At 38.5% G+C, this 72,089-nt stretch overlaps 2 protein-coding genes across 2 annotated transcripts; both read right to left on the bottom strand.

The window, feature by feature from the left end:
* Positions 1-13,930: 13,930 nt before the first annotated feature.
* On the bottom strand, positions 13,931-54,390 carry GTF3C3 (general transcription factor IIIC subunit 3). The gene is made up of 18 exons (XM_007953144.2): positions 54,289-54,390; positions 53,181-53,292; positions 47,511-47,698; positions 46,017-46,140; positions 40,108-40,299; positions 39,452-39,617; positions 37,618-37,765; positions 37,095-37,167; positions 34,488-34,591; positions 33,365-33,536; positions 30,487-30,689; positions 30,058-30,159; positions 28,115-28,250; positions 25,515-25,752; positions 24,849-25,039; positions 22,821-22,945; positions 18,276-18,428; positions 13,931-14,053 (listed from the first exon to the last, which is right to left on the bottom strand). The coding sequence occupies exons 1-18, from the start codon at positions 54,388-54,390 to the stop codon at positions 13,931-13,933; spliced, it is 2,652 nt and encodes an 883-aa protein (XP_007951335.1).
* Positions 54,391-61,610: 7,220 nt separating this feature from the next.
* Positions 61,611-63,200, bottom strand: CUNH2orf66 (chromosome unknown C2orf66 homolog). The gene is made up of 2 exons (XM_007953153.2): positions 63,078-63,200; positions 61,611-61,790 (listed from the first exon to the last, which is right to left on the bottom strand). Exons 1-2 carry the CDS (start codon positions 63,198-63,200, stop codon positions 61,611-61,613), a joined length of 303 nt encoding a protein of 100 aa, XP_007951344.2.
* Positions 63,201-72,089: the final 8,889 nt, after the last annotated feature.

The raw sequence follows: 72,089 nt of genomic DNA, 5'->3' as shown, positions 1-72,089 counted from the left end.
AGGGCACTGCTCTTTCTTGACAGCCCCCAGCACTCCTGCACCTTTTCTAGTATCAAGAGAGAGTGCCCTTGGGCAGAAAGAGTCTGCCAGCACTAAGGTTCTTGCTAAAGGATACCCATGATTTCCAACAGGCGTTCTCTCCTGGCCACCGTGAAACTTGTGTGCTTCTTATCTCTACTGCCTTTAATGTAGGTGCCAGTATACCTCCCACACCTTCAAGGCCACTTCTGCCTCAAGTGCTCCAAAGTGTTATACTAGCTGAAAAGAGCTACCATATTACAATGGATTGAGTTAGTGTCCCTCCAAAATTCACGGCCACCCAGAACCTCAGAATATGATCTTATTTGGAAATAGGACCTTTTTAGATGTAATTATGGTAAGGATCAAGATGATATCATACTGGGTTAGGGTGGGCCCTAAATCCAATGAGAGTGCCCGTAGAAGAGACAGGAAAGGACACACAGAAAGGAAGGTAATGTGAAGATGGTTGCAGAGGTTGGAGTGATGTGTCTCAAAATCAAGAAAGGCCAAGGATTGTCACATTCACCAGAAGGTAGAGAGAGGGATAGAACTATTTATCAGAGCCTCCAGAACCAACCAAACCAATACCTTGCCTTTTGATTTCTGCCTCCAGAACCCTGGGAGAATAAATAAAGCCACCCAGTTTGTAGTGATCTGTTATGGCAACCCTAGGAAAGTAATGCCCATGTATTGTTTCCCATGGTTTTCTGCAGTATAAAAACCTACTGCCATCGAGTAGTTTCTGACTCATAGAGACCCTATAAGACAGATGGAACTGCCCCTATAGTGTCTCTAAGGCTGTAAATCTTTACAGGAGCAGACTGTCTCATCTTTCTCCCTTGAAGCAGCTGGTAGGTTTGAACTGCTGAGTTGATTTACAGCTGAACGGGTTCACCACCACACCACAGAGCTCCTTCCCTTCTGTGGTTCAGCCTTCTCTTTTTCCATCAGAATTAAAGATAGGAATCTCAGGAGTTTCTCTAGCTTTTTAAGCTGCCTGAAGTTGTCCAAAAAGTCAAAAACCTGGCTCCTGCCAGCCCTATTCAAGACTCTTCCCCGATCTCCACTGCCTTTATAAACATATGGCAAGTTCTTGACTCTTTCTCCTAGCAGAGAGAAAATGAGAAGACTCTGGCTTTGTGATTAGAATCATTTGTGTGTAAGGTAAAGGCACAGTTTGCTATAAAACCATCAGTTAAGTCAAGCCAAGGGGCCCACATACAACCCTGTATTTTTAACACTCATAACATCTCAAGGGAAGGCCTTGTAACTCCTCCAAAACCCACCTCTGCCTCTGAGTCTCTTGAGAAGTCTAGTACACTGGTCTAATCTCATTCCCCCCGCAGCACTCACTTTCTACTTTCAGAACCTGTTAGATTTCCATACAGGCTGTTTCAGTGGTTCTACTGTTGGTTCCCGACTTTTTGTTAGTCGATAGATGGGGCTGGTGTGCTTTCTAGGGGGTTCCCCTACAAACTCCACCATATTGTGTAGTATCTCCTTTCCAAATACTATCTAACTTTCTTTTCAAATTCCATGTTGGCCTTAAAGGGAGGGGAAAAAAAAAAAAAGATTGCAAGATTTGATTATGCCAAAATATTAAACTTGAGTTTTCCAAAAAGACATCATAAACAGAATGAAAAGATAAGTTACAGGGTAGAAAATAGAGTGGCAGAAAATACAGTATTCATAACATCTATACCAGGCAAAGGCTTACTACTATTAAGTAAATAATACCTACAATTCAATAATAAAAATATGACCCAATTTAAAAAAAAAAAAAAGACAAAAGAATATGACAAAAGCAATTCATAGAAGAAAAAAAAATTGGAAACATTTCTAAACGTATGTGAAAGAGCCTCAAAATCTAGGCGCTTGACATAGAAGTGTCTGCCCATGTGCAAGGTGAATTTCATTTCGTTCAGCAAAAAAATAAATAAATAAAATAAGGAAGCCAAGCTGAGCCACAGAAATGGGTTAATCCTCCGTGAGTCCACGAAGGTGAGGAGAGACGGAACAGCAACTGTTCTCAGGAGAGTGTGTTTGCACGAGCTGCCCCTGCCCTGGAGGATAAGGAAAACCATAGTCACAAAACGCTCTAGGACAGGAAGCCTACAGAGTAACTGCTGTATGACATAGTTACTACTGTATGACTAATGGTTACTGTTTCCTAAACTACTTCTATAGAAAAGCCCTTCTCATTTTTTGTACGTTAGAGCAATTTGTAATTTTACAAATTGTTGCCCAACTACAGTTGCAATATTCTTTCAATAAATCTCTTTGCTTAAAATTTTTCAGAGATTTGGCCTTGTTCTTTGATATATATGAAAAAAAGGTTTCAGCCTTATCTGAATCAGGGAAAAAAATACCAAGTTTGAAATGGGCTTGGGCAAACAAATATCCTCACACAATTGGTACAGCCATTAGGAAGTGTAGCTTTGCAATACGTATTAAAATTTAAAATGCATGTATCCTACAAGCCAGTAATTCTACTGTATACCTAGGAGGCGTGGACAGTTTTTTCTGTTTCCCCCTGGAAGGGCTAAGTCAGTTCCTGCAAGTCCTATGCATCCTCGGAGGAAACCTTTAGGCCCTTCTGCAGGAACCGTCTGCTTGACAAACAGACCTCTTTTATTAATGTTGATGACAGAGCAGAACTTCAGTGAGTTAACATGTTAACAAAAGGCTGACGCTTTTCTTGGGTTTACCAAAGAGACCCTCTACAGAAAGAGAGAGGATGGGAAGAGAAGGGAATGAGAAGAGAGAAAAAAAAAAACACAACCTATCATTTAACCCTGCTAAAATCACCAGGATATTTTTAGATTTTGATAATCACCCAGAAATACAGAGAATCAGTATGAATTTCTCTTCACTCATCCTAAAGGAAGGTTGGGCGATCTACTTCCCTACTGATACCGCCTCGGAAACCCAAGGAGGGGTCACTATGAGTCGGGGCCGACTCAATGGCACATAACAACAACAACAACATCCTAAAGCTGGCTTTAAACTGCATCTCAAGAATGACTTGATCAAGAAATCAAACAACATATTGCACTGGGCAAATCTGCTGCAGAGGACTTCTGTAAAGTGTTAAAAAGCAAAGATGTCACTTTGAGGACTAAGGTGCACATAACGCAAGCCATGCTATTTATAATTGCCTCCTATGCCTGGGAAAGCTGGACAATGAATAAGGAAGACTGAAGAAGAATTGATGCCTTTGGATTATGATGTTGGCAAAGAATTTTAAATACTCCATAGGCTGCCGGAAGAACAAACAAAGTACTTTGGAAAAAGTACAACCAGCATACTCCTTAGAAGCAGGATAGTGAGACCTTCTCAGGAGAGAGCAGTCCCTGGAGAAGGACATCTTGGCTGGTGAGTAGAGGGTGAGGTGAGAAGAGGAAGCTCCTCAGTGAGGTGCACTGACGCGGGCGCGACAACGGAGGGCTGAATAGGGCCAGGCAGCTTTGCGTCCTGTGCAAGGTCACCAGTCAGAACCGACTCGATGGCACCTGACAACCACCAAACAAAGCCTCGATGGCTTTATGTGCCACATTCCTTCGGGGACCAAAGATAAACCTTAACTTTTCTTCTTGGATGTCACTATTATGAATGTTGGACGTGGTAACGGGGAGAATACAATTAGTTAGCATAGTATCTTGATGACATCTGCCTGAAACATTTTCTCATGTCAGAAAAATGTAATAAAAATGTTGTATGTTGTGAAATTAAAAAAAAAAAAAAAACACCTTTATGAAAAAGAATGACTCGAAGGTAATGCTTTCTAATCTTCATGTTGCCGTGCACAGAAGAAGAAACAGTATTTATCAGGGAAACTAGGATAAACAGCCAAGGTGACTCCGGGATATGCTGGCCTCCCCAAACCTGGGCAAGGAGCTCACTTGTGGGCCCAGCTAAACACTCCCAGCAGTTGTGAAGATCTGAATAGGTGCTCCGTCTGGTCAAATTCTCTACCTTTCTGTTTCTTTGGCTTGGCTGAAATGGAAAAAAAATGTAGTATCATGCATACCTCACCCACAAGGCAAACTTACCGAGCATCTCTGTGCAAACAGGAATTCTGTAAAACATGTTCCTAGGAAAACACTCCCTTCACGTCCCCGAAACATCTGTAGCTATCCTTCAGTAATAAACCCTCATTTTACTGCACTCAAAACCCCTGAAACCGGAAGAGTCTGTAGCAGTAACTAGCTGTAGAGAGAGGAAGCAGACTGGCTTCCTCAGAAGACTTATTGTGGTTTGGGCTTATCCTCTTGTGTCAGTTGCAGCCACTGCGTCAGAGATACCTGTTGATCGGCTCTCCTCTCTACGAGCGCTTGCCGGGACGCCATTGTCTAAATAGAAGCACCTGACGAAAATGACAGGTAGTCAGTCAGTCCTACTAATTCGTACTCTAACCTTGCCGACCCTGAAGCTAGAAACGGGGAAAATTTAGGGTTCAGTCTTCAGGGTTGTGATTAGACTTTTCACACATGATACAGTTACTTGATGAAATTACACATGAAACCCACTGCCACTGAGTCGATTCTGACTCACAGTGACCCTCTAGGGCAGAGTACGGGAGCTCTGGTAGTGTAGTGCCTAAGGCACTTGACTGCCAACCAGAAGGCTGGTGGTTCAGACCCACCAGCTACTCCTGGGAAGGAGGGTTGGGCAATCTACTTCCGTAGTGATACTGCCTCGGAAACCCAAGGAGGGGTCGCTAGGAGTCACAATCGACTGGATGGCAGTGAGTTTGGTTTTGGTTAGGGCAGAGCAGAATTTCCCTATAGGGTATCCAAGGCTGTAAATCTTTAAGGAACCAGACTGCCCCATCTTTTTTCCTTGGAGAGGCTGGTAGGTTTGAACCACTGACATTTTGGTTAGCAGCCAAATGCCTTAACCACTGTGCCACCAGAGCCCCTTGATGAACCACAGGATGTTGTTATTATTTTGATCAGCTGAAAAATAGCAGCCAGAACCCCAGTCCTCCAGCTGTCTTGGCCTCCATGCTGAAGGGGTGCAGTACACAGGAGCAGAGCTTTGGGGATGTAACTGCTCCAACGGGGGGGGGGGGGTGGAGGCACTGAATTTTTTTCTATCCAAATTTTTAAAAATAATAAGAAGTATACTTTTAAAAAAAGTTACAGAGCTGCCATAACGTATCAGTACAATAAAATTATGAAGTTCAATTCTAAATTTATAGGCATCTACTCCATCTAATGCATGTAAACAACAACAAAAAATCACTGCAGATGCATGTTAATCCCACTGGAATTACTTAAAATCAAGCAAACACCTTGGAACATAAATGAATTTATAAGATATGGTAACTACCAAAGAACTTACAATTTAAACTATGTTTTGTAAACCTTAATTTTTTTCATCTGAAATTTTCCCATCACTTCAGATTTCCATTTCGTCTTTTTAAAATTGTTTTCCCCACCCTTTTCATTGAATTAATGGTGGCAGTTACATTTTTTAACTCCACAAAGCTCCCTTATTCTTTGAATATTCCTTTTTATAGCATCTTTCTCTTACTTCAAGGCTATACAGTCTTATTTGAGGACAATAATTATTTCCCTATTGCCTGCATTATTTCTGGGAGCTCTGGTGACAAAAAGTGCCTAAGGCATGATTTCTGCTTGAGTCCCTCCTCTCCTCTTCCCTCCCCTCCCTGACTTGCATATCCAGACCTCTCTCATTTCAGAGGCTTGCCTCCAATGTCTGATCGTGAGCTGTCCATTCGTACTAAAAACACCCAAAAAGCTGATGAGGCTCGGTGTGGAGTGGGGTTTGTTCACTGGCAGGTTTCCTGGGCCAGCACTAGGCCATTTCACAGAGCATCTCCCAACTATACTAACTACAGGTCTTTTTTCTTGAGCAAAGTTTTCCTCCGAGAAGAATCCTCTGATCCCCTGCTTGGAGAATATTAAGTTGGGTGCCAGTTTTCTGGGAGTTAAATCAGGAAAGGAATCTGGGCAGCTCCCTATTTAGTATGTAGTCTGTCACTAACCCACTGCAGCTATTCCTGACTCCAGAGCGCCTCTGAGCCGTGGCTCGGGAAAGGAAACCACCAGTGTGTTCTCCTGGGAGGGGTGGGGTGGAGCAGTAGCCTGCTCTAGGGGAGTAGGTCAACTGGAACGGTCTCTGCTTCTTAACAGATTTTCCACCTACTTTTAGCCCCACCACACCCTGCCTTGGAGGTACCTAGTGCCTCTATGTCTGAGCCTGTAAGGGCTTAAATCAGCTTGTTTCTTGTTTCTCCTCATCACCACCTGTGAGCGCTATCATTTTTCTCTGATTTACTAAATCATTACCAGCTGCCCACTTGCTTTCTACTTTCTAAAACTGTCTCATCATCTCCTCTCCTTTTCTAAGTTTATATAAACTACAAATACTATTTTATATATAAAAACAACACAACCACTGCCATGGAGTCGGATCCAACTCATAGCGACCCCTCCTTGGGTTTCCAAGGCAGTATCACTACGGAAATAGATTGCCCAACCTTCCTTCTGAGGAGTGGCTGGTGGGTTTGAACCGCCAGCCTTCTGGTTAGCAGTCAAATGCCTTAGGCACTATGCCACCAGAGCACGTTCTCTCTCTCTCCCTCCCTCCTTCCCTCTGTCTCTCTCTCTCTCTATAAAATCTTGAAATCTCTGTAGTGGCTCTGAAATCTCTGTAGTGGCTCTGTAGGGTTGGTTAACAGTCTTCAGCTGTTATCAACTTCTAGGTATGCTGCAGCTTTTAAGCCAAGGTTATACTCTTCTCAGGGAGTCCTCGAGGCAAAGACTGAGAAAGGCGATGATAGCCAAGGTAATGCTCTTCTCTGGTGACCTTCAGCCACTGACAAAGCAAGGCTGAGATACATGGCAATGTTTGTTCCAGGGCTCCCCCCTTGGGTTGGGCTTAACTGTCAGGTCTGCGTCATACATAGACTGATGGCTTCTCTTTCCTATCTTGCTTCTTCTCTTTTCCTGTCATAAGTGTTACCAGTAAACATTTTGTTCTCAGCACTCGCTTCCTGGAAAATCCAACTGGCATCTTACTGGAAAGTTCTTAGAGAATCAAATGAAACATTCACTTGTGAAGAAAGGATACCAATAGGGACCTCAGCAGCAGGACCTTGCAAACCTTTTCCTTAAAGCATTAACATTAGTGTAATTTAGTTCCAAAGGCATCAAATTTCATCACCTCTCCAGTGTAGGCACTCTCCTGCCTGCCTAGGTAAGCCTAGGTAGGCGGGCAGGCGGGCAGGTGATCAGGAGGCTTGGGTCTTTCTGGGGGTGGCTTTGTCCATGGCTGGCCCCTCGAGCAGGTAAGCAGGCAGGCAGGCAAGTGGGGAAGTGAGTAGAGTGGTTAAAAACAACTAAGGGAGAGAAACTTGTCTGTCATTTTGTCTTCCTGTGGTGGCTTGCATGTTGCTGTGAGGCTGGAGGCTATGACACTGGTGTTGCAAAATGCAGCAGGGTTACCCATGGTGGACAGGTTTCAGCAGAGCTTCAGATTAAGACAGACTTGGAAGTAGGAAGAGGCCATCCACTTCTCAAAGAATTGACCAGTGTAAACCTTATGAATAGTAGTGAAACACGATCTATTACTTTATGAATAGGCCTGAAACATTGTCCAATATAGTGGAGATGATGACCCCATCAAGTCAGAAGGCACTCAGAATATGATGGGGAAAAGATGACTCCTCAGTGTAGAGATGACCTTAATGATACAGATGAAGTAAAGCTTTCAGGACCTGCAATAATCAGAACGTGGAATGTATGAAGCATGAATGCAGGAAAACTGGACGTTGTCAAAAATGAAATGGAATGCTCAAAGATCGATATCCTAGGCATTAGTGAGCTGAAATGGACTGGTTCTGGCCACTTTGAATCAAACAACCGTATGACCTGCTGTGCTGGGAGTGACATATTGAAGAAGAATGGTGTGGCATTCATCATCACAAAGACTGTTTCAAGATCTGTCTTGAAGTACAGTGATGTTGGTGACAGGATAGCCTTCAAGGAAGACCAGTTACTACTACTATTATTCAAATCTATGCACCAACCACCAAAGCCAAAGATGAGGAAATTGAAGATTTCTACCAACTTCTGCAGTCTGAAATTGACCAAACATGCAATCAAGTTGTGTTGATTATCACCGGTGACTGGAATACAAAAGTTGGAAACAAAGAAGAGTTACTGGTAGTTGGAAAATACGGCCTTGGTGATAGAAATAACACTGGAGGTTGCATGATAGAATTTTGCAAGACCAATGACTTATTCATTGCAAATACCTTTTTTCAACAACACAAACAATGGCTATATACATGGACTTCACCTGATGGAATACACAGGAATCATCAGATTGACTACATCTGTGGCAAGAGGCAAGGGAGAATCTCAATATCTTCAGCCAAAACAAGGCCAGGAGCTGATTGTGGAACAGACCATCAACTGCTCATATACAAGTTCAAGTTGAAGTTGAAGACGATTAAAACAAGTCCACAAGAGCCAAAATATGACCTTGATGATATCCCTCCTGAATTTAGAGACCATCTAAAGAATACATATGATGAAATGAAACCAATGACTGAAAACCAGAGGAATTGTGGGATGGCATCAAGAAAGACAAAACATAGTAGACATGATCTGCTATGCTGGGAATGACAATTTGAAGAGGAATGGTGTTGCATTCATCATCACAAAGACTGTTTCAAGATCTGTCTTGAAATACAATGATGTCGGTGACAGGACAGTATCCATATGCCTGCAAGGAAGAGCAGTTAATACTACTATTATTCAAATCTATGAACCAACCACCAACGCCAAAGATGAGGAAATTGAAGATTTCTATCAACTTCTGCAGTCTGAAATTGACCAAAATTGTGGGATGACATCAAGAAAGATATTAAAAAGGCAGAAAAGGAAGAAAAGACCAAAATGGGTATCTGAAGAGACTCTGAAACTTGCCCTTGAGTAGCTAAAGCAAATGGAAGGAATGACAAGATCAAAGAGCTGAATGCTAACAGTACCGTGGACTGCTAAAAGGACTAACAGATCTGGCCAGGGAGAAGTGCAGCCAGAATACTCCTTGGAAGCAAGAATGGCCAGACCTCGTCTCACCTACTTTGGTCATGTTGTCAGGAGGAACCATTCCCTAGAGAAGGATATCATGCTTGGTAAAGTGGAGAGTCAACGAAGAAGGCAAAGGCCCTCTACAGGACGGACTGACACAGTGGCTGCAACAATGGGCTCAGGTACAGCAAGGATCATGAGGCTGGCACAGGACCAGGTAACGTTTCGTTCTGCTGTGCATGGGTTCGCTATGAGTCAGAGATGACTTGATGGCACCTCATAAGGACATTGTGATAATTGGAGCTGTGTGTCAACTTGGTTGGACCACAATCCTGTGTGGTTTAAGTAGTCGTGATGTGGTTATTCCCATGATGGGATCAGATGTTTATGTTTTGAGCAGCCAATCCGTTGAAAGGGAGTTTCCCTTGGGCTGTGGCCTGCTTCCAGTATATTTATGGACATCCTGGGAAGAGACACTCTTCTGTGGATCAGGATTCTGTTGTGCTGCCTACCACTGTCCGTGAGCGAACAATCCACCATTCGGCCTGGAGATCCTGGATTCATCATTCATTGGCGTCAACAGCCAGTGTACTGCCTGCCAACTTTGAGCTCCTCAGCCCCTGCAGCCGCATGAGTCGGGAAAAGCCTCCAGCTTGGTGTTTGATTCAAGAACTTTGGACTTGCCATCTTCTCTAAGTGTGTGAGCCCTTTTCCTAAGATAAATTTCTCTTTCTCTGTATATATAAGCTTTACTGGTTTTCTTTCTGTAGAGAACCCAGTCTAACACAGACATCAACTCCAGTGTAAGCTTCAAAATACCAGGAAGAGAGTATTATTGGCCAGCTGGGGTCAGATTCAATTTGCAATAGCCAGGACTTGATCTTTATTGGGAATCATATCCAGAAAAGAAGGTACTGAGATCTAGTTGTCAACCAAGTAAGATGTTGATGTTTGGCAGATTAACAAGGATGGTACTGATGATAAATGAAGGCTAAGATGAGCAAAGTTATTTTCTGGGCTAAATTAGAGATGTTGCTCATTCTCGTTATCCACACTGCTCTCCCACATGAGTTCTCTCAACTATTTAAAAGAATTACCATATCCCCCTTCAAGTTTTCTGTTTTCTAGGCTAAACATTTTCATTCCCTTCAGAAGTCCTCTCCACATTATTTAGAGAACCCTCACTTTCCTATTTGCTGTTTTCTGAAGAGACTTCCTATCAGTTGGAATCTGATCAGTGAACAGAACTGCTACCTTTCTTTCATTAAATGTGCCCTATATTGCATTTGATAGAAATACCGTTCTGTCAATTCATTTTGAGCTAGCTGTGAGCTAAAACCCCCCACGAATTTTCATTGAGCTACTGATAAGCTAGTAGAACCTGTATTTTTTACAATTTATTTTTTCACTCGCACAATTTTTCTCCAAAACTTTTGACAGTCATACTGTGCTTTACTGTGCTTTGCAGATACTGTGTTTTTACCACTTGGAGGTTTGTGGCAACTTTGCATCGAGCAAGCCTATTGGCGCCTTTTTTCCAACAGCAGGTGCTCACTTCGTGTCTGTGTTATGTTTCGGTAATTCTCACAAATTTCCAACTTTTTGTAATGCTACTGCACACATAAGAAACTACAGTCTAGGGTAAACACAGCTTTTATCTGCACTGGGAAACCAGAAAGTGTGTGTGATTCGCTTGACTGATACTCGATTGTGAGCTCGCACTATCTGAGATGCCTGTATTTTTCAGTCTCTTTTTAAACCTGTTAAGGTTTTTCATTCTTGCCTTATTAATAAAACAAACAAAAAACAAAAGCCATTGCCACTGAATTGATTCCAATTCATAAAAATGCTATAGGACCAAGTACAAGTGCCCTATATAGGTTTCCAAGGCTGTAATCTTTACTAAAGCAGACTGCTGTCTCTTTACTCAATGGAACAGCTGGTGAGTTTGAACTGCTGACCTTCCGGTTTAACAGCTCAGTGCTTAACCGCTTAACCACTGTGCCATCAGGTTTCCTGACTCTAATTTTAATTAGTACTGGCACTTATTATATTAAGTTGTTGTTTTCTGACATGCAAATCTGACCACCTCTTTTATCTAAATTGTTGCTTGAGAGGATGAAAGAACCTGGTGGAATATCATGTCATTTCTCTCCAGTTGGCACCAATCCATCAACACCCATTTTCTAGGTTTGGTCTTTCCACCAGTCAAAGATCAAACAGCCACATTTCTCCATAAGCGTATCACAACAGATTTCCTCCAGTAACTCTCCTTAAATCCAGGTGCATGGAAACCGTGGTAACCCCTGAGTCTAGTAGCCATTCCAAAGAAAAGGAGCCAATCTCCTAAGGAACATCCTATCCTTTTAAATGCCCACAGATCAGCTAGATTCATGCCAGAATCCGCATCAAGCTCATTCCAGAATCCACCTTTGCCCACTTTTAAAAAATTCACTTCACTTGATCATCTTCTTCTGTAGAAAACCTTACAAATGACAACTTGCAGTTTTGTAAACACGACACCCTTGGTCTGGGGACCACGGGCCTGGAGAGTAAACTCCCTTAGAGTACCCTCGCAGAGCTTAGACATTAGCTCCCTCTTTTCCAGGCTTTTTTTCCTACCTTGTTCAGTTTCATTATGCTTCTTATAGTATTAAGTGTGTGATACTATGGCATTAATGACTGTAAAAGATGTTGTATCTCAATTCTAAAATGCTGAAGGAGAGAGAGAGGACACTCTTAACTGGCCCACTACATTAATTCAGGAACAACTCCCTGCTTGAAAGATGGTGGCCCGTAGAAACAAATCTCACTGAAAAGTGGCTCAGGATCCCACTGCTGGGGTGAGGGCAGTAGGTAAAGGAGTCAGTGTGGACTTCTACAAAGACTTCCCAGACCACGTTTTCCACAGAGGCGTTAAGAAGCTGAAGGTCTGGAACACAGTGAAGAGAAAGATAAAATTATTTTAAAACAAAAACCCTACCAGTCCTTTTTTTCTTCTAAAATAAAACTATGTTCTATTTTTATGTTGTTACTTGGAAATACGAAGGAACATGTACAAGCAAGGAGTCATCTGCTAGCGATTTTAAACATGCTATTCGACTCGATGGCCCATAGCAACATTTAATCATCGTATGTAGGATAGAGACGGTAATAACACCTACCTTGCAGGATGGCTGAGAGAACCTGAGCTAATGTATCTGAGGTACACAGCCCTGGGCTTTAGACAGCAGAATACTGTAGTCAGAACTCAACAAATGGTAGCTATGATTTTAAATGCTAAACAACCTCATAGCAATATCAGCTTCCCCCTCCCTCTAGAATGAAGATGCTAGATTTACTCTTTCTTCCAAGGCTGTTCAGCAGATAGTGAAATCACAGCTCAGTGAGCCTAATTCAAGAGAGAAACTCTCTACACAGCCTTCTCAAGTCCATAGAGTTCCAAGCAGTAAGTCTAACTTATTATTCTATCACAATTAGCTTTTCCATTACCTGTGAATAGCATGAAATAATAATAATAAAAAAAAATCTCAAACCATTAATTATAAAAATAAAATTTATTAAAATTACACACACACATACACAGAGGGCACGAAGTATCTACTTACTACATATAAATCCTGCTTCTCAAGTACAGAGTTATGTTTATAAACAGTGAAAAGAATTCCAAAAAGCCCCTACTGTACTTCTTTAATGCTAAATCCCATTATTTGTTTCCCTCCCCCATGGATTGTTCTTACAATCCATATGCACATTTATCATAGCATGTATTTTCCCCCAAAAGCAGTCTTTAAAGCAATCATATATCTAACAAGCATTACCATCTTAGATTCAAGAACATACAGTATTTGAGATGAGTAAATGGTGTTTATGTAATTTTTTACACGTTACCAGCAATACTTTATTCATCTTCCCTCATCTCTCCTATAAACCTAGTGACACTGAAATGAAGAAACACGCCATGTTACTGAACGTGATCGACTCTTCTATTACTTTCGCAGGGAGTCACACATACAGCACAGTTTTTGTTTGCCTTGGAGCAAACAAAAAGGATGTTCTGCCTAGCCTCTCCCAGGTCTCACAATCCAAGTACTAAGATACATGCAGGTGAAAAATAAAAGATTAAGCCCATTATTTGCTTTCCTACTACATAACCATTTAAAAGTTGTTAGAAGCTGACAGTTACATAATCTTCTCGACATCATAATGCATCTCAATTTATCTTGCCTTTAACAAGTAATCTCTTTTTCTATGGTAGTTGAAAAACTGCTCCATGCAAAACCACCAGGGCACTAAGAAATGGATGACTGACAACAATGATGATGTATGTGGAAATGTGACAAAAATTTCTTTCAAATACTTTATTTAAGAGCTATGTTGAGCAGTATGACCTCAGGCGTCAATAATGTATTGTAAGCACTATGAAAGATGAGATCATGGACTGTCTTGTTTACGACTATATTCCCAGCATCTAACACAGCACCTAGTACACAGCAAAAGCTTAATATATGATATTAAATGTATAGATAAGTAAGTGGTATGAACAACAAAAAAAAGTATATTCATTTGGCTGTGAGCCAGCTCAAAGACTATTACTGCCCAGCTCATCTTTGAAGAATATTTTACCATAGAAAGCAAAAGGAAAATAAGAGACCAATATACAAATTCCTGCAGGAACAACAGCCTTAAACCAAAATACTGTTATCAGATATTAAAAAAATCTAATACACTTTTAGATAATTCTGAAACTGTCATTCCCATCTTGGAGGTTAAGAATAACAGACTAAGACAGAAGGTTCTGGTCCACACACAGCACCTGCCCATTCCTCAGAGGAGGTGCTTTACACAGAGACATAGGTGTACAACAGCTTCTGGGCCATTCCAATGTTCCCGCTGCTCTGATAAATGAGAGACAAGTTGTAGGCAATATCTCTTCTCAAGTCTAACTGGTCAACTTCTATACCCTAGGAGGGAAATAATACATGAATGGTTTTGTATTTCAAACTCCCAACTGGGACAAATTTTATGACAGAGAGTTTCACAAGCATAAGTTTTCAAAAAGCCATTAAAATCCAAATACTAAAAGTATATTATAAAACTATGCATATACCTAGAATCTAAATTGTTATCAGATAATGCTGATTCAGTTAACCATTAACTAGCTGTTATCATCAAATATTTTTTTAAACATCTAAGCAACAAGTTACTCGGAAGGAAGATGGGCAATCTACTTCCATAGTGATACTGCCTCGGAAACCCAAGGAGGGGTCGGTCGCTATGAGTCGGGTCCGACTCGACGGCACATAACAACAACAACAACAAGCAAAAAGTTAAGGAAAAAATCTCTCTAACAGCAGAATAAACTCCAGCTGAATCAAGGATTTAAGTTTTTAAAAAAGGAAACAATGATTAAAAAATAAAAGTTAAATACAGCTATAATCTTGGGTAGAAAAGTGCTTTCCAAATATAATACTAAAAGAAATGTAAAGAAAAAGATTAACAGATACCACACTAGGCCACAGCAGGGGAAGTCCCTATACTGTGTGACAGAAAAGCATGTAAATAAGTAGGTCTAGGAGTGCATACACCAAATTCATTATAATTACATTGATGTGTTACTAATTTTTTTTCTCCGAAAGTACTAAGCAATGAATTCAATGGAATAGAGCTTATCCATATTTCTAATCTTATCCAATACAAAATTTTGGGGTCAACTTATAAAAATATCTGCCATAATTAATAATGATATCTATAAAACACAGGTAGCAATATATAAAAGCATTTATCAAATAAAAAATATAAAAGTACATATATCTCATGAGTATAATCAAAAGAATATGTATTCATTTGCTGAAAGCCTAAAAATGGATAAGGGTGATGGAAAACAGTTGTGATAGAGTATAGAAATTATAAGTGAAACTTTTTAAAAAAAATTCTACAAATTGCCGTTTTAAAACACATCATAAAAACTAACATTAAAAACATCTATACTTTTTGGAAAGATGGAGGAATAGGCAGACAAGCTCCACAGACCCTCTTCAACAAGAAAAGAGAAACAAATCGACAGAAATACAGAGGATAATCCTGGATCCCTGAGCTTTGAAAGGACATACGGCACCAACTAGAGGAAAAACCTGAATGAAAACAGTGAGTACAGAGATGGTCGGAGCTGCGGACTGTCAGCTACTCTGACAAGACCAATAGCCTGAATATTTCCAAGTGGTGTTGGGACCTGAGAATTGACCTAAAGATCAGCCCTGGTCACCAAGGGCTGCAGGGACGATTGCGCTGTTGGCCTATGACTAGGAAGGGGAACAGCAAGGAGGAAGACAACCTGAGCTGTTGACTTTCCACTGTCCAGAGGGTGCAGCCATTTTAAGTGTTTACACGTGGCAGCCATTTTGGATATTTAAAGTGACTGAGGGTACAGCTATTTTAGATTTTAAAATGACAGTATTCTTATTTGGATTCCAGGAATGTAAACTTGGGCTCTGTCTGCCAAGGTTGGCAGGGACATACAAGAGGCTGACAACAGGAAAGGAGATAGGTGGTGAGTGGATAAGTGCTGTCAACTAGTGAATAGAGGAGCACAGCTCAGTACCTAATTTGTGCAGATAACATACAAACAAAACAAAAACTGTGGGCAAGTCACTCCAACATACAATCACCAATTAAATATAAACACAAAAACATCACAATGCCTTGGAGACAACAGAGCATCACAGTCCACACAAAGAAGCAAGTTAAAGCAGGAGAAACAAGGGACCAAATACAGACCCAAAACACATTCTTGAGGAAACGCAGCATTGGAACTCCCGGATAAGGAAATCAAAAGAATTATATTTAGGTACCTTCAACGAATTGAGAGACAGATCAGGAAAACACTGACAAAATTGAGGAAAACACAGAGAAAACCCTAGAACAATTCCAAATGACAGTACAAGAACAAAATGACAAAATAAATGAAAAATTAGATACAAAATCCACACACAGAAATCCAGAAATTAGTTCAGAAATTTAATACTAAATTTTCAGAAATAGGTAAGACACTGAATGGGCAAAGGAGTAGAAATGAATCAATGGAAGACAGAATTAGGGAGATTGAAGGCAAATACCTGAATACTTCTTTGGAAAGGGATCAATCAGAAAAAAGATCAAAAGAAAAAGAAGAAAGCCTAAGGTTCATGTGGGATACCATCAGAAGGAATAACCTACATGTAATCGGAATTCCAGAACAGGAAGAGACAAATAAAACCACAAAGAAAATTGTCGAAGATTTGTTGGAAGAGAATTTTCTTGGTATGATGAAAGATGAGAATATATCCATTCAGGAAGTCCAACAAACCCCAAGCAGGACAGACTCCAAAAGAAAATCACCAAGACACAGCATCATCAAACTCACCAAAAACAAAGACAAAGAAAGAATCGTGAGAGCAGCACAGGAAAAACGAAAAGTTACCTACAAGGGGCAACCAATAAAACTAAGCTCAGATTTCTCAACAGAAACCATGCAGGTGAGAAGACAATGGGATGGTATATATAAAACCCTGAAAGAAAAAAATTTCCAACCAAGAATTATGTACCCAACAAAACTGCCACTCAAATGCGATGGTGAAATTAGGACATTTCCAGATAAGCAGAAATTAAGGGAATTTGTTAAAACCAGACCAACTTTACAAGAGATGCTAAAGGTAGTCCTTTGGACAGAGAAGCAACAACAGCCAGCAACAACTGACCATTGACACACATGATGATATAACCCAGAAACCAATGCAGCTATGAAAGTATCCAAAGTAAATAAGCTGACATGATTGTAAACAGGGAACCAGAGACATCCATTGTCAAATGAGGACAATACAAACCAAAAAGAGGGAAAAAACTGTGTAGTTACAAAAATGCAAGATGGTAGGGAAGTGAAGACAACTACAAGATAGAACAGACCATTCTAAACTTGGGAAGAAAACTCTAAATCACAGGGTAATCTCAAAGAAAAATGATAAACCTTCACATCAAAATAAGAAAGAGGACCAGCACAAATATTTAGCAAATACTAAAACAATAGCAATAAAGGAAGTGGTAACACGATTCATAAACAAAATGAGCTCAGCATAGAAAATTATAGGGAACAAAGAAATCGAGACCATAAGTACAATATGGATGAAGAACTTGGAGGATATTATGCTGAGTGAAATAAGTCAATCACAAAAGGACAAATGTAGTATTAGTTCATCGTTGTGGAGGGTCAAGGCAAGATTTATAGATGGAGGGAAACTTTCTTTGTTGGTTGCCAGGGGTGGGAGGGGAGAGGAAGGAACACTGCAAAAAAAAGAAAAAAAAAAAGCGCTGACCGATGTCATTTTAGTTTTATGTATTTCACTGTATGTAAATTATATTTCAATAAAATGCATTAAAAAAAATCTACACTTTCTGATCCCACTTATGTGAAACAAGGCAGATGGATAATAGAGAGCAAAGCTTATTAGTGGTTAGCAGCAGTGGGAGCGGGAGGCAAGGGACAGTGTCTGCTTAGGGGACACCATTCTGTTAATGGTGATGGAGTAACGTGGAAACAGGTAATGGCAACAGTCATACACCATGAGGAACATAATCAACATCACTGAATTGCACACATAAAAAAATAGTGAACTGGCAAATGTTCTATAATATATGTATTATTAACACAATAGACAAAAAACCAGGAACTCTGGTGGCATAGTACCTAAGGCATTTGACTGCTAACCAGAAGGCTGGCAGTTCAAACCCAACAGCCACTCCTCGGAAACCCAAGGAGGGGTTGCTATGAGTCACTCTGACTCCACGACAGTGGGTTTGGTTTTTTGGTTTAGAAAAAAAAAAACCACTCATAGTATTCTTCAGGAATTAAATAGATTATTGTAGTAGTGGTAGTATTTTATCCTGTATTATTTTATAAGAAACAAAGTTCTAGATTAATACTTACATATTTATAAATAAGTGTGTTTATTACACTTTAACTTGGAAATGAACAATAGCTACATGAGTTAGTATTCAGGCTACATGTCTCCTAGCTTGTACCTGTAAACCATAGGGCTATTTTAGGATAACTGTTATGGTCATAATCACAAACTGTGTATGTTCACATCCTTATGAAGCCAGGAGTCAAAGATCTACTTGTTGCTGAACTTTTCAAAGTAAATCATACAATACCTCGACCACAAGTGGAGGGAACTCCAGGGCCTTCTGATAATAGTGAATTGAAAGATGAATTAACCCCAGTTGGTGAAGGCCACGTCCCAAATTATAGAATGATTCCTGGCAAGGCCCACGCAGACTTAGGTATCGGTTAAGAAAGGAAAAGCCCTATCAAAAAAAAAAAAGATACTATTTCAGTCATTCAACAAATATCTGCCAGGCACTAGAAACAGAAATATTTGAAAAATCAGTTTTGCCCTAAAAGAAAACGTCACATAATACTATAATGTGGTGTCTATCATATCCCAGTGTATCCAAGAACTCTTCTGGTGTTGTCAGATATTTTTTAAGCTAAGGACAAAAATAAACAGAAAAGAAAGTCAAGTGTACAATCTGTTACCCAAGACCCACCATAATCCAAAAGATCACAGGATATGGCTTTTGTAGTACAAATAGGCAAGTAAACTTTTGGGTTCAAGATAAGTATCTAAAAATGTCTGAACTGGATATAAAATCTGAGCACTTATAATAATAGCTTAGAATGTTCACCCCTAGGAACAAGCTCACTTCAGTCCATCTAACCTCCCAAAGAAAACATTTCTAAATTCAAAAAACCTGCTATTTTTTCCTGAAGAGCTTCTGACCCAAAAGTCTTTATGAGAAAGATTATTATGAAGCACAGCTGTAACAATGAGGTGGCCTGTGTCACAGAGCTCAAAGAACAACCTGTTTCTTCCCATCTTCACTTAACCTTTCAATGTATCTTCAACATTTATCCTCCACAGAAAATTACAAGTTGCACAAGTACAAGTGTCCTATTTCAGTAAATAAGGCATTAAAGGAAACCAACTAATTTGTGAATATAGAATACAAAATGTAATTATTCCTAGGGTGATCTGGTATATATGATCACAAATTCTTCAGAATTAATCCATTTTAGGGATAAAAAATAATGATATCCAATAAACAAACCATACTTTCTATATAACTAAAGAACTCATATATAGGGGATTATGACCTGTAGTCTGCTGAAACATATGATTCTCTATCAAGTAAAAGCAGACACTTAAGTTGTTCATTTCAGAGAAATATTGAATCATATTCTAAAGATAGTAAGACAAATGTAAAGAGAAAAATCTGAGAAAGAAAAGAAAAATAATTCCAGATGAATCATAACTCAAAATGTAGGTCGTCTGATAAAATAGTGGCAGTTATCTGACTCATTATAAGTAATTTTTAACATTTAGGAGAGGAGAGGAATCTCCTTGATAATTATGAACGCTAATCAGATAATAATTAGTGATTAAAAAACTAGGTAATGTTGGCAACCACTTTATTTCAGAAGTACTATGATTCATCTAATACAAAAACTACAAAAAACTGGGAAACAAAAAAAAAAATTAAAATGGAAAAGAAAGAAAAGGGTTCTTTTTACATTAACCACATAAAATTTTTCATTAAATAAAGGCAGAGGTAAGGGACCATGAAAGTCACACTCATAGTATGACAAAGAGGTAGAGAGACAGTAAAAATACTTGAAACTAGTTGTTTTTTTATTAGTGCAAAAATTAAACTAATTTTATTTCTGAAGCATGAAGAAACAGAAATATAAGAAAATAATTTCAGAAATCATGCCATTTACAGTAAGACCTACTTTTAAGCAATTCTTTGTTACAGAAAGTGTTAATCATACTCAGAAGCTCAGAGACCAAGACAATGAGCTCCTAGACACTCATCATCTTATTTTCTCTCTCTTCTACCCATCTGAAACCTGACACTTAAAATTCTTGCCCTACCAAGTAGGAAGGAGCTCTGGTGGCATAGCAGCTACGGCATTTGACTGCTAACCAGAAGGCTAGGGGCTCAAACCCACCAGCCACTCCTCGGAAGACTGAGCAGTTTACTTCCATAGAGATACCACTTTGAAAACCCAAGGAGGGGTTGCTATGAGTCAGGACCAACTTGATGGCAGTGAGTTTGGTTTTTTAGTTTACCAAGTAGGAAGATTACATATTTTAACTATTTCATAATGAGTTAATCTGTAAAAATGTCTCATCAATTTTTACAGAATATAAGCTTCATGAAGGCAGGAAAAGTCTGCCTGTATACTCACTGCTACCTCTCAGTTCCTGGAACCCATTGGGTGCTCAATGCTGAAATGAGCTGAATTGAACTTATAAACAATCCTACATTACTTAATACAGCAAAAACATATCCATTCAGGAAAAAAAAGAAGCTTAAAGGAAGAGGCAGACAAAATACTTAAGGAAATGTTGAAGAGGAAGAGTTTTTTCTTTTTAATGTGCTTGTATTTTACTTGTTACTATGGAAATTTCCAAAAACACAAAACTAGACCAAATACTGTAACGAACACCTATCACTCAGTTTCAAGAAATATCATTTCAACTTAGGTTTGCTTATTTTACTTAAAAAAGAAAAAACAACAAAAAAAAACCCTTTATTAGACCCAGCTGCTTAATTCAAGCCATCATTTTCTTCCCTTGCCTGTTTTTTCAAAATGTCTGTATACTGTAACATTATATTCTAGACAGATTCAAGATATGAACATAAAAAATAGCATCATAAAAGAAAAAGAAGAAAACATGGGAGAATTATTTTATATTTTTCAAGTTAGGATGATCTTTGTAAACATGACATAAAATCTAGAGGTAATTAAGAAAATTATCAGAAATTTGGCCATATATAAACATTTAAAACTTCCACAAAGCAAAAAACCAAAACAAGACACATATACAGAAGTCAAAAGATCGATGTCCATCTGGGAACAAAATATAATTTGTGAGAAGGTATTAATACCCTTATTGTACAAAGACTTCTTAGAAATTAAGACAAAAATGGAAAACTCTAAAAAATAAATAAATTGTATATGAACAGGCCCAATATACATTATATTTAAATTATACAAAAGGCCCCAAAACATGTAAAGATGCTCAAACTCATTTATTATATATATATATATATATGTAAATTAAAACAGTAATGATGTATCAGCTTTCATCTCTTAGATTAAACTCTTCTGCCATTTATCATTCAGTGAATGTTTACTAATTGCCAGGTCTTATTTACTCAAGGTGTTAAAGATACAGTTGTGAAAAAGAGAGGTAAGAGCTCTGATCTCAAAGATCAGAGGATACAAGCTATAAAAGCTATATAAAAAAGTAAATAAAATAAAAATGTAATTTCAATATAAGAACCAAGAAGAAAATCTTAAAAGAACAATTTGTTGGTGATGCTGTTAGGAAGGAGTTACATTCATCATACACTGCTCTATGTATGTATTACTATAGTTTTTTTTTTTTTTTTTTAATTGTGCTTCAGGTACAAATTTACAAAGTGTATTTGTTTTACATTCAGCAGTTGATGCACATTTGATTTCACGGCCTGATGACCATCCCCTCCCCTCCTGTGACTCCCCCTCCCTGTGCCCTTCTTAACTGTGCACTCGTGTCTGTCCAGCTTTCCCTGTGTGAATGCTGCCCCTCTGGTGTCTCATGGCTGAATGACCTAAGGGGTACATCTCTCTACAGTAGGAAGGTACATAGCCTGAGGAGGTGTTCTGCATGTGAGTCTTTCTACTGTTGGGCTGAGAGCCAATCCATGAGAGTGAGTCCATTTCTTGGCCCAAAGGGTAACCCGGGGCCATAATCTCAGAGGTTCAACTAGTCTCTATCTGAGCAGTAATGCTGGTCATTTTTGTTTCTGAATTTTGTTCTGGATTCTCCCTCCCACTTTATCCAGGTCTCCAGTTCTGATCCCTTTCCAAGTAGTTGGCATTGGCAGCCAGGAACCATCTTTTGGTCATGAAAGCTGAGGTCCTTGTGGTCCATCTTATTTTTGGACTAATTGTTTCCAGATGGATTTTCTTCACTCTTCTTTGCTCCAAACAAAAGGAGACCAATAATTGCATCTTAGATGGCCACTTGATGATAGCTTTTAAGACCCCAGTCGCTACTCACCAAAGCAGGTTATAGAACAAGATTTTTATGTACTATGTTGTGGTAATTGAAGAGGATGTCCCCTGAGACATCCCCTGGTCCCAAGCCCACAGGCCTGGTGATTCTTTCTCTCAAGGGGTTTGGTTTTCTCTGAGTAGCTACTCCCACCCAGTCTTCTGTAATGTATTTGGGTAATTCTGTAGCACAAGTGCGTATGTAAGATTATCTTCAGCCAAATCTATCCTTGTATGTATGTGTTATTATACTTTTAAAAACCTGTTTTAAAATAAATGAATCCTCTCCAGAACCTACAGTGACTGGAGGCCTCAGGGGCTCCAGAGTAAAGGAAACCTGGACATGGTTTCCTCAAGACTCTGCCTCTTCTCCCTTATGAACTAGCTGTGTATGCCTACTACATTCCTGTAATAAATCTCAACTGTGAGTACAACTACATGCTGAGTCCCTGAATGCTGAATACAGAGATGGCTCCTGGAGAGCCTGACACATGTACCACGCAGATATTGGAGTAGGATAAAAAAGTACATTAAGGGTATTCATTTTTAAGGCACAGAAAATCAAGTAGTGAGAAATTCAAATGAATTACCTGCACAGTAAGAGCATGTCTCTTTAATACATACTTCTGAGATGCCATGTGAATAAAGGTAAGGCCTATACAAAGGCTGTAGAGAGGTTCATGGGGATGTGTACGAAAGGCTTGAACATACTGTCCTGGAAAATGAACAGTGATTGCAGGTGGCATGACAAGAACACATTTCTTTATTCCTTCAACATTTACTCAAATACATTTTAAAGCTTTAACATATAAAAGGGGTAATACGTTCTATCATCTTAAAAGTCAACCAGGATGCATATTAATTTGATTTTTCCAACAATGTGTAACATTCAACACAATTAGAATTTACTCATGAATGTACCAAGACCATGAAGATTAAATACAGATAACTAAGGGTCACTTTCTTTTAGGCACAGCTAGGTATGTCCTTGTAGATTAATACTTCCTAAATAAAAAATCTATTTGTGAAGTAGTATTACCCAATAAATAGTTTCCCACAAAACTGAACACAGATCAAATTATGAGCTTAAATTTATTTTAAAAGCAATTGGGAAATCTGCTTCTGGCGAATTCTTTTGTAAAACTAATTGATCTGTTTTATAAATTTAAATGTGGATCACAGAGGTGAAAAATAGCAAAACTAGGCTTTTGTGTGTGTGGATTTTTTTAGATTACAGGTGTGGTTCTTCCCAAATGTAGCAACTGCTTTGTTTTTCCTGAGAAAAGTTACATGTATCTAATAATAAAATAAGAATTTAGAGTTTTTTACATGTACCAAGGGAGCATCATACAAACATTTACTTCATGTCAAAAACCTAACCATGTAGGAAAATCTAAGCAAATTTTTCTCATAAGGAATCATCTGTAATTTATTATACATCGTTAACTGAGTGAAAAAACTGACTCGGCTTCTATTTGAGAAGGAATGGTACCACAAAATCTCTTCAGCAACAAAGATGGTGGACTGCCATTTGGACTCCGATATTTTTACTTACCTCTGAAAAAGTTTCTAAATGTAAGAAAACAAAAAAATATTGCATTTTGTCATTATTAAACTAATAATTCCTGAAAGCATACACAGTAAAATTTCAACATTCAATGTTAAGGGTTACTGGCAAAACAAGTATAAAACCACCAGCCATACACAAAGAAACATGAAATTATGAAATAGCCCAAATCACAATTCATTCAGATGTGAACCTAGTATAATACTGCCTTTCAGGCAGCAAGAGATATGTGGTCAAATTGAAGTTTAAACATTTAGTTAAATATTTTTCTATTTATTTGCTTCTAGTATCTATTATACCTATTCCATATTAGAAAAGAATAATGAACTTTCCCTGAGTTTAATTAGAATTAATAAGCACTATGCAAGTAAATCTTGATTTTAAGATCTCCCCTAAAGGAATGAACTATCAGTAAATCCTAAATCCTTCTTCTGCATTATTCCAAATGAAGATCAAGTGAGAAAGCATCTATAAGTGATTAAAATAATCTTAAACATAAAACTGCATAAGCAGGGAGAACTGTTCATCTTCAAAAACAATTCAAAGACCTACTTCACCTTTCTACAACCAAAGCTTAGTAACAACAAAAATTATTATTATTACTAACATTTATATAGCACTTACTGTAGTGGTAGGCATTGGTGTGTATTTTGTTGTTTTTCATTATGGTAAATGTATATAAAACACAAAGTATTTGCTGTTTCAGCACTTTTTTTATATGTACACTTAAGTGACATTAATTATATTTATATTCATCATGTTGTACAATTATCAATACTAGCCAATTCTAAATTTCCCCACCATCCTTAACAGAAAATCAGTGCCAGGCACTGTTTTAAGCAGTTTATATTAACTCATATAATCCTCAAAATAACCTGTAAGGTAGGTCCAATTATTATTTCCAATTTAAAGATAAACAAATGGAGATGGAGAGAGGAAGACTTTGGCATGGTAAGGCTGCTGTTTAAACCCAGGCAGCTTTGCTCCAGAGTCTAGTCTCTTCACCACCACACTATATATGCTGCACAGTCACATGCCAGGACTTACTTACCGAGTGCATGTTTAAAGCTACCAGACACAAATGCATTGTGTCCATTTAAGACACAGAGCGCATGATTCTCTGGGTTTTTCAGCATTAAACGTAGACAGAAGCGATGATGTCGTACATCTTGAGAGTGCATAGTAACTTGATTGAAAATGTTCCAGAGGTGGGGTTTATTGACATTTTCCATCACCATTATCCTAAAATTGTAGAAAATGGGTGAGGGGAAAAATAAGAGAAAAAGAAAAGCTTCCTGATGTCTACAAGGCAGGCCCCTTCAGTGTTGTCCTACCAACACTGAAATGCACCATCCTGCAACTAGAAAAGCAAACTGTTTCATTCTATTTAGCGGAACCTCTTGCAATATTAAAGACTTCCTCCCAGAAAATGCTGCTGAAGTTTTTCTACACCTTGTTTCTGTTTCGCAACAAAACTTTTAAACTAAAAAACAGAATCAAAATGACGTGTGCCAAGCATTATTAAACATTACACATATCAACTCATTTAACCCTCACAATAAACCTGGAGTTACAATATTTATTATATGCATTTGATGGGAGATTAAGGCACAAGAGAGATAAAAATAGCTTAATTCCTGGCTATGAGAAAATAAGTCAAAGTAAATGTGCATCCTCTATCAAAGAACTTGATTAAAATAAATTACTGGTAAGTTACCTGATATAGTTATATGCCTTTCTGAAATTTTTATCCAGAATTGCAGCAGAAAGTCCAAAGTATTCTAGTTCTTTGCGCTTTTGTCTGTCATCATAAAATGAGTAATATTCCAATGACGAATCCACAAGTAACTCAGCCTCATCGTATCGGGACAGGTCACATAAGGAGTATATTGCCTTCAACAGAAGGTTCCACCAGTCATCTTTTGTCAAGACACTTGTGAGTACAGCAAATATTGCTGAAACAAGAAAAGTGGAAAACAGGATACTCTATTTCCAGAAACAGCAATATTAGGAAAAAAATCTACAACGTTTTAAGGTAAACTTCGTAACTATGGTCTTATGGATCTGAATTCTTGCCAACATTTTCCAATGATGATGTGAATGGACAGCTGCTTATTTACACTCCTTCAACACTGTCCCCTCTTCTCTGCCTGCCTTAAAACTCTGCAATCCCACTAAATTCGCACTTTTGATTTGTCCTCCTTCTTCCAGATAAGTCTGGCAGGAATGATCAAGTCCACTACAAAGTCAAGTTAACTCAATTTGTGTTTCTCAGCAGTAGTTAGAATATATGTTGCACTAGGGTAAAATTAGGAGCACTGGTGGTGTAGAGCCTAAGGCATTTGTCTGCTAACCAGAAGGCTGGTGGTTCAAACCCACCAGCCAGTCCTTAGAAGGAACTTCTGTAGTGATACCACCCCAGAAACCCAAGGAGGGGTCGCTATCAGTCGGGTCCCACTTGACGGCAAATAACAACAAACAACAACAGGGTAAAATTAGTGTGCTTTCCATGATTGGGGTCAGATACAAGGCACCCAAATGTCTGCTCAGCAAAGTGACCTCAATTCATACTTTGAGACTCATGCTGTTCCTAATCTTTTTCTAATTTCAGTTTCTTTTTCTCTGCTTCAAAATTTTTCTTTTTCTTTAACAACCTTGTCTTTCTTACTCTCTGTAAGAAGCCTCCTTTGTATAAACCAAATCCAAACCATTGCCAATGAGTTGACTCCAACTTAGAGCAGCAGAATTGCTCCACAGGTTTCCAAGGCTGTAATCTTTAAAGAAGCAGACTGCCTCATCTTTCTCCCACAGAGTGGCTGGTGGGTTTGAAATGCTCACCTTTTGGTTGGCAGCCAAATACTTTAACCACTGCACCACCAGAACTCTTTCCTTTGCAAAAAAACAAGCCAAAACCAAATCTACTGCCACTGAGTCAATTCCAACTCACAAAAAATACCAAAAGCCATAAATTTTTTCATTCTCTTTGGTTCAGTAATTTACCTTCTGGCATTGATTCTAAACAATCCAAACTATAGATAAATCTATATGCATGAAGAATCTCACTGCAATATTTAGAAAATGATTAGAAACAACCACATACTAAACAATAGTAAGGAATGATTAAATATATTCTGAAACTGCTACACAATGAATTGATCACACATTCCTTAAATATAATAGCTAAGAAGAGATTTGAGTAACATGAGAGAATTTTTATGATAAAATGTTCAATGAAAAAATAAGAGTACAAAGTTGCACATAATATAGAAGCCTGGCTAGTCCTATGCTGGAATAGGATGTGAGCTCCACCATGATGAAATTAACTAACAAAAGAAAAACTTGAAGAGCCTAAGGAAACCAAAAGTGGACCTGAAATAAGTAATTACCAAAAGAGAAAACAAGTAGGATCAGATACAGAGAAAAATAAAACTGAAGGAAATTTAAACCAAAATAAATGCTGCACAGGTGAAAGCTGTCAGGATAAATTCCAAGCCCAGACTCAGTGAACAGGAGACGCAGAGGGACTCTGAGGCATCTATGCCCAGAACATGAACAGCTGGACTGTCCCTCCACCTCGACTTCCATGCCTGTTGGGTGGTCATCCTCCCTTCCTTTGACCCTCCTCCATTCATCTCCCTTCCCTGCTTATCTTAGGACCTTTATTATATCTTATAACTGTTCACCTCTTCTGGATTCTAAAACCTTGACCACTGCATACTGCTATGCCTGAAACAATGATTTAATAAATGTTTGCTGAATGAATGAACTAACAATGAAATCACTTTCTGCTAAATTGACCTCTCTAAATCACATGCTAGATTTTTTTTTTTCCAAAGTGGCCTCTCTGAGTAATAATGTTACCCAAACATACTTGATGCTTTTCCACCTAAAAATAGATACCTTTTACTACCTGAGACTGGGTCAAAGCAATTTATTTACAAAGTTTCCATGACTATTGCTACATTTATCAAAAATGAATTTAACAGAGAATGAATTATATGTAATTGAAGTGATGACTGGTCAAGTAAACTGCATTGTCATCTAATCTTCACAAATTCCTAAAACAGGATATAATTTCTTCTTACAAAGTCAAAATAAAAAGTTTTATTTTAGTTTTTTCACAAAAAGACCCAAGCAGGTATTTTATTTAGCATTTTTTTTTCCCCCAGTAACAAATGACGTTTGTGGGACTTTAGAAAATTTCATTTTATCTGAAAAGTGTATATTTTCATTTGGATTATTGTCAGATGTTACTTTATATGTCCTTTTAAAAATTTCAGCCAAATTTTATATAATAAAGAAAATGAAAGTAATTACCTTTTGCATCACAATTTGCTGTCTCTTGGTCACTATTATCTGAAATTTTATCTCTTGACACTTTAATCAGGTAGAGATGCCTCTCTCCAGATTTGGAACTAGATATCAGACAGACTTGAGCTCTATTCATTGCTACCTGAATTAAAGATGACAATTTGAGATTTTTCAAATCATATAATTCTTTTAAAGAAAACTTACACGCCACAAGTACCAAAAATGTTCTTGAAAGTTCCCTTAAAAAGTAAGAAAGAAACCAAATTTATATCTGTATCTATCTATCTAAACACATAAAGGAGAATGAATTGCCTTATTCTCTTACCAAAGAAATGCTGGGTCATACCACTCGCCTTAGTACAGAAAAAGAAGGCAATTCATACCTTACAAAGATGAGTGCTGTGATGTAAAATTCCTTTGGTAAGAAAAAAACAAGTCAATTCAATACACACACACAGCCACCGCCTCACAAAAAAGGCAGACTCAGAAGGACAACAAACCTGAAAAACATTTTTACAGGGTGGGCAATTTGGGTACATGGTATTATCTACTACGGCCAGTAACTGGTAATACTATGATTCAGACTTTTCTAAAATATGTACTAGCAAAAATTTTACTGCGATTTGGGTGCAACTGTACAGAGCAAATTGGTTCTCCATTCAACCACCCATATTCATTGTCTTGTGACATTCACTGCAATCCCTACAATGCCACAGCACTCTTCCCACTTCTTCCCTGCGCCCACTACTTCCCTTTGTCTTTCCCTCCTATCACTTCTTGCCTTCCCAGCTCTATCCCTGGGCAAATGATGTCATATGGTAGACTGTTCCAATGAGTGCATGCCTTCCTGGTATCAATGTTCACCTTGTAGGCCTGCCTATCATTTGGCTGAAAGTTGAACCACAGGGGTAGAGTTCAGTTCCCAGCTTGAAGGGTGTCTAAGGGTCATAATCTCAGGAGGTCTCCCAGTCTCTATCAGACCAGTAAGCCTGGTCTTTTTATGATTTTGAGTCTTGTTCCAGATTTTTCTCCTACTCTAGCCAGGACCTCCTATTGTGATCCTTTTGAGAAAGGTCAGTAGTGGTAGGTGGGCACCATCTAGTTCTTCTGATCTCAGGGTCATGGAGGCTGGGGCTCATAGGGCCCATTAATCTTTTGGATTAATTATTTCCCTATGCCTTATTTTCTTCACTTTCTCTGCTCCAGTTGGGGAGAGACCAATAGTTGCACCTTAGATGGCTGCTCACAAACTTTTAACACCTCAATCGCTATTTACCAAAGATGTAGAACATTGTCTTTGTGGACTGTTATGCCAGTTGACCTTAGTGTTCCCTGAAACTATGGTCCTGAGCCCCCATGCCTTGTGACTCATTCCCTCAAAAGTGTTTCATTATGACTAAGATGTTTTCAGAACTTTGCTCCCTGTATGCTCTACTACTTTCATGGACATACTTCCAGCACATATAAATACACAGAGAGATACCCTCTGTCAAACCCATATATGTTCATGGGCAGACACTTATTAACTTGTGTGAAGGGAAAGGTAATGTACAATAAGGCAGGGGTCAGCAGAAAATAATCAAGGCGGTGGAAGACACAGGGAGAAGCACAAGAGTTAAAGGCAACAAAGGTGAATACTATAACATACAATAACAGTAATAATCTACAAGTGGATACACAGACAGACACTCAAGCTGAACACTGGTGGGAAGACAAATGATACTAGTAAAGGTTTTATTTGACTGAACCTAAGTTAAGTTTATAGTCTCATGTAGAACTTTCAATATATACCACTCCTTTCTAAGTCTTTTGTTTCCATTTTACTTTCACTTTAAAAAGTTTGATGAGTGAAGAGTAAAAAACATGGCTTTAAAATAGCTATCATATTATGGTTAAATCTAAACATTTAAAAGGTGAACAAGGCTAATATAAAGAAGTTTGTTACTCACCTTTAAAAGCATGGCTAACATGGTAAGTAAGGTATCCACATAACCATACATTTTGCCTTGTGAGAACAACAGAGTAGAACGGTGAAGCAGTAACTTCAGTTCCTAAATAAATAAACATCTGATAACTGAGTATGCCAAAGAGTCGTTTGCTGTAAGCTGATTATATATAAAAGTATTCTTTTAGAAGTCAAACTTTTAAAACATTTGCTTTATAATATTTTTAAAATAATCAAGACTAATATTTTAGAAACGGCAATTTACAATGTCTAATGAGTAGCTAGAATTTAAGACTCAAAATCACTTTTCAAAAACACTGAATTTAATACCCTAAAAATTTTGAATATTAGCTGTAGCGATCTTAACTGAGGAGGACAAAGTTCTAAAACATAATCAACTAAGAAAAACTTCCTTCTCTGTTATATGGCCTACCTGCTGTGCAGCATTTGCATCCTGTGCCAAAGTATCTGGGTCATACATTGGTTCCAGAGCTTCCAGAGCCTTCTCAGGACGGCCCAGCTGCTGCTGAAGGGTGGAAAGTGAAATTCTTGCATCCAAATGGAGGGGAGCCAGATCAACCACTTTGCCATAGCTTTCTGCAGCACGCTCCATATAGCCTAAGGCCTTTAAACATTCTACAATGATGTTAAAATAAAATATAAACTGGTCAAAATAGCTATTTCTCTATTTTAAATATAACAACATCAAAAGAAATTACAAGAAAAAATGCACGCATATTTCTAGTACTTTGAAACAATTATCTCATCAAATTTCTATCTATCTAGTGATTGATGACTCTATCCATCTAAATTTAATTGCTATGAGGATGTAATTATCATATACATACCATTTTGGATTCAGCTTTATTCACTAACATTGTACTTTAAACATTTTCCATGTCTTCATTAGTATTTTATTTGGCTATGTAATAACTGATCAAACTGATTATTTATTTAATCATATTGTTTGACATTTAGGTTGTTTCTAAATTTTTACTATAATAAATAAAAGTACAGTAAACATCTTCATGTATTAAGTCAGAGTTCACAAACCAACAGACCAATTTAACCCACAGATGAGTTCTGGTAGGCCAGGGAGTTTTTAAAAGTGATTAATTAATGGCCAATATTTTAAAAAATTTGGATTTGTTTAATTCCAGAGTACTGGATTATTTAGAAAAATACGACTGTGCCAACAGTGGGTGCCAGTACCGCATACGGCACATCAGCCCAGGCTGAGGAACAGCAACACCCTTTGGACAGGGCTCTCAGGGTCTCAGGTCCCCCTACAACTCTTACTTGCCTACTTTACTCCTTTTTGCTACCTTCTAGGTTCCTGAGTTTTGTGATCCCCGATATAAACTGGGAGCTCTGGTAGCATAGTGGCTAAGGCACTTGACTGCTAACCAGAAGGCTGGCGGTTCAAACCCACCAGTCACTCCTCGGAAGGAAGGTTGGGCAATCCTACTTCCGTAGTGACACTGCCTCGGAAACCTAAGGAGGGGTCGCTATGAGTCAAGGCTGACTCGATGGCACATAACAACAACAAAAACAATATAAACTAACTCCCCTTGCCCACTCAATTATGTCCTCAGGGCTGAGTCCTCAGAGTAAGGTTATTGGGCCCTATTTCTCAAACTTTATAACCAATCACTCACAAAATCATTTGAACCTGAAAATGAGTCCCTGTAAGTACTTCCCTTTTTTTTGGCTGTAAGAGGTACAACCCTAATCTAGGCTCTTTCCTCTTTCCCTTTTCACTGCAATTAACTCCTAAAATGGTATTTTTGCCTCCAATTATTTTCTCACATCTCCAATCTTTCCTAAATATCCCCTTCAGGTTAATCTTTGATGATAAAAAGGGAAAAATACTATTATGGATGGATCATCACAATGACATTTCTTATAGTTTATCCTTTTTCATTTTTAATATATTAAAATTTTACTATAAGTATTAATTCCTTATACATGATTCCAAATTTATGATTTTTAGATTACTTTCTAGTAATCTGAAGCCAGAGAGGCTCAAAAGAGAAACAGATTTTATCAGCAATGTGACCATAATCAAAAAAGACTTAAAAACTTATCAACTACAGGTAGTATAGGTGCAGTTTCAGTATCACAGCCTTAGAAAGGCAACAACATTCTAACTTACTGCTCCTGTCTTTAAAATACAAGTCTCACACTTAACGTTTTATTGATGGTGTTACGTGTCTAGTCACACTGACTCATTTAAACAGTGAAGTGTTACCTTAATCCTTAGGTGCCATCTTTCCTATTTCATACATGATAGGAGTGAGCTAGGAGCTCTGGTGGCATGGTGCCTAAGGCATTTGACTGCTAACCAGAAGGCTGGTGGTTCAAACCCACCAGCCATGCCTCAGAAAGAAGGTTAGGCAATCTACTTCTGTAGTGATACTGCCTCGGAAACCCAAAGAGGGGTCGCTATGGGTCGGATCTGACTCGACAGCAGTGTATTCCATTTTGTTTTGTATATGAGTGAGCTACTGATCCAAATTGTCAATCAATGCTTCTCTAGTCATAGGTCTCACTTTCAGTCTTCATGCAGTTTTTTAAACCAAGAATACTCAAATCTTAAAACACATTTTATGTCGACTCAATATGAAATCCCATTAGAATATTTTTTACTTTCATGTATTTCTTTAAAATGTAGATGTGTTTCTCAAGCTTTTATTTCCACTCCAAATGATTTATTTCAGATTACTGGGAATTTAGGTACAATAAGATAAAATGACTGATAAAATCCAATTTTGAGTATATCTTTGGTTCAAAGAACGTTGAAAAACTCATTAAATATATTTTTTTTTCTTAAAGTAACATTGTTGTTGTTATGTGCCATTAAGTCGGACCCAACTCATAGTGACCCCTCCTTGGGTTTCCAAGGCATTATCACTACACAAGTAGATTGCCCCATCTTCCCTTCCGAGGAGTAGCTGGTGGGTTTGAACCGCCAGCCTTCTAGTTAGCAGTCATAAATCTATAAAAATGCTTCAAATATTAGATTTCACTCAAGTCTGACAGGAAACCAGAGCCTATGGTCAAACTGCCCCAGGTAAAAGACAGGCATTTGAGGGACATGTAAGTCCTTCTATTTCATGATGTTACCACTAAGTGAAAGTGTTCCCCCAAAGGACTAGTAAGGGAGAAATCACACTGTGGCTCACCAATTCAATGAAAAATACTTAAGCTGCCTCAAAACCAGAAATATTTTCACTAAAATATTAACATTTGGTATTGTTATTACCATACTGGGAAAGTTTTTGCCCAATTCTGTTACTGGAGAGGAGTACCTGCGTGCCGAAGCCAGACTACTGCAAGGTTGTATCTTTCAGAGCAGACCAGTGCACTGAGGAGGGGCAGTGCAGAATTGTATTCACCAACATCCAAAAAAGCTTCAGCAACATCTAGGTACAGGTCTCCCATATCTTCAGGATTCTGTTCCACTAGTGTTGTCAAGAGAGGCTAAACCCCAAAATAAAAGCCTAAAGTCAAACATCCATTTTAAAAATGCTCATTTTTGTATATACACTTAACTTTGTAACATGTATTTATGTACCATTTACATGAGGCAAGCCTAAAGGAGCAAGATTTAATAAAAATAGCTTTAAATGATAACTTAAAAAACCTGTTTCTCTATAAACAATGAACTCATTCTTCCACCATTCAATTCACTTGCCAAAGTACTGTTGAGGGCTTATTATAAGACAGGCATTGCAGGAGCTCCACCCACATTGGTCTGCCATGCTCTTCCTCTAACATGTCAGCCACACCCCTGCCTCAAGGCATACCCCCCATGCTTGTTATTCTTTCAGGAAAGCTGTTCCTACAGACACCTGCAGGGCTTACTTGTACCTCACTTCTTTCAGGTTATTATTCAAATGTTACCTTTCAGAATGGGCTTTCTTAGACACTCTACTTAAAACTGAAACCTCCCATCTTCAATACTCCCTATTCCTCTTTGTTGTTTTTTTCCATAGCATTTATCACCAATTAACATCCTATATATTTTATATATTGATTTATTATCTAATCTCATTAGAATGAAATATCCATGAGGGCAGCTATTTGTATATTTTATTCAATACCTTATCTTAAGGTCTAAAACGTAGATGCTCAATACATTTTTGTTAAATGAAATATTTGGGCCAAAGTTGGCAAAGAGAATAGCTGTCAGGTTTATCACTAACTGTCTAAAAGGCTCAATCTCATATTCTGACCTAGTGTGTTCTCATTTTAAAACAAAAATAAATTACTATAAGCCAATTCTAAAACACTTTTAGCTTTTATAAGACACTCATACAAAAACAATTTCATGCTTATTGTTACCTCCCTGCTTAAGAAATAGGAACATCTAGGGTCAAGTTACATTTCCTGATCTGAAGTACTCTAAGTGCAGATCTTAACATTACTTACATTAAGTGGTTCCAGGATGTTGAGATGTACAAGGCAGACCATCAATTTCACTGTGATATCTATTGGCACTCCCTCAGGTATAGTGCAGGAAACACTCTCACCAGCTGTAGAACAGACAGACAAAAAGCAGTTCCCATCTGCAAGCTCAGAATGAAGGGCACATGAAGCAAATTGAATCTTCTATGTAAGAAAGATCTCATTAACTTCATTCAAAGCAAATGATTCCATGGTCCTTCCCAGTTAAGTCAATTCTATCATTAGGTTCTTACATCCATCTCCTTCATCCTGTCTTTTGGTAGGAATTACCTTCCTATTCTTTTCCTAACATCTCATCTACTTATCGAAAACCTACATAAAGTCCCATACCTTCCATCAAAACTATAGAACTAGAAGGATAAAAATGATAAATGAGATTCTATGAATCCTCTCTTTTTGATTCTCGAATTCTGAAACCTCTTTTTAATCTTCATTACAAAGAGGCTAGGAAAGGGATATGCTATTGCCTTGTTTCCTAAAACTCCATTAAAATAAAACAATTTTTAAAGCCCTGGAAAATTAGTTTTAAACCACATTTAAAGTATATTCTGCAGAGTCTAATAAACTACAAATTAATTTACATGATTCCATTTCAGAGAAACCTGAAGCATAGAGGGACATCAGAGATGTATCTTAAATGGTGGAATAAAATTTAAAATTTTATTGAAAATGAAATAATTTCATCTGTTTTATAGAACACGTCATATAAATTAGAGTAATGCCTAAAATTAACAACTCATAGGTAGTTTTGGATAAGTTTAATTAAGAGACTGTTTTTAATCACAGAACTACAGAATAAGTGGTATCAGAAACCTAGCTTTGATATTTAATCTGCTCAGTGAGAGCCCTACCGCGTTAATTATTTATCCCAGATCATAATGCTCCCTAAGGGCAGCGATCGCGTCTACCTGACTCAAGGCTACAGCCACAGCGTATTTCTTCTGCAGACAGTAGCTATGGTCACACATCTGAATTAGGATTAAACACAATGCACTAGCTTTAATAAGCCCTAAAACAGGATCCTACCTCTATTATATATGGGCTCAATATTCCCAAAGTCTGTCATTGATCTTTTTCTAGAAATAATATTCAATAAAATGTATCTATGTATTTTAACTTTTAGAGAGAAAGGTTATAATGTATGAAAAAGGGAAAAAAAGTAGAATCAACAAAATATAGTAAAATATAGAGAAAATAATTGATTACACTTATCATTAAAAAGGAACAGAACTGTTTCTTTTAGTATTTTTCAAAACAAAGGGCAGCAATAATTTTCTAGAAGATGTATCTTAAATAGAAATTATGGCTTTAAAGTAGTACCTTAATTGTTAGCTTAGTCCAGGTCCAAGAAAAGTAACAAAATCAGTAGAGTCCTTCAGATGCCCTAATCCACGCTTTCATACTACTCCTCACTCCACTCAATTTATACCACCCAAACACTCAGGTCCCCCAACCAAAGCACCCTAACTGAGCCTGCCCACATCAGGCAGTGCCCTCAGTCTTGAATGCGTGGATGTTTGTCTGAGGTCTATGAACTTCCTCTGAAGTATACTGTCCACTTCTATTTCCCCCTAACATGAGTCTTATTACATGACTCTTATCATAATGAAACTGTACACATTTCATTAGAACCCTTCTTCCCCTCTCTATTTCCTCAAGGTCAAGAAATGTCATACTGTGTATTCTCCACACAATTATCATAGTACTTTATAGTTTTCTACAATTAGGCTTTTCTTTCTTCAACAACTTTCTGCTCCAACATTTATCATTTTCGTCTCTCTCACCTTAGTGCTTGCTCTCTATGAATTACCACAAGTTGATTTATGTAAATGAATTATATAATGACGAATATTTAGGTATCATGATAGGCCAGGGAGGGAGTTATTTTTAAACACAGTCCTCAGTACCAACCACCTACAACCACCATCACAAGGCTCATGAATAGGGGTGGAAGATACTGAAGAATTCTCTCATAAGCACAGGGGAAGTCTACTCTGTCCATAAGATCAGCTTTATTGTCACTTCAGGTAGGCTCCTGCACGTTAGTATTTTTACAGAACAGGTTAACGGAGTAGTGTCTAGAAAAGAGCTGGGATAGAGAAAGAGCTGAAAGAGACCCTGAAAGCCAGCATTCAGGCATGACTTTCTAAGAAGATCTCTAATGACACATTTAGAGTTTTCAAACAATATAGGGGAGTCATGTTAGTTTCTACTTTTTATGTGAATGCTTAAGTTTAAAAAGTAGTTTTTAAAATCAGAGCACTGTAAGCCTTTTTAAAAAGCAAACTGTTTCAATCTAAAGATTTTTAATTAGCTGTTCAGTAATTCATTCTTTTTCCACATAACACTAAGAAAGGTCTTGGGTCAAATGTTCAAATGGATATACTGAGAAATAAGAGAGACTCAAACATTTAAAAAAAATTACTTGTGAGTCAATATAAGAAAAAGATATCTCTCTGAGGAAAAAATGCTGCTTGGGAAAATTTATTACGTGAATATTATGAATTCAAACTATCATATTATGAATAAGAGAGGAGTATTTATGTTTTCCTATGCAGAGGAGACTACAACCTTTATTTTCTTCCAGGGTGCCTTCTTCCATAGTTCTTTTTTCCAACACGATTCCAGAAAAATCAGTAATTATCTGAAAGGGAAAAAAGGAAGTAATACAGCACTTTTGTAATAAGAAACCTTTGCCCAGTGCAAAGATTTATACAGTTAAATCAAATAATTCTTACAACAGTAAATATTGTTTAATTACAGAATTACTGTGGTACATTAACATTTTTATATCATATTTACTAAAGTTAACTAAAGACATTCTCCAGTATCAAACCAATGTACTTTTCCCAACAGTTTAAGAGTCGAATGATAGCACTTAGGCGGTAGACATAACTGGCACTTGTGATAACAACACTTTTTTATCATATATAACTACATTCTATATTTCATATGGAATACAGAAATCTATTGTTTTCACACAAACTCTTTTGTAAATTTAATGTATATACTAAAATGAGGGTCTGTCAATCTGTAAGAATTTCTAAAACATAGAAACGCATTCAAAACCTAACAAACTTATAAACGTTCCTACCTCCAAAGCTCGGTCATACTGCTTGTTAGAAATGAATAGTTCAGCTGCTATGTTAACATCTTCCATGGAGACTAGGCCCTGGTGTTTTGAGAAAGCTTCTTCAATAATGTTAATAGCTGAAGTAACATCATTGGCTTCATAGTAACTCCTAAAAAATGTAAGTGGCAAATTGATGAGTACTTATTTAATTCAGATTACAAAACTTATTTTTGTGCTTAGGCCCTCTGTTAACTGGGATTTTCAGAGAAAAATCTTTCTTCTTTAAAATCATAATCAGAGCTGATCCAGAGAAAAATGTGCAATGTCAGTACAGTAAGATCATAGTATCAAGCATCTCACTCTCCAAAAGCTACCTCCTGTCATTCTAGCTCATTCCCTCTGTAATCCAAAACCAACAACTCTTGTTTACAGGATCTACAAAGCATGTCCCCACCACTTTTTTTTCAGTGACCCCTACCCCTGTCAGGCCCTCAATTTCCTCTTTCCTCATGGTCTAACATTATATTATATTGCACAACTCTGTAATTTTCTTGCCCTTCTCTCCCTTTATCAAAATCATGTGATAAAAACTCAACCCTGGTTAAATCCTACTATGCCTATACTTTTCCACCACCTGCCAAGTTGAACATAGCTAGAGAAAACCCAAACAATCCAAACACACTGACTGGTCTCACTCTAAATTAATGACTACTAGCCTCAAATGAGGGAGCTCTGGTAGCATAGTGGCTAAGGCACTTGACTGCTAACCAGAAGGCAGGCGGTTCAAACCCACCAGCCACTCCTCGGAAGGAAGGTTGGGCAATCCTACTTCCGTAGTGATACTGCCTCGGAAACCTAAGGAGGGGTCGCTATGAGTCAGGGCCGACTCGACGGCAAACAACAACAACAACAACAGCCTCAAATGAAGGAGCTCTGGTAGCATAGTGCCTAAGACATCTGACTGCTAACCAGAAGGCTGGTGGTTCAAACCTACCAGCTACTCCTCGGAAGGAAGACTGGGCAATCTACTTCCATAGAGATACCACCTTGGAAACCCAAGAAGTGGTTGCTATGAGTCAAAATCAACTGGATGGCAATGAGTTTGGTTTTGGCAGCCTCAAATGAACCCCTGGTACTAAGTGGCAATCTTACCACAGTTACCTAATCCAGTGCTTCTCAAATTTGAATGTGCATACAGTCAACTGGAAATCTTATAAAAAGACATATTCTGATTCAATAAAGCTGAGGCTGAGAAGACATTCAGTATTTCTGACGAGCTCCTAGGTGATACAAATGCTGCCAGTCTGTGGGATACCAAGGTCCTAGAGAACTATTTCACATTTTCTCCTCCCACACATTTGTACTATATCTACCCATAGATACAGACCTATAACTGCAGCTATATCCTTTGCCTTCCTCCTCTATCAGGGATGAATACATAAAGCCAACCCCAACTAGATCCCATTCCTGCTAACCTATACGAAGACACCATTCAAGCTATCATCATCCTCTCATAAACCTTTAATGTGTCCCTCAATTTTGCAATGTTCCCATCCAAATATGACTATACTGTGTTATTCCCAACTTAAACAATTCTCTTACCACTACAACCCATTCTTACATATTCTTATAGAAACAATTTTCTAAGCAATCTTGAAAACAGACTTGGGAACATAAAAGTATTGAAAAACCACCTCTATATTTAGGCACAATATAAAATACAGAAGGTAAAAACATGATTTCCTAACTTCCTTGAACTTCAATGAAATTGTATATTCTACTTCAAACATATGCTTTGATTTCTAAAATAAGATGATTAATAAGAACATGTATATACATTTCACTCCAAACTTACTTTGCCATATCTCTAGCCAACTGCATAAAACGTTCTCCATCAGATGGAGATAAATAGTTTAAAATACGTCTGTAACCATCCATTGCCATTTTATGATCTCCCATCTGCTCATAAAGGCTTGATCTTTCCCACAGATAACGAACATTAGTAGGTTCATACTTAAGGGCTGAAAAAAAAAAAGATTCTAAATTAGGATTTAACACAAAACAAGGTGCATGGTACCTGTGGATGACTGAGCATCTTTTCAGAAATTTTAATACTTTAATTCTTTAGTGGAACAAGGGCAGTAGCCTAAAATAAATCTGCCTTCACAGGAACTCTTGACTAAGTCTGACCCAAGACCAAATAGAACCTGAATCTCTATATTAATGTTCTTCATTTGGACTCTTGTCTGATGTTACAATTTACAATCAACATTGATCTTAGTGGCAAAAAATTAAAGGTACTGTTCAATTATCAACTTCTATGCTAGATTAGCTCAGAATATAATAAAGTTGCTGATAAACATGAAAACAGAACAGCCCATAATACTTTTAGCGTAAGACTATAAAGTATAAATATATTCCACTTACCATCACAACCCAGAACAGCAAGTACAATTATGAAACAGCCTATTATATAACGTTCTCAAACAAAATGAGAAAAAAATTAATTACCTTTCGAATAACAAAAAATAGCCTGTTTAATATTGTCTTGTTCCAGAGACATTTCTGCCAGTCTCACCCATTCTTCTGTGTCACTGGGATTTAAATGTGCAGCAATCAATTCAAACTGCAATGATTTCTCCATGTCACCTTGGTCCTCATATATCATGGCAAGAGTAGAGAATGGCTCATAAGCCAGAGGAGCTATAATGAATTAAAAAAAAGCAAATTCCAGGGTTTATGTTAATGGGAGAGAAACAATTCAGAATGGGAGAGTGAGAACGGTTGCATAACATGAAGAATGTAATCAATGTCACTTAATTGTATATGTAGAAATTACTGAATTGGGGAATGTTTTGTGTATATTCTCAACAAAAATTAATTAAAATTAAAAATTAATTAAAAACAAATTAATTGTATTGGTTGTAATTAATTGTAATGTTTCAAGTCCTCTGTGTTTTCAGTAAGCAACTGTTGTTAGTGTTGCCATCAGGTTGGTTCTGACTCATAGCGACCTGATGTGTAACAGAGTGAAACACTGCCTGGCCCTGCATCATTTTCACAATCACTGCCATGTTTGAGCCTACCATTGCAGCCACTGTGTCAACCCACCCTGCTGAGGGTCTTCCTCTCTTCTGTTCACTCTCTACTTTATCAAGCATGATGTTCTCTCTCCAGGGACTGGTCCCTCCAGATAAAACATCCAAAGTACATGAGACAAAGACGCCATCTTTCCTTCTAAGGAGAAGTTTGGCCGTACTTCTTCCCAACACCGTAATTCAGAGGCATCAATTCTTCTTCATTCTTCCTTATTCACTGTCTACCTTTCACATGCATATGAGGCTAATGAAAATACCATGACTTGGTTCAGGCATACTTTAGACCTCAAAGTGACATCTTTACTTTTTAACACTTTAAAGAGGTCTTTTACAGTAGACCTGCCCAAAGCAATACATCATTTAATTTCCTGACTGCTACTTTCATGGATGTTGACTGTGGATTCAAATGAAATGAAATCCTTGAAAACTTCAGTATTTTCTCCATTTATCATGATGTTGCTTGTTGGTCCAGTTGTGAGGATTTGTTTTATACTGAGGTGGAGGCTGTAGTCTCTGATCTTCTTCAGTATAAATGTTTCAAGTCCTCTGTGTTTTCAGTAACCAAGGTTGTTAATGATCACAATGCAATGTTCTTCTTCATAAAGTCAGTCCAGCTTTTTGGAATATCTGCTCAGCAGCATACAGACTAATTTAAGTATGATGAAAGGATACAACCCTGATGTACACCTCTCCTGATTTTAAGCCATGCAGTATCCCCATGCTCTGTTTGAAAGACTATCTCTGGTCTGCATCAGCACAATAAAGTGTTCTTAACTTCCCATTCATTGCAAGGCTACCCATTATTTGTTATTCACACAGTCAAAATATTTTTGCACATTCAATAAAACACAGTTAAACAAAGAACAGGCAAGTGAGTTAAACATTTACCTCAAGTAGACACACCACTCCTCGGAAGGAAGGTTGGGCAATCCTACTTCCGTAGTGATACTGCCTCGAAAACCCAAGGAGGGGTCGCTATGAGTCGGGGCGACTCGACGGCACATAACAACAACAACAACAGACACACACCCTGGAGAGAACAATCATGGGAGAAGGAAGGGCTGCTTATGCATAGGGAGACAGCTCAGGGCGCAGAAGAGTATGAAGGGACGGACACTGGGAGGAGGTAACTATGGGGAGGAAGTGGGAGGGGAGCTGTTGCATTGTAAATTTTGGTCAATGACATGAGACAAAGTATATGTGAACTGCTGTATGAAAAGTAAATTTACTCTGTAAATCTTCACCCAAATCAAAATAAAATTAAAAAAAAAAAAAGGTAGTTAAAAAAAAAAAAAAGAATGAAAGAAAAGACTAATAAATAAATAAATAAATAAATAAAACACAGTTAAACATCTCTCTGGTATTCTCTTTCAGCCAAGATGCTTCTGACACATACTCTTCTAAATCCAGCTTGAATTTTTGAAAGTTCCCTGTCAATGTGCTGCTGCACCCATTTTTGAATTATCTCCACCAAAACTTTACCTTCATGTGGTATTAATGATATCGTTTGGTAATTTCTACGTTCTGTTGGATCACCCTTTTCTGGAATGAGTGGAAAAATGGATCTCTTCCAATTGGTTGGCCAGGTAGCTGTCTTCCAAATTTCTTGGCATAGACAAGTGAGTGCTTACCAACACTGCATCCCTTTATTTAAACATTTCAGTGGGTATTCTGTCAATTCTTGGTTCCATGCAGCTTGGATGTCCTCCTTCAGTACCTTCAGTTCTGGATCACATACGCTACCTCCTGAAATGGTTGAACAAATTCTTTTAGGTACAGCTACTCTCTATATTCCATCTTCCCTTGACGCTATGTGCATCATTCAATATTTTTCCCATAGAATCCTTCAATATTACAACTTGAGGTTTGAATTTTTTTCTTTGGTTTTTTCAGCTTCAGAAATGCTGAGTACATTCTTCTCTTTTGGTTTTCTAATTCCAGGCCTTTGCATATTTCATTATAATACTTTGTCTTCTCTAGCTGCCCTTTTAAATGTTCTGTTCAGCTCTTTTTCTTAATTTCTTTCATTCATTTTAGTGAATGTTCAAGTTTCAGAATCATCTGACATCCATGCTGGTGTTTTCCTCCTTTCCTTTCTTTTTATGACCTTCTGCTTTCTTCATGTATGATGTCCTTGATGCCATACCACAACTCATCTGGTCTTTGATCATTAGCATTCAAAGTGTCAAATCTTTTGAGTTAGTCTTTAAATTCAGGTGGGATACACTTTGGCTCTTACAGACTTGTTTTAATTTTCTTCAGCTTCAACTTAAACTTGCATATAAGCAATGAATGGTCTGTTCCTCAGTAGACCTCTGGCCTTATTTTGACTGATATACTGAGTTTCTCCATCGTCACTTTCCACAGATGGGGTCGATTTGATTCCTGTATATTCCATTTGGCAAGGTTCTAATAACCATTCATGTTATTAGAAACAGATATTTGTGATCAGTAAGTTGTTGGGTCTTGAAAAATTCTGTCATGTGATCTCCAGTGTCATTTCTATCACCTTTGTTTCCAACTTTCACATTCCAATAACCAGTAATAATTAATGTATCTTCATTACATGTCTGATCAATTTCAGACTGCAGAAGTTGGTAAAAATGTTCAATTTCATCATCTTCGTCATTACTGGTTGATGCACAAATTTGAGTAATAGTTATATTAAATGGTCTTCCTTATAGGTATATTGGTATCATCATATCACTGACAGCACTGCACTTCAGGATAGGTCTTGAAATGTTCTTTTTTCACAATGAATGTGACTTCATTCCTCTTCCATTTGTCATTCCCATCACAGAACATATAACTGTCTGATTCAAAATGGCCATCAGCAATTCATTTCAGCTCACTAATGCAGAGGGTATCAATCTGTATGCATTCCATTTCATTTTTGCCTTATAATTTTCCTAGGTTCATGCTTCATACGTTCAACGTTCTGATTATTAATGGATGTTTATAGCCGTTTCTTCTCATTTTGAATTGTGTCTTATCAGCAAAAAATGGTCTCAAAAGCTTGACTCCATCCATGTTGTTACAGCTGACTCTGCTATAGGTGGCAGCTCTTCCCCAGTTGTATTTTGAGTGTCTTCCAACATGAGGTTTCATTTTCCAGCACTGTATCAGACAGTGTTCTGCTGCTATTTATAAAGTTTTCACCGGCCAATTTTTTTAGAAGTAAATCACAAGGTCTTTATTTCTAGTCTGTCTCAGTCTGGAAGCTCTGCAGAAACCTGTCCACCATCAGAGACCCTGCTGGTATTCGAAATACCAGTGGCATGTTTTCTAGCATCACTGTAACATGCAAGCCACTATAATCCAACAAACTGTCAGATGTGTTCTCACAGTTTAGGAGGCTAGAAATTCAAATTCTCTCCCTGTAGGCTCTGGAGGAAGGTCCCTGCCTCTTTTCAAAATCTGTGGGTCTGGCATTCCTTGGAGATCTCTATGTGCCTGGCAATGATCTTCTCCTGGGTCTAGGAGCTTCTCAGCACAGGGACCTGGGTCTAAAAGATTTTCTTTCTCCTGGCTTTTCTTTCTTGGTGGTAATAAGGTCATCAAAAGAGGCTTAGACTAATGTAATCCCATGGTTCAAACCAAAGACCCCTTAATAGCTAAACTCTTTAAGACAGTCTAACAGAACTATACAAACTACTTAATGGAATTTAGGACAGCCACTAGCCTATAATTTCTTTATTTTACTTTCATAAATTTATAGCATTTTTAAAGCATTATTTTCTCTAAAGAAAGTATTATTTTTCCATAAAATCCTCCTCATAAAAATCCTACCTTCAGCAAGGCTGAGCATGGCTCAGTAACTCAGAAAGTTCATTCCAGTTAGCATTAGCTACATCAGTTTAATTGAATCTTCAGGCTCCAGCTCCCACACCTAGCAGGACACAATGAACTGACTGACATACAATACTCATGCTGCACATAAACCCAGGATATTTAAGTAAATGGTTAAGGTCATGTCTGAAATAATGTTTCTGAAATGAAGTTCAAGATTAGTAGGGATTAAAATCAAAGATAATTGTTAAAAAAAATATATGAATACAAATAAAGGAATAACTGATATGGAAGGGAAAAGTCTGGTTATTTCCTTTTTTTAAAAAAAAAAAATGTTACTATTCTCAGTGAAAGTATACACAGCAAGTAATTTCTTATTTAACAATTTCTACACAAATTGTTCCATGACATTAGTTACATTTTTCACAACGGGTCAGCATTCTCTTTGCATTCCAGTTGTTCCATTTCCAATACTCTAGTCTTCATGCGTGATAAATTTTATTTCTGCTGAGCTAAAAAGAAAAAGCAGTGGCCTTAACACAAACAGAAAAAAAACCCTAAAAGAACCGTACTCTAAATGAGGGAGCTTTGGTGGCATAGTGCCTAAAGCATTTGACTGCTAACCAGATGGTTGGTGGTTCAAACACACCAGCCATTCCTCAGAAGGAAGACTGGGCAATCTACTTCTGCAGTGATACCGCCTTGGAAACCCAAGGAGGGGTCGCTGTAAATAATTGACTTGACAGCAATGAGTATGGTTTTTTTGGTTTAGACTAAATGAAAATAAATACCAAAATATTGAAGAGATAAATTAAAACAAACCATACTGTGTCTATCTAAGTCACTATGCAGGGTAAAACCTCAGGAAAGTAAATAATAAATATAAGTGATTAATCAACTGTTTCAGAGATACTCTAAAGCTATTCTTCAACAGGCCCCTGGTTTGTAGCTTAACGGAGAGGTAAGATGACAAGTTTAAATTGGGTCTTTTGCCAAAAGAATACCATGGTCTGGCAGATTAACATAATGCAGCACTGCCTGATCTGGAGGGAGCTCTGGTGGCACAGTGCCCCAGCCACTTCCTGGAAGGAAGGTTGGGCAATCTACTTCTGATGTGAAACCGCCTCGGAAACCTAGGGAGGGGTTACGATGAGTCAGATCCAACTCGATGGTGGTGAGTTTGGGGTTTTTTTTGGTGCCTGATCTGGAAAATGGAAGAAAAAAGAATGCTCTTCAAGTGATTTTAATATGTTTCCCATATATGACAAAGACTACAAAAGTTTAACCCTTAAAATTAAACAGATCAAAAACAAAACAAACAAAAATAAAAAAAGAGCCTGTAAGAGTTCAATAAGTGATTTTCATTTCTTTGGTAATGATGCTTTCAAGTATATACTGGCAAATAAGAAACATCATAACTATTTCAAGCTTCTGAAAATATTTTCTAAAAGGTACAGTGAAGTACTCTTCCATTTTGTTTTAAAAATCAAACTATTCAAGTACTATCATCAATAAAGTCTCCATAGAACATACCTTGTCTTATGATTTCCATACACATCAATATAGCTTCTTCACGTTCTCCTCTAGCAAAACGAATGTTGGCTTCACCCATGAGACCTCTCAGAGCTCTGGGAAGTTTACTCCGAGGCCTCTTCTCCTACATGGAGGAAGAATGAAGTTTACATTAAAATATAATGAACTCTTAGATATTAGTTCCAACCATGTTAACAAATACAAAAGACAATAGAACTGAAATTTTCCTTGAGTACTTTTAAATCACCTGAACTCAAAACTGAAGACTAAATGGTTGCAAATCTAATAGACTCATTGATATTTAAGTCTATATTGCAGGAAAAAGTATAAAATCAACTGCAGAAAAGAAGAGAAATTATTCTGATAGACATCAAAGAGGAGCAGCTTAGAAAATCTTAAAAAAAATAACAATAAAAAAGGTTTCCTACAGTAAAAAGTTCAATGCATAGTAAAATGTATAAAGAAAGCAAAAACTAACATGGTTACAAATAACTATGCTATATTACCAATTAGAATAGTAGCAAACAAACACAGAAGTGTATTGCTAGAAGAGTTACTATAATATAATCTGCTAAAAATCCTTCCTTCAAGTTTGTCCACTCAGAATGAATGTAATTTAAAAAATATTATGTTATAGTATGGGCCTTTTCAATAGCACAACTAAAATGTATTTTCACACCTGCAATAAATGGAATTTTACATTAAAAAAAAACATCTCTAAAAGGAAGCAAAGAATGCAGAAAACCAAAGATTCATGGAAGCATTTAGTCCAAGCGACTGGTATACCATGCAATCCTCAGCCTATGTGACTATGAGACCACAAGAACTAGATGGTGCCCAGCAACCACTGTCAACCACTCAGAGGGAGTTCTATGTAGAAGCTCCTGGATAGAGTGGGAGAACAATGTGGAACAAAACTCAAAATCATTTACAAAAACAAAGGGACCAGGTTTGCTGGTCTGATAAGAGCCTGAAGGAACCAATGAGACTATAGCCCCAAGCCCTTCAGGTCTGGAATTGAACCCACTCCTGTGGCTTCCAGCCAAACAAAAGATAGGCATATGAGGTGAACATTTATACTCAGTAGATACACTCCTTGGAGATCAATCATGGGAGAACAGAAGGGCTGTGTATGCAAAGGGAGACAACTAAGGGGGTAGGATGCATGGAGGGAAGGACACAGGGAAGAGGTAGCTATGGGGAGGAAGTGGGAGGGGAGCTGTTGCATTGTGGGAAATTGTAGTCAATGTCATGAGACAAAGTATATGTGAGCTGCTGTGTGGAAAGTGAATTTGCTCTGTAAACTTTCATGAGAAAAAGAAAAAATGTCTAAAAGGAAACACAAGAAACCAGTCACAGTGATTATTTCATGCTATTTCCTTGCTATAGTTTGAATTTTTTCCCAGGTTATGTATACTTTAAAAACTTGTTTTTATAATATCATGTCAATTTTTTATATTATGTGTATAATAATCAAAATAAATAACAATTTACTTTCATCATTTTCTTTGTTTCACGATTGAGAACCATCTCCAACACAAACACATCTCCTGCAGTGGGTTGTTCAGATGTTTCTTCTTCTTCTTCCTCTTCATCCTCATCTTCCTCATCATCTTCATTCTCTCCAAGCATGGAAGCAAAGACCTTGTGAACTGATTTACTGACTCCATCTGATGTTTCTCCTGAGGAAAAAGACAATGACGTTGGAGGGGGAAAAAAAAAAAACCTCTAAAACATAATAGTCAAAAGATAAAAACAGTACTTAAAATCACTCAATTTTCCCACACTCACTCAATTTTCCCACTTATCTGGAGTATAAATTTCTACCACAGCAACACCAAATTTAAAAATAAAAAATACCCCCAATACACAAAGAAGAAAGCTATTACAAAGCCATGTATTTCACTCTATAGAAAAGGCTGACTTTTCTTTTTTTTATTATACCTCATCCAGATTTATAAGCAAAATTAAAGAGAAAATCGGAAGACACATACTAACGGTTAAAAGCAGAGATAAAAGATAAAACAACTATAAGGAATCGACACAAGAATGAAATAAACCTGATGGCACAGAACTAGATGGTAAAGCATAGTCTAGAGCTCTCAGCATGAGAGCTCTAGAGCCAGGGTGCCTGGGATCAAACTTCATCTCCATCTACTGCTAACTGCATAGCCTTGGGCAAATTACTGAAGCTCTCTGTACCTTGGTTTCCTCATTTTTAAAATAAGTTTAATGATACTACCTCCCTTATGGGTTGCTCTAAATAAATTGTGTGTTGTTGTTGTTGTTAGGTGCCATTGAGACATCTCCGACTCATAGCGACCCTATGCACAGCAGAACGAAATACCACCCAGTCCTGAGCCAGCTATACTTGAGCCCGTTGCTGCTGCCACCATGTCAATCCATCTCGTTGAGGGCTTTTCCCTCTTTCGTCAACCCTCCACCTTACCAAGCAGGACATCCTTCTCTAGGGAATGGTCCCTTCTGACAACATGACCAAAGCATGTGAGACAAAGTCTGGTCATTCTCGCCTCCAAGATTCTGGCTGTACTTCCTCCAGGACAGACCTGTTAGTTATTTTAGCAGTCCACAGTACTTTCAGCATTCTTCGCCAACACCACAGCTTGAAAGCATCAACTCTTCTTTGGTCTTCTTTATTCATTGTCCAGCTCTCACATGCATATGAGGCAATCGAAAATACCATCACTTGTGTCAGGAGCACCTTAGTCCTCAAGAACATCTTTGCTCTTCAGCGCTCAAAAGAGGTCCTTTGTAGCCGATTTGCCCAGTGCTATACGTCGTCTGATATCTTGACTGCTGCTTCCACTGGCGTCAACTGGAGAACCAAGCAATGTGAAGTCTTTGACAATTTCAATCTTTTCTCCATTTAGCATGATGCTTCTTATAGGTCCAGTTGTAAGGATTTTTGTTTTCTTTATATTGAGATGTAATCTATACTGCAGACTGTATTCTTCAATCTTCATCAGTAAGTACTTCAAGTCATCCTCACTTTCAGCAAGCAAAGTTGTATCGTCAGCATATTGCAGGTTGTTACTCATTCTTCCTCCAATCCTAATGCCATGTTCTTCTTCATATACTCCAGCTTCTAGGATTATTTGTTCAGCATACAGATTGAATAAGTATGGTGAAAGGATACAACCCTAATGCACTCCCTTCTTGATTTTAAACCATGCAGTATTCCCTTGTTCTGTTTGAATGACAGCCTCCTAGTCTATGCACAGGTTCCTTATGAGTACAATTAAGTGTTCTGGAATTCCCATTCTTATCAATGTTATCCACAATTTGTTATGATCCATACAATCAAATGCTTTTGCACAGTCAATAAAGCAGAAGTAAACATCTTTCTGGTATTCTTTGCTTTGAGCCAAGATCCATCTGACACCAGCCATGATATCCCTCATTCCACATCCTTTTCTGAAACCAGCTTGTACTTCTGGAAGTTCTCTGTCAATAAACTGCTGCAACTGTTTTTGAACTATCTTCAGTAAGATTTTACTTGTGTGCAGTATTAATGATATTGTTCGATAATTTCCACATTTTGTGGGATCACCTTTCTTTGGAATGGGTACAAATCTGGATCTCTTCCAGTCAGTTGACCTGGAAGCTGTCTTCCAAATCTCTTGGAATAACTGAGTGAGTACCTCCAGTGGGGCATCTGTTTGCTGAAACATCTCAGTGGGTATTCCATCAATTCCTGGTGCCTTGTTCTTCACCAATTCTTTCATATGTGTATAAATATGTATAGAAAATTCTTTCATATGTATATGTATATATAGATAAATACACAGACACATATATATACACATACATTTATATTTAGAATAATGCCCAGCATACAAACACTCCTCAATAAATGCTACTATTACTACTAAAGGAACATTGGTGGTGCAACAGTTAAGCGCTTGGCTGCTAACCAAAAGGTCGGCAGTTACAATCCACCCAGTAGCTCCACGAAAGACTTAGTGATCAGTTTCAATAAAGATTACAGCATAGAAAACCCTATGGAGTAGTTCTGTTCTGTTATATGGGGTCACTGAGTCAAAGCCAACTGGATAGCACCTAGTAACAACATTAGTATTAAAACAGTATCGTTATTCTTTCAGGGACAAAATAACAGGACATACTTCATTTGAATCTTAAGATACCATTAAAATACAATGATTTTTGTATGTTGATAGTAATCTTTATTATTATAGAGTCATAAGGACCACATTCAAGAATTCTGAACATTCAAAATAAAGATAAAATGTGTAAAGGAATTCTTGACCAATGAAATTTACCACAGTAACAGAAAAAAAGAGAAAACAAATTATATGTTCATCCCGATAGGTACAGAGAAGCACTTGATAAAATTTAACATCTATTCCTCATAAAACTTACTCAACTAGAAACAGAAAGGAGTATCATTAGTTTGATGATGAGTATATACAAAAAATTCTCCACAAACACACTTAACAGCAAACTACTGAAAACTACTGGGATTGAGACAAGGATGCCTACTATTACCACCACATCCACTCAACATTCTACTATGGATCCCAGCCAATGCAATATGGTAAAAGAAATAAAAGGCATAAAGATAGCAAGGAAGAAATAAAACTGTTCCCATTCATATGACATGATTATGTACATAAGAAATTCAGAAGAATCTAATACATATCATTAGGATTAATAACTGCTGAACATGAGGTCAATAAGCAAAACTCAGTTATATTTTTTATATATCAGCAAGAATGCATCTGTTGTTGTTGTTATGTGCCGTCGAGTTTGCCCCGACTCATAGCGATCTCTCCTGGGGTTTCCAAGATAGTATCACTACAGAAGTAGGATTGCCCAACCTTCCTTCCGAGGAGTGGCTAGTGGGTTTGAACCGCCAGCCTTCTGGTTAGCAGTCAAGTGCCTTAGGCACTATGCTACCAGAGCTCCCTAGCAAGAATGCATTTGTTGTTATTGTTGTTATGTGCCATGGAGTCGGCCCCGACTCATAGCGATCCCTCCTTGGGTTGCCAAGGCAGTATCACTACGGAAGTAGGATTGCCCACCTTCCTTCTGAGGAGTGGCTGGTGGGTTTGAACTGCCAGCCTTCTGGTTAGCAGTCAAATGTCTTAGGTACTATGCTACCAGAGCTCCTGCAAGAATGCATAGAAAATGAAATGAAAAGGCCCCTATCTGCATGGTCTCTGGGAAAGGGGCTCAAAAGCAAGACTTTAACAGTGTTATTCAGCATTGAAGTACCCTGAGTGGCACAAATGGTTTAACTACTATCTTTAAAAAAAAAAAAATAATAATCCCTGGTGGTGCAGTGGTTAAACCTTCAGCTACAGACGAAAAGGTCAGCAGTTCAAACCCATTAGCCTGCTCTACAATAGAAAGATGTGGCAATCTGGTTCTCTAAAGATTACAACCTTGGAAACTCTATGGGACAGTTCTACTCCGTCCTATAGGGTCAGCAGTCTGAATCAGCTCGAGGGCAACAGGTTACCAATAAAGACACGATGCGACGGCACTCAGTGGTTCCATGGAACAAAGGTCTGGCAATCTGCTCCCATAAAAATTATAACCAAGAGAACCCTCTGGAGCTCAATTCTACTCTGCAACATATCGGGCTGCCATGAGCCAGAAATGACTTGACGGCAATGGGTTTGGCTTTGGTCTTTACAGCAATATTTACGAGATGAAAGACAATGACTTAGTAGCCATATATTGCAATTAACCAACTTTGCCAAAGCTTGTTCAAAACTGATTGTGTCTTCTGCTTACCAAGGGTATAAGTAGAGATCTGGGACAATTTCTTTCTGGAAAATTGGAGATGTCAGAACTTAAAATAATCAATGGAGTTACTTGCACTGAAGTTAAGTCACCCTTGTGTGCCTGGCCACTTGTGATGAGCCAGTTGAAAGCCTGATGGCCACCTCCCAGGGACTGCTTCAGTTAACAGCACTGGGGTCTTCTCCTACCATCGCATCATTAAAAACCTGATGCTGAAAGAGCTGCTCCACCCCTGGGTAAAGAAGGAAGGACCCCTTGTTTGTTAGAACATCACCTCCAGTTCTTCACCACAACTAACTGGCAAGATTTGAATTTACTAACCTGTATGTTCTCTTTTTCAGCTAGGGATCATGCCCCTTCTTCATCACATGGTCCAGCTTGTTTATTTTTAATCTATTTACAGTATATATTTACCATATATTTTTATGCTTAAATAAAACTTGTTTGTTTTCTGCCTACCATTGTGAATGTGTATTCTCTATACAAAGGCCCACTTGTTGAGAGGAAAAAGAACCACTTCTACTTCTATACTCTAGAACTAGCAAGTTTAATTTAGATCTCAGTTAGACCCAGTTCATAAAGCATCCCAGGTGACATAACATAGATGAATGGATACCATAAACTATTACCAGCACTGTGATCACTAGAAAGATACATCAACTACTGGAAGTTAATAAATTAGCATACTGGCTCATTTATCAGGTTCTGTCAGTAGTTCTGGTAGTGTAGTGCCTAAGGCACTTAACTGCTAACCAGAAGGCTGGTGATTCAAGCCCACCAGCTGCTCCACAGAAGGAAGGTTGGGCAATCTACTTCTGTAATGATACCACCTCAGAAACCCAAGGAGGGGTCACTATGAGTCAGAGCCATCTCGACAACAGTGAGTTTGGGTTTTTTTTGTTTGTATGTTTAAGTAGCTCTGGTGGTGTAGTGCCTAAGGCATGTAATTGCTAACCAGAAGGTTGGTGGTTCAAACCCAGCAGCCACTCCATGGAAGGAAGACTGGCCAATCTACCTCCATAGATTTATCACTTCAGAAACCCAAAGGGGGTCACTATGAGTCAGATGTTGACTTGATGGCAGTGAGGTTTTTTTTTTTTTAAGTTAGTCTAAGGAGCTCTGGTGGCACAGTTTTATGCTGTTATCAATTCAAAACAACTTTTCCAACATTGGGACTCACAAAAATAACTATCACTACATTCAACAACTGAAATATTTACTAAATATCTATTAAATATATATATCAAGAACTATGCTCCTTATAAATGAGGTACTCAACAAAAGAGTATCATTGCTACAAAATTTATTTATGTTAAATTATTTTGCTTAGGTAGACAAAACATTTAATGCAAGTAGCAAATGTTCTTAACACACCTTCATTGGCATCTTTATTGTGGGATTTGGAAGAGTCAATTCCCGATGATGATGGAACTTCACCATCATTTGGATTTTCTTCAGCTGGTAACTTTCTTTTTTCCTGAAGACTCTGTGATAGAAAATTAACGATTACAAAAACGAATGCTGATTTTGCCCTCCCCATTGCAGAATATGACATTTATCTAATTTTACTCATACTTCTATATACATATATGTATGTATATATAAAATCTTTGCACACATAACAAGGAGTCTAAAATTTCAGAGTTAATGCATTTCAAAATACGTTCTTTCAGTTTCAGTCACTTGTAAAAATTCTTAAAAATACGTATCTATTACCTTGATGATTTCATTAATCTACATATTGTATTCTAGACCCTAAAATTAAGAAGAGATGGGCACTACCAGTTGCATGGATAAGGAAGGCAATCTGCCAGCTGATTTTAAAAGGTGTGATTACTTTTATTTTCTGACTTAAAATAATTGAAAAGATAGGTAAAGTTCAAACACTTTTTCTTAAGTATTCTGAATACTTATGAAGAAATAGGTATGAAGACATTCCTGCTATGAGACAAGGTGTTTTTTATTTTTATTTTTTTTTTGGTCGGTTACATCATACCACTGGGAAACTCCTGAATATGACCGCTCAGCCCTCCTCAGTTTAGAAACAGGAAACGGAGGCCTAAATAAGTGAGGTGACTCGCCCACCCAACGTCACTAAATGACTTAGTTGCAAAGCTAGGACTAGAACCAGATACTCTGCCTCCAAATTCCACTCGAAATCCCCCACCCTCATTTAACCTGTTGTTGTTGTTAACTGCCTTTTAACCTAACGCTAAACTGCCATCAAACAAACTTTGCTATTTGGCCAAAAGAGCACATTTTACCGAGACAAAGGCAATTCGGGGGTCGCAGGGTAGGGATGTTTAAGAGGAATTTAAAACAGAGATGAGAAATGGGGGTGAGGACCGAGTGGAAGAAGAGGAAGAAGGCGCTGGGAGTTCCCGGCCTGCCCTATGGCAGCTAACGGGGGCGTCCGAGACCGCAAATCTCTGTGTTTACGGAGAGAAAGAGGGAAAAGCATTCAGGCCAAGCACCGCCTCACTTTCTTCTCGCGGGTTTTTCTCTCTTCTCTCCGCCCTTCGAACTCCTCAAAAGAAATTTTCCCTTCCAGGTAGTCGATGAGCTCCGGGCTGAACCCCGACATGTCTACGGGTCCGAGTATGCAGGCCCAGAAAACAGGACAAGGGGCCGGAAGAGCAACAACCGCCAGACTCTACCCTGCGCTGGGATCCGGCGTCCACACAAGAAACCCGCCCGGCCTGCGCCGCAGGCACCGCGCTCAGGTTCCGTGGGAGCGCGGTCCGTGCCTCTTTTCCGGCTGGGGGAGAGCGGGGCGGGTAGGAGTCTCAGTACACAAACCCGGCGGACTCGCCCCTCCTCCAGTTTAAGATTATTAGACTTAAAAAAAAAAATCCAAATTTACTGCCCTTCAGTAGATCCCGACTCATAGTGATCCCTCTTTGGGTTTCCGAGGTGGTGTCTCTACGGATGTGGATTGCCCAAACTTCCTTCGGAGGAGTGGCGTATGGGTGTGAACCGCTTGCCTTCTGGTTAGCAGTCAAATGCCTTAGGCAGTTGAGGAAAATGTGTTTTAAAGGGCTTTTCCTTAATCTGGATAATTTCCTTCAACAGCCATTAAAATGATTGTTTCATTCTCACAATCTGTTTCCCTTCTGAATGTTCTTTATCTTACTTTGGTCTTCGTTGTGATTTATTTCTTAATCTAACCATTTGCTCTGCCATATTCATGTGCTACATTTCAGCTCTCCCCTGCCTCAGAAAAATAAAGCCTTCCCTTAATTTATTCTCTAAATCCAGTCCTCTTCAATCAATAGCACCAAAATTTTCCCTTCTTCCATAAATTCCCAAATTCTCACTTTCCTAGGGCTCTGTGGTAGTTAAGGTTATGCATCAACTTGGCTGGGCTTGGTTTTGAGTGACTGGGCACCTGGATGCAGTTAGTCCCCTTGAGGAGACTACTAATGAACTTCAAGGTGGAATCTACTATGAGTAGCTGGGTAGCTGTCTTAGGATGTGTTCTGCTTCCAGTATATAAGAAGCTTTGAGAAAAATCTTGAGGTTTTTTTTTTGACACATCTGGCTTCTGCATTTGGTCAAGTCTTCATCTTAGTGGCCTGCCACATTGTCTGCCAATCTTGGGACTGTTTCTGGACTTGAACTAGTGGCCTGCCATGTTACTTGGGTAATCTTGGGACTGTGCCATTTCACTTGTTGACCTTGAGTTTGTCAGCCTCAGCAGCCAGTAGCTGCCTGACTTGAGACACACCTCCAGCTCCACCGGGCTGGGAGCAAGAGGCAGAGCTGAAGCCCAAGGTCGAGGTGCCTTCACACAGCCCCTAGATCTGGCACTTTGAACTCGGACTTCTAGCATCTTAAACTGTAAGAGAATAAATCCTTATTTGTTCAAGCCACCCACTTGTGATATTTCTTGTTAGAGCATCACTGTTGTTGTTGTTGTTGTTAAGTGCCATCGAGTGGTTTCCGACTCATAGCGACCCCATGCACAGCAGAACGAAACACTGCCCGATCCCGCGCCAGCCCCACAATCCCTGCTGTACTTGAGCCCGTCATCGCAGCCACCGTAACACTCCATCTCGTTGAAGGCCTCCCCCTCTTTCAACGACCCTCCACCCTACCAAGCATGACATCCTTCTCCAGGGAATGGTCCCTTCTGACAACATGACCAAAATAGGTGAGACGAAGTCTGGCCATTCTTGCTTCCAAGGAGCATTCTGGCTGCACTTCCTCCAGGACAGATCTGTTAGTTCTTTTAACAGTCCACGGTACTTTCAGCATTCTCCGCCAGCACCACAACTCAAAAGCATCAACTCTTCTTCATCACTACAGAACCAAAACAGTCTCTCAGTTTGTAAATAATTTAGACTTCATATTCCATCCTCTAACTTCCACTCAGTTGTTCCTTTGCTAACAGTCAAGCTTTATAACCATACTTGATACAGTTGCCACCTCTTCTTGCCCATTTGCTATAAGCCATTTACTGCCTTATGTGCCTTATATGCTTATTTCAAAATAATCCTTAGAAGTCGATGTTGTTACTCCTAATGCCAAGATCCCATATCTAATAAATAATGGAGCCAGCATTTGAACCCTGGTCTATCTGACTTTAAATCCCCTTCTTGGAATTATTATGATAAACTGCCTCCCCTCAATGGTACTATTTTTTCACCTCACACGCATTCCTGTGATTGTATTACCTTGTATTAGAATTTTATCTTGGCTCTTCCTATTCTATCTACACTAGACTGTAAACATCTCGAGGACAGCACTACCTGGCACGTCTTTGTGAAGCCTACTCTGTAGCCTGGTAATTTGTGCTCAGATTTTACAAGTGAATTGGGTGGAATTGACAGTGCTTTTGGAATGGGCAAGGAAGTTGAGGTATGAGGAGCCAGCATAGCTCAATATGCAGCTGAAGTTAGAGAGAAATTACAGGGGACCTTTTACTTGCCCATCTAGGTGGGGTAAACAATGGTAAGATGGCAGAATGAGGCACCAGGACTTGAAAGAGGGAAAAATGCTACTCCATACCATTCAACCCACTGTTGTTAGTTGCATTTAAATCTACTGCGACTAAATAAACTATCGAATAAACTTTTCTATTTGGCATAAGAGCAAAGGAAGGATGGGGGGTTTACCAGGAGAAGGAAAAATAGTTCACAGCTTGAAATCATTCTCTTTCTTCTGATAAAGGACCATAAGGGTTCTCTGTGGATACAAAATATTGGAGGTGAAGGGGTGGGGTACGGTGAGGTAATCTACACAAATCACTTACAGGGAAATTCTCCCTTGTATTTCCCAAGGCAAACAGGGACTTACATCTAAGAAGTCAAGTCTACAGCCCTAACTTCTCTAAAAGGAGAAATGAGAATGAGGAGAGACGGTTACCTGGTAAGGAGAAGGCTCTCCTAAGATCCCTTTTAAGGGAGCTGGTAGCAAACCTGCCTAGACTCACTTGTTTAATTATTGGCTGCTCAGAATGTGGGAATGACAATTCTGGAGATTTCAGTTCACTTCATAGAGAATGATGGGCAAAGGGCAAGGGTGGGAGAGTGGGTGTCCTGCTGTGGAACAGCTTGATGACAAGAGTATTATTTTAGAGGTCAGAATGTAACAAGAGAGTTTGAGATTTTAATCTTTCTGTTTTTCTTTTCTCTACTTCCCTGTGAGTGATTTGTCCCCTGGTGAGTCAGAGGCATCCACAGTGCCTTGAGGTGAAGCTGAATTGTTACAGCAGTAATGAAAACAGCAAACCAAACCAATGTTCTGTTTTGGGACTTGCAGAGTGATTTTTTGAGAATAAAAGTAGAAGATTTAAAGGAAGGAGAACATAGAAACGTATGCCATGGCAATAGAATGAGAGATGATGGAGGAAGGGCAGGACTCCATCCGTGCCCCCTTGTCTGGGAGAAACAAGGATGGAGCGTAACCTCCTTGCGTCTCTTGCTTTTCTGCAAGAGCTTGTGATGGATTTCATTCTGGGCTGCCTTTCAAGGATGTTTGCTGAGAAAATAGCCTTGAAAGAGATATTGTCTCCTTCAGGCCAAACGTAATAAGGATAATACCTCCCTCTGGGCCAAAGATTGGACAGGTTTACTAGCAGATCCCTAAAATGGGGGTGGGCTTCCTAAGTTTGGGATCCTCAATTGTGACACAGACCTACTATGTGTACATCTAGACTATCCTTCACATAGTCCCTGTGGTACTTGAGAGATAAAGGAACCTGTGCAAATGTGAAACTCATGCCTGATGCTCCATGAATAATAAAGTCTCAATTATCAGCCAGCATGTTAACTTGCAAGTAGGGCAAAACGTCATACCCATAACAGTTCTTGACTATCTAAATTTGAGATAGGACATGTCCTGGGGAAGGGGGTGCCCTTTGAAAAGGAGTAGGGTCAGTGTTGAGAAGCTGCCACAGACCCATGTAAAGAAGTGTAATGAATCCCTTGACAGCCTAGAACGCCTGCAGGGATTTATTTCCATCAGAAGAAACAGTACATTTCTGTTATTTTCCTAGCAGCAATTCTAACTCAAGAGCAAAATCATTTCCCCAGTGGGCTTTTAGAAATGTGTGTAGAGGGCTTTTTGTTGTCAAAATGATAGAGTGAGATGGAAGATCAACTAACATACAGTTCTGGGGACCAAGTGTGCTAACTGGTCATATATAATAAAGACTTGTTTGTCCCCAGTTGTCAATACACCACCATTAAGGAACTAGTTGGTATAGGGTATAGAACTGCCATCAACAGCTATCTACAAATTGTGGGGAATTTTCCAGTGGGATGTATGACATTACCTAGAAGCACCTTCCATTACTGTGTAAGAATGTCAGAATTTTTTACTTCAATAGATACTTACTGAACACTTGCTACACGTTAGGTACTGTGGCAGATGCTGGAGAAATAAAGATGAATTTGATATGCTCTCTGCTCACAAAAACCTCACAACCCTCAAAAAAAAAAAACAGAAACGTATACAACTAATTACAAAAGAACATGCTAACCCAGACACAAAATCTGTTCTTGCACAGATATTTTATTCTTGATATTCAGTAAAGCTATACACAGTAAAGCTGTGGAAAATGATTTTGGAATGTGCCCAAAACACCCCACCAAACCTATTGCTTTTGAATTGATTCTGATTCATAACAACCATATAGGATGGAGGAGAACTGCCCCATACGGTTTCCATGGCTGTAATCTTTACAGAGGCAGATTGGCAAATCCTTCTCCCATGGAATGGCTGGTGGGTTTGAACCGCCAACCTTTTGGTTAGCAGGCAAACACTTAACCACTGGGATACCAGGTCTCCTTGAAAAAAAAAAAAAACCCAAACTCACTGCTGTGGAGTTAGATCCCACTCATAGTGACCCCTCCTTGAGCTTCCAAGGCAGTATCACTAGGGAAGTAGATTACCCAATCTTTCTTCTGAGGAGTGGCTGGTGGGTTTGAACTGCTAGTATTCTGGTTAGCAGTCAAATACCTTAGGCACTACACCACCAGAGCTCCCCACTTAAAATATAGTAAAGTCTTTTCCAAATAAAAATACTGGTTGATGAAGAATAATAAACATAAAAAACACATTTAAAAGACAAGCTTTAATGACATATAATTTAAAGATCATCATATCTATTGATTTTATGGGGGTTTTGTGACTTTTACAAATACACATTGTGCTCTACATCAATTTTTATGGTTACAAAGAGAAGAAACACTCCAAAAATATACATGTAAGGCACATATGCCTCCAATGTCCAGCTATTTATATGTAAATCTGGAAATGTAGAATAAAATCATTACACAGTGACAAATAAAAATGGAGGAAAAAAACACACGAGTTTAGCTCTGACTGTGGTTGACATTTTCTAATGAGAAGCTTCATCTGTAGTTTAAAAATAGCCAGAACCTAAAAGAGTAAGAAAATGTTATAATGAAATAGAAAATGAAGACTGTACATTCAACACAAAGACCCAAAGATCTACCTATTTCAAATGAAAACTCTTTGTTTTCATTTCCTAATCAGAGATGTTAAGAAAAGGGCTTGTAATTATAAAATCAAGGAGCTTTGATTTCACCCGGTTGAATAATTCCCATTATATTTCCAATACTGCCACTAGGTGCTTCCTGGGCACTCTGCCATTAAACATTACCTCATTTCGTGTACACATCAAAGCATTTATTTGACGTTTTCTATGATACTTCTGATGTTTCCACGGGATTCTAGAGGTATTTGCAGTTTGCAGATGAAGAAACTGTGGCTCACAGGCACTTTGTATGGCACATTCTAAAGGAGGTGGTGGTGGCTGTTGTTAGCTGCTGTTAAGTTGACCCTCCCACCCTGACGCATGGGGACCCCAGGCAGTGGGCTCAGACCATGTGTTTCACAGGGTTTTCACTACTGATTTTTGCAAGTAGATTGCCAGGCCTTTTTTTCCAGTCTGTCTTGGCCTGGGGGTTTCACTGAATCCTGTTCATGATAACACACATGCTTCCGCTAACAGACTGGGGATGGCTACCTTTGAGGTTCATTGGCCAGAAATCCAATTTGAGTCTGCCACATGGAAGGGGAAAATTCTGCCAATCAATCACTGCTGTCCTCCCTAAACTAGGCACTATGGTATTAATAACTATTCTCCTATGTTTTTGTGTCTGATGCTATTGGGCCTACGTGTGAACAATAGTAAAGGTAACCCTTCATTAACATGTTTTTGTTTATTCTAAGTGATTTTCTCATTTTAGGTCAGTCTTCAAGTGCATATGCCACATGGTAAATTGCATATTCTTTTTAGACTACAAATCATAATTTTTTTAAAATGATCACATTTAAAAGAATCAAAATCCTTTTACAAACACCATGAAATGCAACAACTGTATGCTCCCTCACAATTTAATCTGCAGGCTTCTAGAGGAACGTGAATAGATTTTAATTGTGAATCAGTTCCCTTTATTATTCAGCTGAACAAAAAGCTAATGGATTAGAATCATAATGTATTTTCTTACAATGCATAAATACCTGTTTCTTTGCAAGTGATTGATATTGCTTGATAGGAATGCTTTAGTAATAAGACTACTAAATTTCAAATCCTAAATATAATTTTAATTTTTTCTTGTAAGAAAAATAGCATCTTTACGAATATTCTACCCCTTTCTCTAGTTGAGGAAGTTCAAGCTCAAATATGCGCTTAATACTTTCTTCAAAAGACACCATTCTTTTCATTTTCACTTTCCATTTAATTCACCTGCTCAGTTTGACATATTTCCTTTCTATATGATTTCTATCTGAAGGAAGGTTGGGCAATCTACTTCCATAATGATACCGCCTTGGAAACCCAAGGAGGGGTTCACTATGAGTCGGGTCCAACTCAAGGGCACATAATAACAACATATGATTTCCACATAACTTAGATGACCTGGGCTGAAAAAAGATATAGGTAACCATAAAATATCTGAGGTAGCATAGTGCCTAAGGCACTTGACTGCTAACCAGAAGGCTGGCAGTTCAAACCCACCAGCCACTCCTCGGAAGGAAGGTTGGGCAATCCTACTTCTGTAGTGATACTGCCTCGGAAACCCAAGGAGGGGTTGCTATGAGTCGGGGCTGACTCAATGGCACATAACAACAACAACAACATATCTGAACCAAATCCAAATATTAACATTGATGTGTATAATCAGAAGTAAGCATTTCTTTCTGTTAGGTATCAGGAAATAAAATCATTTTTCAAATAAATGCTTTCAAAATCTCTCCTTTATGACTGAGTTGTATGTTTGTACAGAGCCTGGGAATAAAGAGACAACTTTCACCTGAGCTCAGAAGGAACTTTCAGCCTTTCAGGAAACTTGGAAATGAGTTTTTCTGCTCTTCATAATCTCCAAATGCAGAAGCAATATATTCTGATTGGAAAGAGAGAGGTCTGGGATTCTCCTTCATGAAGAAGGTATTTGGAAACCTCCCAAGATCAAGACCTCGTCCTTTAAAATATGCCTGAAGGGTTCTGAAAAACTGAAGAGAGAGAGAAAACATTCAATGCCATTTGTAAATTATACACCAAAATACTCAAAGTTGAATTTTGTTTCCCCCTTTGAAGTGACACTAGGATTAATCTAAACTTAACCCAACTCATTGCCATTGAGTTGGATCCGACTCACAGTGACCCCTCCTTGGGTTTCCGAGGCGGTATCACTACAGAAGTAGAACCACCAGGCTTCTGGTTAGCAGTCAAATGCCTTAGGCAACTACGCCACCCGAGCTCCTAGGGCTGATCTAAGAGGCAGGAAATTGAAAACCCAGAAACAAAAGTACAAACTACTTCTCCCACTTTTTCTCTCCCCCATCCTTCACTCTGCCATCTTTCTGACATTTTAACCGTAAACAAGATAACTCACCATTCTTGGTGGGAACCGAGGGAGGGGTATCAATTACTTAATAGCATTACAGTCAGATGGTTCACTGTAAACCACCTCTGAGTACTGAAGGTAGAGATGTAACTGAACTCCACAGTAACCAGGGCTCTGGCGTCTCTCCTCTGACTGGGAGAAACCAATCACTGCCTTCTGCAAGTTTCTTTACAGACATGGGTTTTTCAGCTTTCTTTTAGGAAGTAAACACATAGTATCTATGCCCAGGGTTATTTGTTTCACTGTTTTAATCTTACATTGTTATATTGCATGCCATTTCCTTAAAAAAAAAAGCCCTGTATTTTAAAAACATTTAAAATGTCAATATATTTCTTGTATTTGGCATTTTTTTTAAAGAGCGTTATCAGTGATCTTTTGAATTCTATTACCTAGATCACTTTATGTTGCAAATAATGCCTATTAATTTGATAAGAATGCTGCAGTTATAGCTTTCCACTTTCACAATCGGGCTTTGCAAGTGTTGGTTATATGAGACTCTCAAACAGATTCTGAATCTAAAACATTATGAATTCAATCTAATTTGTTCAAAAAGTAATTGGCCATTATGTCTTCATTATTTATATGTATTAGAAATTAAAGCTATAAAGTCATTGCATATATAAAATCACTTATAAATGTAATATGCTGTGTGGGTATAAAATCATTTCTAAATATAAATGTATTTTACAGAAACAAATGGAAATTAGTGAGAGAAACCATTAGATGCCAACTCCTAAGCTAAGAAACCCAGATTGGGTCCTTTAGAGGAATCTTCTCATCTCCTGGGAGCCTCTTCTCCACGGTGCTCTAGCACATAGAGTGCAGTGTGCATAGACCTAGAGAGGCGCCCGTGTCACCCTGCAGCCCAGCACACCCCATGCTATGTTCTTACTAGATCTCGGTTTCTGGGGTTGTTGAGTGGCTTCCATTTCTCTTCATTTCTTAGTGTGGCTCCATGTGCATGCCCAGATAGCACCAAGGTAACACACAGCAGCAGGAGGAGTGCTTTGAACATGGTGGAATGAAGCTATGTGAAAGGAAAGATTGGGGAAATGTTGATGGTCACCAGCAGAGACAGTCAGAGAGGGTAGAGAAAGAAAGGCAAAAGTAAGAAAGAGGAAGAGGAAACATTTTTAAAGAGACAGGGAAGGAGAAGGAGGATATTGGTTCACATAAATTTCACAGCCATCTTTTTCCCAGATTAAATTGCAAACGAGGTCCCAAAATTTAGTTGATTAAAGTAGTCTATGGTGATGAGGACATTATACAGTAATAAGCAATGCAATTGTAAGTTCAATCTAGAAAATGTGAGTATGCCTTTTACATCTTTGAAGAAATGAACACTTTATTGCCTCTAAAGAAAGTAGAATTTTTTAAATTCAAATTACTTGTCGGTATTAAGGTAGCAATCTCCTGAAAGAGAGAAGAGAAGGAAGGGAGTCAGGAAAGGAGGGAGGGAGGAATATGAGGAGTAAGGAAAGAAAGGAAGAAGGGAGAGGTGAAGAGAGGAAGGTAAGGAAGTGGGGCTGGGGGAGAGGAAGGAGGGAAGGAAGCAAGGAAAGAAGGGAGAAATCACTTCAGATACCCAAAACGGAGCAATGCATCTTACACACACATCTGAGACAGACATACACCACAGCACTGTGAGCAGAGAGTGTCATCTACCTCCAGGTGTGAAATGAAACATAGAGAAATGCCCAATAAATCTTACCAGGGAGTTTGGCTTTGGCTGGCCTTGTCGGTTACCCTGCCTGAAATCTGCAAGGCAATTCATGGGTACTTATAACCACTGGACCAGGTGTGGTGGGAGTCATTGACGTGAGCAGAGGGAGTTCAAAAATAATGATTCCATTTTCATCCACAAAATGAAAGACCCTTGAGAATAAAATCTTCAAGATGCTTCAAGGGTAACCCTGGACTAATTTCATCTTATAAATGTAGCCTCTCCTCAAATCACAGAACATTTTATGTGGATTTTATAAAAGGGATAAGGCACTTCCACACAACAAAGTGGCTTTCTCCTTTTTCACTTTTAATAGAAGGTATATACACAGCATCTGGGAAAATGATGATTTTTCCCACCAAACAGAATACTCTTTTAGCTTGTTAAATTACCAGCATTTTTCAACAAGAAACTATTGCAAGAGACAAAATTACTCTTTGATCTATACTTGTATTCCTTCTGAGAATCTCATGAAGCTTACAATTTTAAATACTGGCATGGTTTATCGTAATACTCCTCAAAACAAAACAAGAGATAGCATGTGTTTCATGAAAAAAAGGGAAAATTACTATACATCCAGCAACCTCTTGCTGAATAAATGCCATGTGTAAAAAATGATAGGTTCGAGAAATTGGACTTGATGAGTTGTGAAGTTGCCTTCTTGCTAGTAATTTAGAGCGAAACCCAGGACAAGTCTTTTGTTAAGGAGACCGGAAATCTGCACTGGAAATTAGAACATCTGGCTATGGTCTCAGCCTTACAATCTTGACCTTGGGCAAGTGAATATAACCTTAATTTGTTCATTCCCTTTTTCATTTTGAATACCTACTGTGTGCCAGGTACTGCACTAGGTTTTGAGGATAAAATGGTAAAAATAATAAATGCACTACCTGCCGTCAATGAGCTAACAGATTGGTGGACAAGACAGATATTAATCAAAACATTATACAACAAAATGTATAAATACAAACGATGATAATCGTTTTGAAGAGAAACCAGGTGCTGTGAGAGTATAGAGCAGGGACTTTGATTAAGTCTTAGGGATCAAGGATGGCATCTGTGAAGAGGTTACCTTATATCTGGTGGATGAGAAGGAGTTATGTAGGGCAACCCAGGAAGGACAAAGGGAGAAGAGTTTAAAACAAGGCGAACAGCTTGTACTAGAGCCTGTGGCTGAGAAGGAACATGACACATTAAAGCAACTGAAAGCCAATGTTCCAGGGATAGCAGAAGCAACAGGGGAGCCCTCGTTCGAGATGTGGCTGGAGAGGTAGTCAGGATTACAGATTTTATGCTGCAGGCAATGGGAAGTTATTCAAGTGTTTTAAGTATCCAGTTGCTTGGTCAGAGTTTAATTTTCAAAGCTTGCTCTGGCTGTTTCATTGCTTTTATCTATGGGGAGGACCACTCACTGCCATTGACTTGATTCTAACTCATAGCAACCCCATAGGACAGAGTAGAAATGCCCCACAGGGTTTCCAAGACTGTAACTCTTACAGAAGCAGACTGCCTCATCTTTCTTCTGCAGAGGGGCTGGTGGGGTTCCAACCACTGACCATTTGGTTAGCAGCTAAATGCCTTAACCACTGCACCACTATAGCTCCTCATGGGGAAGATAGACAAAGCTAAGAAAAGAAGGATGAAGTGAAATCAGTCAGGTAATTAATGCAGTAGTCCAGGAAGGAAAAGATGTTAACTTGGATTAGGGCAGTAGCAGAGATGTAGAGATGTGCATGGATCTGAAAGATATTCATAAGGAATCAATAATGCACCAGAAACTAAGGGCAGCAGAGCTAAGGGGAAGGGAGTTTTCAAGATTAATCAGGTCTGTGGATTATGCAGCTGAGTGCATTGCACTGCCATTTGTTGAGACATTAAACATAGGTGTGGAGGGGTGAAGACCAAGAGTTCCATTCAAGACATGTTGAATTTGAAGAGTGTTTGAGATCTCCAAGAGAGAATGCAGAGTACTACACAACAGGATACACAGCACTGGAGTGCAGAGGAGAGGTCTGGGAAGGAAATGTATGCTTGGGAGTTGTTGGCATCTAACTGGATGAGATTACCTCAGTAGATATTAGAAAAATGAGAAGGGGAAGGCTCATTTTAAGCCTGAAAGAGTGACAGAACTAACCAATCCCAACATCAGAGTTCTACACACTTTATTTGCGTGGTCCTATACAGTAATCCGTTGGAAGTTACAAAAACTATGGCTAGAAAGGCCATACCAAGTAATTCACTGCACCACAACTAGAGGAAAACTAAGGGAGTGTGGAAGCAAGAGAAGAAAGTGTTTCAAGAAGTGAGAAATTGGGGAAAATGAGGACTGCAAAGGGTTCATGGAGCATTAGAGCTGTTGTGATAGATGGGAGTGAAAGTCAGATGAGTGTGTGTTAAGGTGTGAGTGGATGGAGAGGAAAGAGACAGTAAGCACAACAGCTCTGGAGAAGTTTAGTTGTGAAGAAAAAGAGAGGCAGCACTAACTGGAGGGAGAAATGGAGTCAAGGGACAGTGTTGCTGTTGCTATTTTTAATGAGAGAGATTTCAGCTTATTTCTATGTCAGTGGTTAAGTGACTAAATGAACATATTTTGTGTTGTTTGTTAGGTGCTGTTCAGGCGGTTCGACTCACATGGACCCTATGCCCAACAGAAGGAAACACTGCCTTGTCCTGCAACATCTTCACAATTATTACTATATTTGAGCTCATTGTTGCATCCATTGTGTGAGTCTTTTGTTGTAGCCACAGTGTCAGTTCATCTGGTTGAAAGTCTCATCTTGTTGAATACATTGGAATTTAATTACATTACTCCCATTAAAGCTCTCTAAAAAAAACCTCACTGCTGTCAAGTTGATTCAACTCATAGTGACCCATCCTTGGGTTTCCGAGGTGGTATCTCTACAGAAGTAGATTGCCCAATTTCCTTCCTAGGAGTGGCTGGGGGGTTTGAACCGCCAGCCTTCTGGTTAACAGCCAAATGCCGTAGGTACTATGCCTCCCCCTTAAAGCTCTAGGACTTTGAATTTAAAGCATCTAATAATATTGAAGTATTAAATTACTAATGAGATTCTAGCAAAATTACTACATTATAAACTCCTTAGATTCTTAGTGCTGAGTGTAAAGCCTAATACACAGATCATATACTTTTTTAAAATGAAAGACTGACTAATTCAGAATAGATTTCCATAGCCATCTAGCTATGACTTTCTACCTTTAGTTCTGTTTGTATAGAAAACACAGCTCATTTGTTCTCCTTTTAATGTGCTGCTCATTTAAGAAATATTTATAGCTTCTCAAAGAACAATGGACTATCGGTAACACATACATATTACAGTTTTCTTCAGTAAGACTGGAGTTTTCATGATTGCTAAAAGAAATTGTATCTTTATAAAGTGATTGTTTTAAATTTCTGGTCTGTTTTAAGGGAAAATGCACTATATTACCCTTTTTCTCACTTAATGAAGCCAATGATGACATTTTCTTTGGAAGGTGTCAACACAGCACTAAGGTGGAATTACTTGGTTGACAGATTCAATCGAAAGAGAGGAAACAAAACAAAACAACCAAATAGAATATTTCAGGTTTCAAAACCATTAATTTCTGGTCTAAATGATCCCAAGTTCTTCATTAAGTAGAGCATTGGTAAAGACAGCAGTTGGGACATTATAGGCAAAAAAGGCTCTTCCACATCCAAAGGCATGTGAATGAAGTTCGTTGCTAGCATTTCTCACTTAGAAATTGGAGGTGAATAGAATACTCAGTACAGGACTATACACAGGAAAGAAATCCGTTAAATCTGTGTTGATTCAATTAAAAATATATATTCAATTGTAAATTCAAACATAACAGAGGAATGGTGAGAAAAGGGTGCCAAATGAAGAAGATAGTGTGGGAAGTAGAGAGAAATGTTTAAATGATTTATGTTGAATTATATAACCTTTTCAAAACCTTTCTGTTTCAGTTAGGAAGAAGATGGAGCTGATACAGTGACTTAACTATATGATTACAAGGACACAGACGTTGATCTCCTGTTCCTTCCCCCTGGCCTGAGGAAGGAAGGGAAAATGATTATGTGTTTATTGACTACTTACTTCCTCAGTATTGACGATAACTCCAAAAATAAGAGAAAGATTGTTCATGTCATTAGTAGAGTAAGCCAGGCAGCCTTCTGCTCAGAGCAATAAAAACTGCTTTTTGTGGCAGTGGAAAGATTTCAGCTCAAAAAGACAATATGAAGTATTATAATGAAATGTGCGAAGACCTGAAGTTAGAAAACCAAAAGGGAAGAACACACTTGGCATTTCTCAAGCTGAAAGAACTGAAGAAAAAATTCAGGCCTTGAGTTGTAATATTGAAGGATTCTATGGGTAAATATGGGAGCTCTGGTAGCATAGTGCCTAAGGCATTTGACTGCTAACCAGAAGGCTGGTGGTTCAAATCCACCAGCCACTACTCGGAAGGAAGATGGGGCAATCCACTTCCATAGCGATACTGCCTCAGAAACCAAAGGAGGGGTCGCTGTGAGTTGGATCAGACTTGACGGCAGTGAGTTTGGTTGTTGCTATGGATAAATATTGAATGATGCAGGAAGCATCAAAAGAAGATGGAAGGAATCCAGAGTCACTGTACCTAAAAGAATTGGTTGATGTTCAACTAATTCTGGAGGTAGCATATGATCAAGAACCAATGGTGCTGAAGGAAGAAGTCCAAGCTGCACTGAAGGAATTGGCAAAAACAAGGCTTCAGGAATTGACAAAATACCCATTGAAATGTTTCAAAAAATGGTTGCAGTGCTGGAGGTGCTTACCTGTTTATGCCAAGAAATTTGGAAGACAACTACCTGGTCAGCTGACTGGAAGAGACTGATATTTGGCTGGGCCCATTCCAAAGAAAGGTGGTCCAACAGAATGTGGAAAGTATTGAACAATATCATTAACATCACATGCAAGTAAAATTTTGCTGAAGTTAATCCAAAAATGGTTGCAGCAGCATGTTGACAGGGAGATGCCAGAAATTCAAGCTGGATTCAGAAGAGGATGTGGAATGAGGGATATCATTGTTGATATCAGATGGATCTTGGCAGAAAGTGGTTTGCTTGTGTTTTATTGACTATGCAAATGCATTGGCCTGTGTGGATCATAAAAAATTGTGGATAACATTGCAAAGAATGGAAATTCCAGAACACTTAATTGTGCACATGAAGAACCTGTACATAGACCAAGAGGCAGTCATTCAAACAGGGGACACTGCATGGTGTAAAATCAGGAAGGGTGTGCATCAGGGTTGTATCGTTTCACCATACTTATTCAATCTGTATGCTGAGCAAATAATCCAAAAGGCTGGACTATATGAAGAAGAACATGGTATCAGGATTGGAGGAAGACTCTATCAACCTGTGATATGCAGATGACACAACCTTGCTTGCTGAAAGTGAAGAAGACTTGAAGCACTTACTGATAAAGATCAAAGACTACAGTCTCCAGTATGGATTACATCTCAACATCAAGAAAACAAAAATCGTCACAACTGGACCAATAGGCAACATCACAATAAATGGAGAAAAGATTGAAGTTGTAAGGGATTTCATTTTGTTTGGATCCATGATCAACATCCATGGAAGCAGCTGTCAGGAAATCAAATATAGTATTGCATGGGGCAAATCTGATGCAAAAGACCTCTTTAAGGTGATAAGAAGCAACGATGTCACTTTGAAGACTAAGGTGCATCAAATGCAAGCCATGGTATTTTCAATCACCTCATATACATGTGAAAGCTGAACAACAAATGAGGAAGACTGATGAAGCGTCGATGCTTTTGAATTGTTGGGGATGTTAGCAAAGAATACTGAAGATGCCACGCACTGCTAGAAGAAGGAACAAATCTGCCCTGAAGTGCAGCCAGAATGCTCCTTGGAAGTTAGAATGGCCAGACTTCATCTCACCTACTTTGGTCATGTTGTCAGAAGGGCTGTTCCCTGGAGAAGGATATCATGCTTGGTAAAGTAGGGGGTCAGCAAAAAAGGGGAAGACCCTCAATGACATGGATTGATACAGTGGCTGCAATGATGGGCTCAAACACAGGAAGGCTTATGAGGTGTAGGACTGGGCAGAGCTCCGTTCTGTTCTACATAGGGTCTCCATGGTCAGGGCTGACTCAACGGCACCTAACAACACAAACAAATGATTTCTTAGGGCACTGTAAACACCTTTTCAGTAGGTCATCTGCTTTTATAGCAGAGAGCCTATGAGGGGCTTGGCATCACCAGAACTTTGCAATTGATCCTGGAGCAGAGAAAATGGAAAAACAAGTCACAGTGCTAAGGAAAATCCACCTAACAACACATCCAACTACTTCTAGTGGCTTCCTAATGTCCATAAAGTAAAGTTTAAATAAACTCTTGACTATGATATAAAGATCCCCAAAACAACATAATCCTACCTTCCCAGACTCCCTGTTCTCTCTAGTAAATATCATACGCACTTATACCTTGGGGCCTTTGAACTTGCTGTTGCTTCCGTTTGGAATAACTTTTCCAACCCTTGTATACACTCATAAATTCTCATCCTTCTAGGCTCAGCTCAAATGTAGTTTCTTGTGATAAAAAGAAACCACTTAGTCACTTCAACAGCTCTTCATTCTTACTTCTTCTATGGTACTTATAATGCTGATTTAGGGTAATTGCATTTGTTTCCATGTGCTTAATTGTCCACAGGTGAGATCCCTGAAGCACTATGAATTTTTATAATTTATTCTTTAGAGCTTGAGATAATGGTTGGCATTATGTAGACACATCACAAATGTTTATGGAATTTGACTCGATGGCACATAACAACAACAACAACAAGGTAAAATTTGTGTGTAAACTCTTGTAATGCTCTTTGAAAATTTGAGACTTGTTATATTTTTTATTTATATAGCTTATATAGAGATTTATATAATGTCATATGTCAAGGAAGAGGGGAGAGATAATTGTAGGTGGCCAATATATATGTAATTTGACTTGAATATTCAATGGACCAGTAAAGTGTAATTTAATATTTGGTCTAGCTATTGCACACAAATCGATGGAGATTGAGGGAGTGTGGCACTGTTTATGGTCACACAGACTTTCTTTTAATGTTTAGAAGTAGTGGTGGGGCAGAGATGTTTGTCCAAACCTTGAGACAATTCATGTGGAGAGATCCAGCCTGTAAGAAATAGTCCATATACCCAGTAGAATAGTGTCCGAATCACAACACAGCCCTGCTAAAGTAGAAGTTAAAGGACATCCAGAACATCAAGAGCGGCCATTTTGGGTACAGCTTGCTCCCTTCTTTAAGAACCAAAGCAGTCCTTTGGCCTTTCTCCAGGGATATGGAAGCTGTTGACCCTATTTTATATACTTGCCATGCAGTCATCCAGAGGTCCACTGGGGCTCTCGGCTTATGCCCTCCTATGAATCATTCTCCGTCATGTTATCAATGAAGAACTGCCTTGGGCGTTCTCTCCTCCCCTTATATAACTTTTAAGCACATGTCTATGTTTCTGGCTCATTATCATACATCTCTGGCAATCCTCAGTATTCCTAGGCTTGTGGATTCATCTGCTTTCACCTTCACGTGGCATCTCCCCATGTATCTGTGTCTATTCTGCTTTTTTTAAAATTTTTTTTTGTAAGACACCACTCAGATCTGACTTCATTAACCTGACAAAAGAAACAACTATTTCCAAACAAGGTCATATTTATACGCATGGGGATGGGACTTCAACATACCTTTTAGCATAGTATTTAGTGAATGCCTAAGATGTGGCAGGCTCTCTACTAAGTGATTTGTATCTATGTTAACTTTGACAACTCTAAAAGAGGCCATATTCTTCTCATTTTAGACACTGGCGATGGGCCAGGGAGAGGAGGTCATAAAAGTTAAGTTTTCAAGACTGGTTTCCTAGCTTGTTACTTAGTATAAACCTAATTCTGTTTCTTTGGGAGTTTGGGCCTAGATTTTTGTAAGCCCCAGGATCCAAAATAGATAGGAAATGCATAAACAAGAATTCTGTGGCAGGTTTCTGAGATGATCTTGGGAGTGCAGATTTAAACTTTAGATTTTCTATTAGGATTTGGGCCTCCTAGAATCTATATTAAGGAGCTCTAGTGGGGTAGTGGTTAAGGTATTTGGCTGCTAACCAAAAGGTCTATGGTTC

Source organism: Orycteropus afer, unplaced genomic scaffold, assembly GCF_000298275.1.
Source record: "Orycteropus afer afer isolate SDZICR_OR568_19922 unplaced genomic scaffold, OryAfe1.0 scaffold00374, whole genome shotgun sequence".
NCBI lineage: Eukaryota > Metazoa > Chordata > Mammalia > Tubulidentata > Orycteropodidae > Orycteropus > Orycteropus afer.
This window is presented reverse-complemented; position numbering and strand designations above follow the sequence as displayed.

Coding starts and splice junctions, on each gene's coding strand:
- CUNH2orf66 (XM_007953153.2), bottom strand. CDS start 63,200: ATGTTCAAAGCACTCCTCCTGCTGCTGTGTGTTACCTTGGTGCTATCT. Junction 61,791..63,077: donor ACCCCAGAAACCGAGATCTA/GTAAGAACATAG, acceptor CTCTCTCTTCAG/TTTTTCAGAACCCTTCAGGC.
- GTF3C3 (XM_007953144.2), bottom strand. CDS start 54,390: ATGTCGGGGTTCAGCCCGGAGCTCATCGACTACCTGGAAGGGAAAATT. Junction 33,537..34,487: donor ACATCCTGGAACCACTTAAT/GTAAGTAATGTT, acceptor TTTGGGGTTTAG/CCTCTCTTGACAACACTAGT. Junction 30,690..33,364: donor AGTCTGGCTTCGGCACGCAG/GTACTCCTCTCC, acceptor ACATCATTGTAG/AATGTTTAAAGGCCTTAGGC.